Genomic DNA, 53,063 nt, shown 5'->3' on the forward strand with positions numbered 1-53,063 from the left:
TGTGTGAAGTTTGATTAAAAACCAAGAAAGAATGAAGACGCTAGAGTGCTGACAAAGTTTTTCTATTTATAGTAATAGTGACCTTGACCTTGATCCGATGACCTTGAAACTCGAACTTGTCGAAGATATTTTAATTCTTTATGACTGTGTGAAGTTTGATTAAAAACCAAGAAAGAATGAAGACGCTGGAGTGCTGACAAAGTTTTTCTATTTATAGTCATAATGACCTTGACCTTGATCCGATGACCTTGAAACTCAAACTTCTTGAAGATATGTTAATTCTTTACATGTGTGTAAAGTTTCATTAAAATCCATGAAAGAATGAAGGCTCTAGAGTGCTGACAAACCTCTTCGGACAGACGGACAGACGGACGGACATTGAAATTGAAATTATCCGGAAAACTGGAGTCGGGATTATCCAAATTCCACTGTATTAGTTTTACCTTTTGATAGAGTACCATTGTGTGGCAGAGGCCGGGTACTCAACCAGGGCCATGAGGAAGTAGTTGATATAACGGTCACCAGGGAGTGATGTAGATCCCAGGTATAAAGCATAATACACAAGGCTGTTGGTTGTCCTGAAAAAATTGAGGTTCTGAATTGGGTTACACTGCAAACTGAATCACAGATATAGCAATATTCCTGTACAAATCAAGTAGGCTCACTTGCACACTTACTGTAAATGTGAAAATTGTGGCGGGGTGGAAATGTTTGCGTTTTTGGTTTTGAGTACATTTACGCGAACATATGCATGCGCGAATATTTATGTAAAGACATACCAGAACAATTACCGACGCGAACATTTCCACATTGCAATCATTTTAAACAGTCAATACACCTAAGTTACCCTGGTCTCCACTAGCTTAGTGAGATGGATAGCTCTATATCAATATCTACAACTCAACGGTCCCCCTCTATCAATCAATGCACGGTGTAATCCAAATCGTAAGATTTGACCTCAAATATACTTTTGATCAAAGTGCTGCTATCGATTCAATCTTATTCCTTAATTGTCTAATTATAGGTATATTTTGTTCCACCACTGATAAAGTTCTAAATGAACCACACCGCTATTTAATGCAGTAACATGTATTTTGGCTTTCTGCATCTAAAAACTACATTTAAACAGGTGCTCGATCTCCTGGTTTTTGTAGTGATTATCTTACACACTTTTCAAACTACGAACAACTTTTAAATATACTCACCATGTATACCAAATTATGAGGGAATTAAGAAGAATTCGCTTGTGTTTGAATATAGTCAATGCATTGTATTTTTCCGGCTTTCTATCATTATGATTTTTTTTTGTCATCATTGGAATTGTTTTTTTATGTCCATCTCCGCCGTTAGTGAGTTTTCTTCCGGTGGAATGCTGGCAGGTTTTGCCAAAAATGCTTCCATTTCATTGGCTTTTGTAGTGGCAGCTTTGATGACGAAATTAAAGTCCTTCCCATTCATGCGAACCGCCATGCGGATGATTTTTTCTGCTCTTTCCTTCTTGCCGTTTGCAAGAAGCCATTTAAGCGATTCTTCAAGAAACCTGTTTATCAGACATAAATATCTTTTGAAAATGGTATAGATCTGTTTGAAATTGATCATGCTTTTCGATGTTATAAATGTTAGAATCACAAATTACCCATCATGCAAATTAAATTGAACATCAACACACGATTCCTAGAATTAAAGTTACACAACACATTTCTAGATTGATTAAGAATAAAAAAATAGTATTTCGAATATACACTACCAATTTTAAAAATTAACAAGAAATTTTGTAATATCAATCACACTATTTTTTGAATATGAAGTACAATATTTGGAATATCTAACAAGTGTTTAGCAAAGATAACATGCTTTTAAATACAAATCGCTTTATCAATTCCTAAAATAAGAACATGAATAACTCGTTTTAAATTTAAAAGCACAATTTTGAAAAGATGAATCACAAAATCACGAAATATTAAAATATTTCGACGTTTGACACGATTCACCCAAACACTCATGCAATACCAATATTCAAACAGACTGTATGCCGATCCGACAGCAAATACAATCTGCATATAACGCCAGGGTAGGTCTCGGAAGATGTAACTACATGTGCGACAAGTATGCATCCTGTAGTCCAACAAACACTGTCAGCAATTTCCCACAAGTATCTGGTATTCACTGGCAGCGACTCCAGGCAGCAACAGCAACTGTTAAACCAGTTCCCTGGAACGAGAGGAGGTAGAAATGCTGACTTTTGTTTGAACTCAAACAGGACTTAAAGATATATTTTGCGAGCTTTCGAACACGCCCGTTTCCTTTGTCAAGCAAAGAGTTTAAATGAATAATGTCTCTAAACCGCTGAAAACAATTCACTAAGGCACGGGGTGCCGAATCTTTATTACCTCTTTTCAACATTCACTAAGGAACGAACTTTGTCAACATATAACCCGTCCGCTGACTGCCTGCAGTATAGGTGTGCTATTTGGCGAATTGTCTCAATATTTTCTGACAACTGACTGTACTGATTCGGCACACTGTGTCTTAGTAAATACGTTTCCACTTACTGATTGTTGTTCTTAAAATTATGATAAGGAATCCTAGGTATTAATCTCGATGACTGAATCATAAGGTTAAATAGAAAAGAGGACCAACAGGTGTTAATGTGTTAAAACACTAGAATTAAATCCAAAATTTAGGTTGAATCCAACAGATAACAATAACTAAGAAGATACAAAAACAGATCAAACAACATGTCGATACGTGTGGGTCTTTTGGGTTTTATTTGTTAAGGCTTTACATAAATCATGCTAATAACTGAAACATTTCATCTGCTACCACTAGTACTTCCCTTGTGTTCTGAGGGGTTTCTGGATCTTATTGCCATCAAGGGGGCCATGTATGACCTTACCAGTTTCAGAACGTTTGTCTTGAGAACAAGTATTTCTCAGGATGTAACAAAGATAGATTAAAAGGTTAAGATAACTGCATGGATATGATATGAAAGGGAAATATAAGATTTAAAAATACATTTGTATTTTTATATTTTTATCATGATCGCATGTTTGTGGTGTTGAATGAATTAATGTGTGATTTGAAAACACAAGTATGTGTATACATAGTAATGGCATAACGAAGATGTATACATTCGTTAAAAGATCTTTCACATTAAAGATCTCAAAAAAGTTGAAAAATGCACGGCGCAGGTGAAACTCTTATTTCATAGTCCAATGACAAACTTCGTTTCATTAACCAAGACAAAAAATTGCTACAGGAAAAATGTACATAAATACGCACGAAGTTCAAAAGTATAATCATAAAATAATGGTGTTTTTTTCATCTTTATTTCTTTAATAAAATTCCATGCGATATAGGTTTCTGTTCTAAAATTCTATGTTAAAACAAATAAAAAGTTTCCAATTGATGGTTACATGATGGTTTTTGGCAATGGTACTGGAATGCTTAATACTCACATGTTCATGATAGTACATTAAATATATAGAAATAATTATATAGTCTTATGCTTTTTAAGTTGCTGTGTCGTGATTTTTTGGATATAATTGAGATTTATTATGAATAAAAACTAATGTGAGACTCATTTAAGCATAATTCTGATGACATGTGTTGTGTGTGTCAAAGCCAAAATATCATGAAGTGTCAGTCTGATAAAGAAAACTATCTTGTTACTTATCTAGTTAAAACGAACTAGTTATTATCCCCTCGCAAAAAAAGTTCGGTGTTTACGTACATGTGAATAAATCATAGCTACTCTGTATCAAAATCTAATTATAGATAATGAATATTTAAGCATATACTGTTATGGTTCTATAACACACATTTCTATTGGAGACAAACTTACATATAACCTTACCGAGTTTAATTAACTTGTAATCAATAGTAATGTGTGTTAAAGGACCATAGCAAAATTTGCTTAAATATCATCGCAATATCATACATTAGTCAGACACAGTCACTCAAACTACAAACAGTACTATATTATCTTTTTTATGAGATGCAACGTCACGTCAGGTTAAGTCAACATAGCCCGGTGAATACATTATACTACAGATACAGTGTACATTTATTACGCGTAATCTGATGTAAGTTTTAAAATCTTGTATCAACGCATTCAACCTCATACCCTTGAAATCACATGATCATCCAAATTCATATTCGTTTGATCTTGAGGAAAGACTTGCGCTCAATATAGCCATTTAAGAATATAAGCATGGACGGTCCCCTGGATGTCGATGAGATTTGGAAATCCCTCGGAACATGGGGAAGGTACCAGAGAGGCCAAATCTTCCTTTGTCTCGTTGCAGTTATTCCAGTTGCATTCCACCTTCTCTCCATCGTTTTTATAGGCAAGTTATTGATGTCATTGCTAATAGTCTTACATTATGTCGATATTAGGTTGTCACATGCGACGACACAATGATTTTTTAAGCGTTTTCTCAGTAAATGTTATAATTTCTATAATGGGTTTTTTCTTCTATTTTACATCAGTGGTAACGAGTTTGTCTTATTTCGTTATTCCCAAACTGATGAGATTGCAAACACTGCGAAGTAAAATAAACAGTATTTGAATTTACAATAAAGTATACATAAGGTAATAGGATTGTGTCGCCATTTCTCAGTAGAATTTATTCAAATTTTGTAGTTATATTGGTTTGAAGTAAAGAAAATTTTCTGCCACCAAAAAAATATAGGTTGTCAGAATTTTAAGGATTATAAATGGAAATTTATGTAAAAGGAGTGAATTTTGAAAAAATAATTAAAAACACACAATCTTTTGCAAAATACTGTCAATAAAAATGATACTAGCATAGATTAGTATTGCATTAATATGTATATGAATTTCATAAATGCTCAAATTGTGTAAAATAAACTACTCTAAACGATTAAAAAATTACATTTTATAATAAGACCATATACACATACACATTGTAATTGCATGCAAGAGTTATCGTTTTTGAAAAACTTCACAGTAGTGAAATAGGTAGCCGGTTTCCTGAAGTACAGAAAAATGGACACATGTGACTCATCGATTAAAAAACAACTGAATTAATGCCTGGATTGCTATGCAATACTTTAATATTGAAAGAACACACTGTTCTGTCAATAATAAGCATACAATATTCATCAGTTTAATATTAAACATTAGAATATGCGGAAATTGTGATACTGTCTCCCTACATTAGATTTTCAACTAGGGATGTACTTCCTTTTTCCGTTTAGCAATACACTCCTATGACCTTAAACAATTCAGGCAAAAAGCTGCAAATTCGAAATGATTGTGTATTGTTTGTGTTCTCAGTTCTAAGATTTCATTTTTTTGTCAATTATCAATTGGTGATAATGTTACGTTCCGGTCGTTCCTACCATTTCTGAGTTTTTGGTTTCGTCTTTGGTTTTTGGTTACTTGATCAGTTTCTGTTGTTGTTGTTTTTGTTGTGTTGTTGCTTTCGCCGTCGTTGTTGTTGTTTTCGTTGTTTTCGTTGGTTCTACTGCTGTTGTCGTCGTTTTTGTTGCAGTTGTTGCTATCGTCGTCTTTTGGTTCCAACTATGTTCTCGTTTGCTGAAGTATTGGTTTAATCAGCTCACCTTGCCCGAAGGGCCATGTGAGTTTATGCCGTACTGCGGCGTCCGTCGTCTATCGTCCCTCCGTCCGTCCGTCCGTCCATTAACTTTTTCTTTGAGCGAATTCTTCTGAAGAACTTGAGGGCCTAGGGTTATGATATTTAGCTAACAATTTGTTCTGAAGAACCAAAAGGAATGGATTCATAAGATTTGTCTGGTGGCTTTTTGGGATAGAGCTAACAAAGTTTGAAAAGGAAAATGACATTGACCTACTTACAAGGTCACATGGGAAAATATGTCAAGTAACTTATGAAGAAAAACCAAAAAGCATAGAATCTTATAATATTATTTGGCTAGTAGTTTCAACAGATGGAACCGACAAAGTTTGCGAGGGAAATACTGCAATATAATATTTAATGAGACGATTTTGCTATGACTGCTTAAATATTCAGGTGATCGATACAGGCCCTCTGGGCCTCTTGTTTCCATTCAATTTCTACTATTCTACTGTACAGATAAATGCGTGTTCAAAATACTGATTACTGATAAACCGTTTAAAAAAGATAGGATTAAAGATAGATAACTGATATTAATTAATATGATTTAGTTACTGAATAAAATCATCAACAAGATTAAATAAAACAATATTGTATATATATCCCTATATATATTATAAGCTCACCTGCCTGAGCTTATGCCATGGCGCGGGTCCGTCGTCCGTCCGTTCGTCTGTCGTCCGGCGTCTGTCCGGCGTCCGTCAACTTTCCTTCAAACGACTTCTTCTGAAGAACACGAAGGCATAGAGTCATGATATTTAGCTGGTAGCTTCCTTATATGGAGCCCGACAAAGTTTGCGAAAAAAACAGAATTTGACCTACTTCCAAGGTCACAAGGGTCAAATATGTAAAAACCTTCAAACAACTTCTTCTGAAATACCGAAAGGTTTAGAGACATGACAATTGGTAGGTAGCTTCCATGGAATAAGCCGAACAAAGTTTGCGAATAAAAATGGCCTTGACTTACTTTCAAGGTCACAGGGGTCAAATGTGTCAAACACTTCAAACGACTTCTTCTGAAGAACTGAAAGTTATAGAACCTAAATATTTGGCTGGTTACTTCCTGGGAAAGAGCCGAACAAAGTTTTAGAATGTAAATGACATTGACCTACTTTTAAGGTCACATGAGGCAGATATGTCAAACACTTCAAACGACTTCTTCTGAAGAACTGGAAGATATAGAACCTTCATATTTGGCTTGTAGCTTCCTGGGAAAGAGCCCAACAAAGTTTGAGAATGAAAATGACTTTGACCTACTGTCAAGGTCACAGGAGTCAGATATGTCTAACGCTTAGAACAACTTCTTCTGAAGAACTGAAAGGTATAGAACCTAAATATTTGGCTGGTGACTTCCTGGGAAAGAGCCCAACAAAGTTTGAGAATGAAAATGACNACAAAAATCTTTTTCTCAAGTTGCATAGGGCATAGGGTCATAAGATTTTGCCAGTAGGTACCTGGAATGGAGTGCTATGAAGTTTCTGCATTAAAATGACTTTGACCTACTTTCAAGGTCACAAGGGTCAAATGTGTCAAACTTTTCATACGACTTCTTCTGAAGAACTAAAATGTATAGAGTCTTTATATTTGGCTGGTGGCTTCCTGAGATAAAGCCCGACAAAGTTTAGGAATGAAAATAACCTTGACCTACTTTCAATACTTCTAAATAATCGAAAGGCATAACATTATGATATTTGGCTGGTGGCTTCCTGGGATAGAGCTCACCAAAGATTGCAATGAAAATGACCTTAACCTACTTTAAAGGTCACAGACGTCAACAAATTTCAAACAATTTGTTTTGAAGAACCAAAAGGAATGGATTCATAAGATTTGGCTGGTAGCTTTTTGGGATAGAGCTAACAAAGTTTGAGAAGGAAAATGACATTGACCTACTTACAAGGTCACAGGAGAAAATATGTCAAACAGCTTCTGAAGAAAAAACCAAAAGCATAGAATCTTATAATATCATTTGGCTGGTAGTTTCTACAGATGAAGCCGACAAAGTTTGCGAGGGAAATATTTGTAGTGCAAGATAATATTTAATGAGAATATTTTGTTATGACTGCTTAAATATTCAGGTGAGCGATACAGGCCCTCTGGACCTTCTGCTATTCAGTGAATGAATATTGAACAGATAAATACGTGTTCAAAATACTGATTACTGATAAACTGTTTAAATAAATAGGATTAAAGATAGATAACTGAAATTAATTAATATGATTTAGTTACAGAATAAAAAAATAAAAAAATATTGTATATATCCCCTATATATATTATTTTGTTGTGCGAGATAAAGTGAACTTTCGAGGTCAATCAATCAAACATTTCCTCGCACGAAAATTTGTTCTAACTCAGAAATCGCATTCGAAACCATCATAATAATGGCAAGATTATTCCTTCATCAAATCTACAGTATTTATCTATATGTTTTTTATTTGTGTAATGACATTGTGGAATGTATTTGTTTTATTTGAAGCCTATCGTCCCCCATTTGAGTGCAAAGAAACAACACCAAGAGACGTATTTCCCTATCAGGACCACAATGACAGTTCTACCTACACATTTGTCTACCACCAATGTTCTATAGATGTGTTCAACAACGGTTCTAACTCCACCCTTGTTACAAGTACAGACTGTGTATCGGGGTATAAGTATGATGTCCGCCATGATGCCTCCATTGTAACAGAGGTAGGTTATTTCATGCATATTCAAAACATCAATGCTGTAAATTGTTTCCCCCGTGAGGTGCCCGTTTTCACGGAAACGATTTTTCGGTTAAAAAGTTAACACCTCAAGATAAAATATTGAAGTCCAAATTTTTTCCCTTATTTCCTAAGGTGGGGTCAACATTTGGCCCCAATTTAATTTCTTTTTTTCCTTTGCCATAAGTAGATACATACAAATAATCAATAACTCTATAAATGATGATTTATAATTACTACTGATAATCGTAGTGGACCTCCTTGCGTAACACCAAGTTGAGTGACAGGGTATCCTAACAAAATGACATGTAAATGTCACAGGAGAATGCTATTTTGAAAATAAATAATGATTATGTATAGTCTATAAAATTACTGTTATTTTGAATATGTCATATTGGTATACATGACGTAAACCTAGTGATACTTTTAATTAGAAAAACATGCAAAATTTTCACAAAATTTAAAATATAACCAACATTGTCACCTTACCGATATATAGTTAAAATAGTAGTCTATATTTTAAATTTCTTTGAAATATATATATATTCTGTCTATTATTTTTTATGTAATATCGAAACCGGTAAAGTACTTTTTTAGCATGCCAAACATGAACAATGCCCGATTTCACATAATCAGGGAGATTTGATTATCAATGTTTATTTTTGCAAACACCGATACATTTTCTGTTTGTGTATCATACCGAAATACTTTATTATATTACGCATGTTTTAAGTTATGTTCAGCAGTAATAACTCATGAATATGTATTCTGCCAAAGTAATCTTTCCTCTGGAGAACTACTTAAGGTTGAGATTGTGTTATAGACAAAGATATGCAATTATATAGAAACAATAAAATAATATTAATAGTAATACTAGTATACACTTTATTATACCCCGTATACTGGAATCAGTTTGTCTGTTCGTCTGTCTGTCCGTAGAAAAAGTCTGTCCGGAAAAATCCTTCTAAAGTAATAGACCAATTTCAACGAAAGTTTCCCGATATGATAACTGCCACCTGCATTCAGGTATTACATTTTTTCATTCTGACCCTTTTTTACGGAGTAACTTAACGGCTCTTTGTTGAACAATACTTGTCCAGACAACTCTTACAAAACTATGGGGCCAATTTCAACGGAAGTTTACAGATATGGTAACTACCCCCTGACATTGTGCATCCAAGTAGTATTTTTTCATTCAGACCCTTTAAAAAGGAGTCATGGTCCTTTGTTGAAAACAATCTTTGTCTGCCTCATAAACTACTGGGCCGATTTCAATGAAAGTTTACAGATATACTTTTTTGATTTCGACCCTTTTTAAGGAGTTATGGGCCTCTGTTAAAATTCTTTTTCTAGACAACTCTTCCTTGATTACTAGGACGAGTACATCAAACCTTGTTCATCTGGGCTAACGAGATTGGTATGCAAATATCTTTTGGCATGGGGAGGGAGTACAGGAAGTATGTCAGTCACATCTATACTTAAATAATTACTGTTGGGAGACTATGGATTTCTTTTCAGTGTTTTGCCTCAGTTAGCCTTTAGCTTACAATTTTGTTTATATTGGAGTGGGGGTATTAGTTAGCCTTTGACTTTCGGTTCTGATTTATTATTTGTTTTTATATTATAATGCCCATTCATTAAAGGGGCTGGTCGGGGGGAAAATTACGGAAATAAATGGGTCTAAATGCGTTCTCTGGCCTTCCAAAAGTTATACCACGGCAATATGATGGTCGAGATCTGCTTGCAATGTCCAGTTTTGACCACTAAAATCTCAGGGAATCCCCCCGTAAATTTAGCGCAGATCTATTTATATATGTCACGTGGTTGTTTCGAAAGTGAGGCAGTGAAGATAACAACAATAGCACGCCGTCTATCAGCCATGTCGGACTCAACTAGCGGACAAGACAGCAATACTATACGTAAATAATTGTTTTCAAAGGTCATGTATGATGCAAGTGTAGTATTCCTACCTATATGTTGTTGTTATATATAACGGTATTGATACCTCGTGCCTGTCATGACTTTTGCATGCATCTTTTTCTTTCGCCGCGATGTTTACATTTGGCCTTGTTGATGACGCGCGTGCGGTAAAATTACATCACTGATCTGGGTCAATTGAGAGTTTTAGACTGTCAGGTGACGNTCCCCGACCAGCCCCTTCAAACAAAATATAAAAAAATATTACATAATGTTTTTTCGTTAACTCTAAACAAATAAAGCAAGGGAAAACATCCTTGTCTGACTACCTTCCCATACAAAAGAAATATTGGTAAGCACATTTGATTTGTGTGACCTTGAACGAAGCTCAGGGTCATCAACGTTTACAAAAATTAAATCCATTCACATGAACAACCTACGTGAAAAATATCAAGACCCAATGACCTGTGGTCATGAAGAAACACAAGTTGAAGGAAAGGTGAAAGAAAGCTATGTTTTTTTGTGTTTTTTTTCTTAATCAAAAGTGTTATATGACAAATTTACCGTTTGTCAATTTTTTTGAAATTCCTGATGTTGAAAGAAATTATTGGAAGCCAATTTTTAAGCAAGTATAAAAAAAAGACTCGTTTTCGAACTATGTAAACCAACGTGTCAAAAATGGAAATTTTCTCAATAGTAATGAAATTTCACATACTTTTCTCCTTAAATCTTCAATAAAGAGAACAATTCTTTCTTGAAAAAGTGTAATATTCGGTATCAAAATAAAAGTTGAAATATGTTTCACACGATGATGATATAATTTTATAGTAATTGTGTCATTTACGTGCTTTTGGAGGAATTTAACACCCACACAGGTGTAAGTCAATGAGGTCCAATTTATCATAAAATGAATTCTGAAACTAATTGTTCCTCATTTAAGCTTTATATACCCATACCTTTTTGGAATGATCTTGATTTGAAATTCCAAGCGGAGACCGACGCTAATGTTAAATCTCCATAGGCGTTGACCCTATCTTTGCATACGTCTTAAAAGCTTATTATGCCTTCGTTATTGTTTTTGGTCTTTTTGTTGAAAACTGGTAAAATCTGGAAGGCATGAAGAGTGCAAATCTTTGGTAAATTATGCTATTGTCTTGTTACAAGGGAACACGTCCTATTTATAATTATGACAAAATACTATGTAATAATGCAATGTTCAGTTGTATGTAATAGAAATGAATATTTTTTACGTATAAGTAAATGGCTGTTTAAGCACATTAACAGAAAGTGTTGTTCCTTACTTCACTTACAAAAGTAAACTGAATCATAACACCAGTGTCATACACGTAAGCATAAAAAGAGCAATCTAGTTGTTCCATTAGATACACTTGTCTACACACCACGCTAATGTTTATATCCCAAAAGTGTTGACCCAAACCTTGTCAATAATTCGCAGTGAATGATGGTGTTTATGTCTTTGTTTATTTTAAGTGGAACTTGTTTTGTGATGGAGGAGAAGCGTCAGAATTAGCTCAGACCATTGTCATTCTTGGACAAGGAGTAGGATCGGCAATCTTCGCCTCTTTATCTGATGTGTACGGACGAAAACCCGTTCATATATTCTGCCATATCGCGCTGTTTGTTGTGGCACTAGGTACGGCATGGGCTCCTAATCCTGCAGTCTTTATCGGCCTCAGGTTTATAATGGGAGCAACGCAATCAGTAAGTATAACATGAAACAGTATCATTCATGATACAACAAATACCAAGATTCAATGTTAAGCGTATTTACAGGTGTTTGTGTGTTGTTGTTTTTTTTTTATCAAAGATGTATAATTTTAACAATTCAGATTTTTTATAATTTGTTTCCTTATGGAATTTGTCTATTACTGCCTCTCACAAACCCTACCCTCTTTTGCAATCCATTGACAATTTTGTCGCTTTTCTTTAGTTTCATTATTTCTGTCAATTATGGAGTATCAAAACAAAACAAAATCAAGCAATAAAATAGTTACCTGTTAGGGATTCAAAGCGATATGTTTTACGCCATTCCTGACATGAAAAGAATCAACTGCCGGATATGCAAGTATTCTAGCAAACATTGTTTCGCCACACGTATCTACCAATAAATTGTTTAGATAGAATCATTTATCAAGGCATGTGTCAGTATAGGTAATTTCTCCTTAAAACAAAGAACCATTGGGGCAACTTGGTATTCAATTTAGCAATATATGAACAGCAACGAGATTAATACCTAAGATTCCTTATCATAATGTTTAGAAAATAATCAGTCAGTGGAAACGTATTTACTAAGACACAGTGTGCCGAATTAGTGAAGTCAGTTGTGAGAAAATATTGAGACAATTCGTCAAATAGCACACATATACTGCAAGCAGTCAGGGGACGGATTATATGTTGACAAATTCCGTCCCTTAGTGAATGTTGAAATGAGGTAATAAAGATTCGGCACCCAGTGTTTTCAGTGGTTTAGTGTCAATACATCGGACATTTTTTTAAACTCTTTGCTTGACAAAGGAAACGGGCGTGTTCGAAAGCTCGCAAAATATTGTCTTCAAGTCCTCTTTGAGTTCAAACAAAACTCAGCATTTCTACCTCCTCTCGTTCCAGGGAACTGGTTTAACAGTTGCTGTTGCTGCCTTGGAGTCGCTGCCAGTGAATTCCAGATACTTGTGGGAAATTGCTGACATTGTTTGTTGGACTACAGGATGCATACTTGTCGCACCTGTAGCTTACATCTTCCGAGACGTATCATGGCGTTATATGCAGATTGCCTTTGCTGTCGGATCGGCATACAGTCTGTTTGAATATTGGTATTGCATGAGTGTTTGGATTAATCGTGTCAAACGTCAAAATATTTTAATACTTCGTGATAACCATTGTGCTTTTAAATTTAAAACGAGTTATTCATGTTCTTATTTTAGGAATTGATAAAGCGATTTGTATTTCAAAGCATGTTAGCTATGCTAAAATCTTGTTAGATATATATTCGAAATATCGTGCTTCATATTCAAAAAATTGTGTAATTGATATTACAAAATTTCTTATTAATATTCAAAATTCGTAGTGTATTTTCGGAATCCTATTTTTTGTATTCTTAATCAATCTAGAAATGTGTATTGATGTTCGATCTAATTTGCATTATGGGTAATTTGACGTAAATTCCCATTTGTGATTCTAACATTTATAACATCGAAAAGCATGATCAGTTTCAAACAAATCTATACTATTTTCAAAAGATATTCATGTCTTCTGATAAACAGGTTTCTTGAAGAATCGCTTAGATGGCTTCTTGCAAACGGCAAGAAGGAAAGAGCAGAAAAAATAATCCGCATGGCGGCTCGCATGAATGGGAAGGACTTTGATTCCGTCATCAAAGCTGCCTCTACAAAAGCCAATGAAAAGGAAGCATTTTTGGCAAAACCTGCCAGCATTCCACCGGAAGAAGACTCACTAACAGCGGAGATGGAAATAAAAAACAATTTCAATGATGACAAAAAAAATCATAATGATAGAAAGCCGGACCAATACAATGCATTGACTATATTCAAACACAAGCGAATTCTTCTTAATTCCCTCATAATTTGGTATACATGGTGAGTATATTTAAGAGTTGTTTATAGTTTGAAATTAACTCAGTGTGTAAGATAATCACTACAAAAACCAGTAGATCGAACACCTGTTAAAATGTAGTTTTTAGATGCATAAAGCCAAAATACATTTTACTGAATTAAATAGCGGTGTTGTTCAAGTAAAACTTTATCAGTGGTGTATACAGTAAGTGTGCAAGTGAGCCTACATGATTTGTACAGGAATATTGCTATATCTGTGATTCAGTTTGCAGTGTTACCCAATTCAGTACCTCATTTTTTTCAGGACAACCAACAGCCTTGTGTATTATGCATTATACCTGGGATCTACATCACTCATTGGTGACCGTTATATCAACTACTTCCTCATGGCCCTGGTTGAGTACCCGGCCGCCGCCACACAATGGTATTCCATCAAAAGGTAAAACTAATACAGTGGAATTTGGTTAATCCCGACTCCAGTTTTCCGAATAATTTCAATTTCTCTGAAGGTTTATAAGCTGGAACTAAATAACTTTGAATTTACCTTCAAGGTTTACTTATCATAGTGAAATAAAAAAAAATCAGTTCAGCTTACGTGAATTTATTATTTTATAATTATACTTTTGAACTTCGTGCGTATTTATGTAAATTTTCCCTGTAGCAATATTTTGTCTGAGTTAATGAAACGAAGTTTGTCATTGGAACATGAAATAAGAGGTCCACCTGCGCCGTGCATTTTAAGAGTTTTGCTTTATACATTAACATAAAAAATATGTATTCATTAATTAAGTATTAGAGAAAATTTATATTATACATTATATACAAAAAATATTATTTTGAGCATTTTTGGAAAAACTCCTGCCTTAGAGCGTAGGCGAATTGAATATTATTAGGTTCATAGAATTTAGTAAATATCTATCGTCACGGACTATTGTTCTTTTCAGATTTGGGAGGAGGAAAAGCTGTATAATATTCCATACAATAGCCGGTGTCTCTCTAGCAGTATCTACAGTATGTAGAACGTACCAAGGTAGCTACATAGATTCTTATCAAACATTGTATGGGACATGATTATGTACAATGATTTACCCTATACTGCAGAAGTCTTATTTTGCGGTTTTCTATTTTCGTGGATTTCCTAAGTTGCTTTATTTACGATATCAATTGTTCGCGGATTTTATTTCTAGTGGTCATTGCACATAAGAATATGGTAAGGATGGACCTGTAATTTCGCAAAAATATGTAATACCGCTAAAATCGCAAAAATAAATATCCGACGGGGAAAAAACCTTTACAGTATTTGTTAGATCATGGAACGCAGAGAAAGGTATTATAGTATTAATTCGGCTCTGTCTATCGGTTGACCTGTTGCTATTTTCTTCCCTGGTGTAAGTTAAATTTACAATGTATATACTATTTTATAACTCCCTGTTATTTTTTTTTGTTTAAGAAGAGAGACCTGTGTTGAAAACAAGCTTTTATTTTCTGTAATACCGTCAATGTTTGCATATTATATTTTAGATGACGTTACTGCATTAGGAACCGTTTCTCTTGTTTTCAACTTCATTGGGAAGTTTGGGATTACAGCTTCATTTAGTACAATATTTCTCTACACACCTGAATTGTACCCTACTAACCTAAGGTAAGAGACAATCCCAGATTTAATTTTGGATTATATTATTTTCACATGATAACCCAGAAAATAGGCGATGAAGGTAACTTTTCCAGTAAAAGCTTTTTAACAAAAGAACATTTTATATCTGTGACTTGTCTTAAGTTAATGTTTGACATAAACGGTGTGAGGCTTAATAATGATTCTTCCCTAACGAAACAATATTATACCAAGTCAGGTTCTGACCCAACGTATACAGTCTGACTTAATCATGTATATTTACATTTGCTCTGCATTGCCACTCTATAACACTACTAAGGTCAGTTCCGTGATATGAGACCACAACATATGCGTATTGATATCTCCATGGGACCGACTAACAACCGGATAGCTATTCCCCTCCGCACTAGCAAGCGAATAAGCAAAAAGCCTCACTATGATTAAATAATATTCACCAATTTATGTAAGACTATTATAAAATGTGAATTGAATATATTGATTGATTAAATTATGGAAATAGTATCGATATGTTTGTGTTGATTTCCACGAACTTTATTTTTTTCGGGAAAAGTTACGAGACAACATTCCTTGAGCAATTCTATGGGCTGTTCTACCTCTTGCGAAGATCGAGTTTAAAAGGTTAAAAAATGAAAAATGTAAATATAAGCATTAAACGGCATTCTGTTCCGTGTTATGGTCCTATAACACGGAAAATAATGCTGTTTAATGATTATATGACACGTTACCAACGTAGGTCATACAGACATTTCCTTACACTTAGTACGTACGTATAGCAAGATTAATACAGAGTGTCTTAAAAAAGTATGAACATTATATTTGATGAAATGGGGATAGAGTTTTGTTTTTCGTGTGAACTGGCGATTAAAACATGTGTTTGAATGCTATCGGCCTCGAGTATTCAAACCAAAGTTCATGTTGTTCCAACAGTATTTTGGTCTTCAGCATCACTGATGAGACATAGAAGGACAAATCAGCCGTATGGTGGAGTGTAATTACCGTTTGGCATCTGTAACCAAATTTCATACTTACAATCACATGTTTGAGTCTCACGTTCAATATTATAATAATAATAGTAATACTAATAATTCGAGGTTCTTATATACCGCTTTATCACAACCTAGTTCATTCTACAATTCTAGCACTTCCCAACCACGTACTCATTTAAAGCTGAGTAGACTGGAACAAGCAGAGTAAAGTATCTTGCTCAAACATACAGCACAGTGCTGTGCCGTGACGCGAACCCGCAACCCTTCAGTCACGAGCCCGGCGTCATACCAATAGAGTACCGTCCCTCCATGCGATTATAATCGCCATTAGAACCATCCAAACCTATTTCCTAAATTAAATAAAGAATTAAACACGAATTAGAACTTACTTATTTAAGTACATGATATTCATTTTTTTTTTTACATTTGTACCTCAAATCGAAAGAAGTCAAAATATTTTTTGAAGAACAATAAGAAATTAATGTAGAATTAAACGTGTAAATGCTGTAGATATAATTGTGTTGTTTCCATTGACGATTTATAGCATAATGTTAAAACTGTCTTCTTTCTCTTAGCTGTATAAAGGTTCCGTCAATGGTGATGTTTATGCGCTTGGGACCCTGTGCAGAGGCGTGAAAAAGGGGGATTATTTACAGTTATTTTTTTTTGTGCAGGGTATAAGATAAAAAAGTTAAAAGCGTGCGTATGTTCTAGCCTGTAATGAGGGCTTTAATTGCTGCATAGGTTATGTGTGCCTTGAAGTCCTCGAGTGTTGTTGATTATACTGCTGCTATGGGAAGGAGATTCCATTGTGTTATTGTGTGTGGAAAGAATGAATATTTGTAGGTGTCATTTGTAGCAGATATGTGTTTGCATGCGTAAGGGTGTGCATGTCTGGTTCGAAGGTCTACGGGTGTGAGTATGTATATTGGCTTTATTGCTACGAGTTGGTGAACTATTATATCAAAAGGTTATTCTTGAGTGAAGGCGTCGTGTTTGTAATGTTGGCCATTGTAGTTTGTGGATCTTGTCTGTAACTGAGCTGATGTTGTGATATTTGTTATTTACGTAGCGTGCTGCTCTTCGTTGTGTTTTTTTCTATTTGTTGAATTTGGTTTGTGTTGTGTGGGTCCCAAACAAAAGAGCAGTATTCAAGTTTGTATCTGATGATTGCTTTGTATGCATGTTCTTTTATATGTGGTGAGTTTATGTACATGTACATGTTTCTTGTATGATTTTAAGGAGCGTCGGACTAGGACTGGCATCGACATGTTCTAGGATGGGAGGAATGCTGGCCCCGTTTGCCGGGTCTGTGGTAAGGAGAAACAATCCGACAGTGGTGGCGTGCTAATTCGCTGTTTTTGTCAAATATCCGCTCCGGTATAATATTAGAACCTTATTAGTCCGGAATATTGATGTATTTATTTGATTTTCCCCCTCCTATTATCTCCAATTACAGTGATAATATTTTATGAACAAAATTAATTTAAACATACCTTCCTATAATTAAGGCAACACATCTTTTCAATTGTCAAATGTGTTTTTACTTTTCTTAATTTCTTTAACGAAATATAATTCTTTCAGAAAAATATTGCATAGTTAAAATTAAAAAGGTGAAATCCATTAACTTTTACTAACGTGATAAATTACTACCGATTTTGTTACCAATTACATTAGTGGTGACAGTATATATAAATAATTTAATTTTGCTTGTAACAAACATTTGCATTGGCTTAACAATTTATGTTATCAGCCCATAACGTAAATAAATTAAAAGGGTGAAATCCATTAACTTTTACTAACGTGATAAATTACTACCGATTTTTTTTACCAATTACATTAGTGGTGACAGTATATATACTAATAATATAATTTTGCTTGTAACAAACATTTGCATTGGCTTAAAACTGTGTGTTATCAGCCCATAACGTAAATAAATGACGTCGCCGTTTGTAACTTCGCTTTTGATTGGCTGATACAGCGGCGTAATAATTTCTAAGAGAAAAGAGTCCATCATTAAAAGTGGATTTCCACTGGGATTGTGTATAGTAGATTACATTATAAGGATCGACTTATATATATATATTATGTTATGGAGCTATAGCACAAAAAAACGAAGTGTACTCTAAATAAACCGCGAAGCGCCATAGCGTGAAAAGTATATTCAACTTAATCCTTAAATAGACTAACTGATATTATTTCTATTCATCATAGGCTAACATCATCATTTGGCTGCCGGGAGCAGTCTTTTCTGTCATGTGTCTTATAGCGGTCTATTTGACGTCATTGCTACCGGAAGCATCGGGCCACGAACTCCCAACGACGATAGCAGAGCTGAAACTGTGGTACAAAGCTAACACGGGCAACAGGCCAAAAACAAAGAAAGTCACGCCTTCATAAGTTTATACCTTTATCATTACCAATATTAAACCAGATTGGTGTGATGCATATCCTTTGTATTGTTGTTGTTGTTGTTGTTGTTGTTTTACTGAACGAAGCACATAGTTCTTGTCCTATAAAACAATCTGGCTTCAGTTGTTATCAGAAATAATTCAAAATACATTAAAGATATTTAAGCCTTTTAAAAGATGTTATGGTCATTTTTAATTGTATTACTTGAATGCTTTTATTATTCAAATGTATTTATTAAGACACACAAACACCCGTATGTGTCGTACGTTCATCCTTCGTCATACAAGGTGGTAGACTCTATCTTCTGGTGACGGTTTGCCGTAAACTTGATGGCTACCACAATCTCTTTTTAGTATTGGCATGGTCCATGTTATACCCACTTTACTCGTTATTTAAAGTTATATGCCAGTACTCCTATAATTTTTGAAAAAACATTTTAGATAGTTGACTATAAAGCACACCTGACGACTCTCGCTCGCATACCTAGTGATATGTAAGGGAAGTCATTGTCCATACAACAAGTCCGTCAACAAACATTACATTGAACATGTTTTTGTTTTTTTGTATCGCGTTTAATGTCCTCGCAACAGCTAATGTCATACGAGGTCAAATGAGGTCATAAGAGGTCAAATGAAGACGGGTGTTCACAGAAACACTGCCAAAGAGAATATAGAAAAATCAGAAAAGGAAACATTGAACACGAGAACGATGTTTAAGATGTTTATTTCTCGTATGATTGTTAACAAACAAGCTTTTCCTGAAATTTAACTGACCGAAGCATAATCGCCAAAGTTTTATATAACAGTATATTCGACATAGACTGACCACTTTGACCATGTGTACATGTAGTCATGACGATAGCAGTCGAGCAATGACCTCTACAGCCATCATAGGCACAATTTACATGGGACTATTATAGCTACTTTGCTGACCGACACAACAAGACTAAACAAAATATGCATGTTCTGCAAGAAGTTATAATATATATTCTACATGTGACCACTATCGGTCAAGAATCGACAGAGTAAGAACTAATGATAAAGCAAACAAGCGGTCAAGACTTGACAGTGTAAGAACTGACCGATAAAGCAGGCATAGACACCCTCTATATGTGACCACTAGCGATCAAGACGCGACAGAGTAAGAAATGACCGATAAAGCAAGCACAGACACTCTCTATATGTAACCGACTAGCGATCAGGATCCGACAGACTAACAGTAGAATTGACCGATAAAGCAAGCATAGACACTCTTTACATATGACCAATAGCGATCAAGACATGACAGAGTAAGAACTGACCGATAAAGCCAGATTAGACAATCTCTACATGTGACCACTAGCGATCAAGAGCCGACGGAGAAAGAACTGAACGAAAAAGTAAGATGATATACTCTTTGTATGTGACCACTAGCGGTCAAGACTCGGCAGAGTAAGACTGGAAAGATAAAGCAAGCATAGACACTCTCTATATGTGACCACTAGCGATCAAGATGCGACAGCGTAAAAACGGACAGATAAAGCAAGCATAGACACTCTCTATATGTGACCACTAGCGATCAAGATGCGATAGCGTAAAAACGGACAGATAAAGCAAGCATAGACCCTCTCTATATGTGACCACTAGCGATCAAGATGCGACAGCGTAAAAACGGACAGATAAAGCAAGAATAGACCCCTTCTATATGTGACCACTAGCGACCAGGACGCGACAGAGTAAGTACGGATAGATAAAGCAAGAATATACACCTTCTATATGTGACCACTAGCGATCAAGATGCGATAGCGTAAAAACGGACAGATAAAGCAAGCATAGACACTCTTTACATATGACCAATAGCGGTCAAGACATGACAGAGTAAGAACTGACCGATAAAACCAGATTAGACCATCTCTACCTGTGACCACTAGCGATCAAGACCCGACAGATAAAGAACTGAACGAAAAAGTAAGATGATATACTCTTTGTATGTGACCACTAGCGGTCAAGACGCGACAGAGTAAGATCGGACCGATAAAGCAGGCATAGACACCCTCTATATGTGACCACTAGCGATCAAGACGCGACAGAGTAAGAAATGACCGATAAAGCAAGCACAGACACTCTCTATATGTAACCGACTAGCGATCAGGATCCGACAGACTTACAGTAGAATTGACCGATAAAGCAAGCATAGACACTCTTTACACATGACCAATAGCGGTCAAGACATGACAGAGTAAGAACTGACCGATAAAGCCAGATTAGACCATCTCTACATGTGACCACTAGCGATCAAGATGCGATAGCGTAAAAACGGACAGATAAAGCAAGCATAGACATTCTCTATAAGTGACCACTAGCGATCAAGACGCGACAGAGTAAGAAATGACCGATAAAGCAAGCACAGACACTCTCTATATGTAACCGACTAGCGATCAGGACTCGACAGAGTAAGTACGGACAGATAAAGCAAGCATAGACACCTTCTATATGTGACCAATAGTGGTCAAGACAGGACAGAGTAAGAACTGACCGATAAAGCCAGATTAGACCATCTCTACCTGTGACCACTAGCGATCAAGACCCGACAGAGAAAGAACTGAACGAAAAAGTAAGATGATATACTCTTTGTATGTGACCACTAGCGGTCAAGACTCGGCAGAGTAAGACTGGACAGATAAAGCAAGCATAGACACTTTCTATATGTGACCACTAGCGATCAAGACGCGACAGAGTAAGTACGGACAGATAAAGCAAGCATAGACCCCTTCTTTATGTGACCACTAGCGATCAAGACGCGACAGAGTAAGTACGGACAGATAAAGCAAGCATAGACACCTTTTATATGTGACCACTAGCGATCAAGACGCGACAGAGTAAGAACGGACAGATAAAGCAAGCATAGATACCTTCTATATGTGACTACTAGCGATCAAGACCCGACAGAGTAACAGTAGAATTGACCGATTCACCAAGCATAGACACAATTAACATGTGAACACTAGAGGTCAAGATCAACAATGTTCCAAAAGGCCATTAATAGAGGTCAAGGTTTGCAATGTTATATCTGAACTGTACTTATTCAACAATCGTCGGTCATCTTTTTAAACGAGACTCCTAGTGATCAAGATCAACTTTCTTCAAACTGACCAATACAATAATGAACCTTCCAGCATTATTTATGCAAAGCACATTTTCTACGTTGAGTGACCACTGGTCAACACCAGCAAAATTATCTATGTATGACAAATTCAACAATCAACGGACATAATTCCTCGTGAGACCATTAGCGGTCAAGGTTCAATAACTATGACCAGCCAAAAGCAAAGGTCCAGATAGGTAGAATAGTTCCTATTGGAACTAACCACAGCAAAAACCATCAATAAAACATATATGAACACTAAATGGAGGACTAGTTCGATATGCTATTATCACACATATCAGTCGATGACGTCATCGGAAAACTTCCATTCCATGTTTGACTGTCATCGGCCGTCTTCTCCTTGATCAGTGCAATGAATCTGCAATAAAAGATAAAATAATAATATTTTATTTTTTTTGTAGGTTAATCCTTCTGTTGTCTAACCAGTCTATATCATATATTTATAAATAATGAATAGAACACAATGACGATAGTTATGACGATCAGACTTCCGCGCCATTATTGTCGTATGCTTCAGTCACTCAGAACTCAGGTACATTTTGGCATCATTACTAGAGAGGCTTCGAATAAGTAAAACATTGCCGTGGAAACTCGAGCGCTTGAAATAAACCCGATGTTTTATTTTCCTGTCGTGTGATAACTATGAATCAATCAGACAGGTTGGTATAACAATTGGCGTACAAATTATGATAGCATGTGATTTAGCACATTGCATGTTGGCCACTGAAAGGAAAGTGATTTGTACATTATAGATATGACCTAGTGAGGAACAGTGTTCATGTACGTACCTAGCGAAGGAGTGGGTACCAGTAGTTGATATGGCGCTGGATGCATAGTGGGAACAGCGCCATGTGCTCCTCCTCAAATCGCTGACAGAACTTCCTCTCCCAGTACAGGTAATCCTGGGGCAGCTCCTTGGTCAGCACCACGGACAACTCTAGTCCATAGTTAAACATCATCATGGCCGTTGACCGTGCTGCGAAATTGGCTTTGTCCCTATTGCGAGGTCCGGAGGGCTTCGATAAGGATTTCCTTTTCACCGGACATGGAGCAGTTACGCAGTGACGACAGCGGGAAGGACCTGTACAAGTGTATATATATTTTACAATGGAGGAAATGGCTTGTAAAGATAGATGAGAAAACCTGATGTGTAATGCTGCAATTACCATATATCTGTAATACAATGACACCAATATGCAGATATTGCGGTTGCGCACCTACATCATGGCTGCCACTGAAAATTTTGCTGGCGGAGAAATCCATATCGAATCGACACACATCGAAGGATATGACGTTTTATTCGGAACAACTCTCAATCATCGGGGGGGGGGNGGGGGGGGGGTTGCCATATATTACAAAACAGACCTAATTGTTAAACATAAAACATTACAGCAATGACGACAACAATGCAGCAGTTATATCTTTACTAAATGAAATAAACAACAACAATTGTACGCACAAACTTATAGTTGGGGACTTCAACTTTAAAGAAATTGATTGGAACAATACCACTTCAACAGCAAGTCATAACCACCCAGCAACTAGATTCTTGGATAAAACTCCAGATAATGTTTGGTATCAACATGTTAAGAAACCAACTAGATTTCGGCAAGACCAAACTCCATCAGTCCGTGATCTTATATTTACTAACGAAGAACGCATGATAAATAATTTGGAATATAACGAGAGCCTCGAAATAAGTGATCACATATCTCTGAACTTTGACTTCCTTTGTTACGTAGATATGCAAACTGATACAACGAAGCAACAGCGCAAAAACTTCTACAGGGGTGACTAAAAGTCCATCCGTGAAGAACTCATCAAGATAGACTTGGAGGAAATTGTAAATAAACGTGATGTAAAACCAGGCGTGGACAAGTCTTACAGATTCCCTTTTTACGATGAATGACAAGTACATACCTGTATATAAGACCAATCTGACCAACGCCAAGAACAAATCAAGTTTAAACCAGACCGCACGTCTATCCATTAAAAGTAAATCACAAGGATGGAAAAAATACCCTCACTGAAGACCACCTGACAACTGGAATTCATATAAAGAGGTAAGAAATTTAGTTACTAAAAACATCAGACGCTCTGAAGACAATTTCGAAAAAGATCTGTCTGAGAAAATTACAACTGACCCAAAACTCTTCTGGAAACATGTGAGATCAAAAACAAAAACAAATCCGAAATGAAGGTGGAAACCTAACAACAAATGACAAAGACTCTGCAAATGTCATGAATACATTTTTCTCACGTGTATTCGTAGACGATCCCAACACTATACCACCAGGTGTCAATGCTGGAATATTTCCGGAAAGATTGGAATCTGTTGTTATTTCGAATGTAACTTTGGAAAGGGCTATCAAAAATACAAAACCAAACAAAGCTGCAGGACCGGATAACATGCACCCTAAAATTCATCGTCGAAACCATTCAAGAGCTCAAAAAACCTCTTTCTATATTTTACAATATGTCATTAGAAATAGAAAACTACCAGAAGAATGGAGGCACGCACATGTAACACCAATTTTCAAAAAAGGATCAAGGAATGACCCCAGCAACTATCGACCGTTCAGTTTGACCTCGGTGCCATGTAAAATACTACAAAGAATTATAAGGGATGACATATGTAATCACATAGAAACCAATAGTTCATTCAATAAAGAACCACATGGCTTCACACCTAAGAAATCTTGTACAACCCAACTACTGGAAACAATGGATGAATGGGCTAAACTACTCGTCGATGGCACCAATCTTGACACGTCATATACATGGACTTTAGTTAAGCCTTTTCCAAAGTATGCCACCGTTTACTGTTATTTAAACTTGAATCGTATGGAGTCACAGGGAGGGTACTTTGCTGGATTAAGGAATACTTAACAGGATTGTCACAACAAGTAGCCATTAATGGCTCAATATCGTAAAGCTTCCCAGTCCTAAGCGGAGTTACGCAAGGGAGTGTACTTGGACCCCTACTTTTCTTGATATACATTAATGATCTACCAGAAATATTAAATTGTACAACAAAATTATTCGCTGACGATGCCAAACTTTCGACCACAAATTCTACACAGGAAGATAGGGAAAATCTACAAAACAGTATCAACAACATGTGTCAATGGGCAGATAGGTGGTTAATGAAGCTAAATATCGAAAAGTGTAACCACATCGAAATAGGATTCAAGGAAAAACTGTCAGAATACACTCTACAACAGGATTACATAACGTATCATATCAGCAAAGTCAATAGCGAAAAAGACCCAGGTGTTCACATTGATGATCATTTGAACTTCTCAGTTCATTTTCAGAAAACAGCAAACAAGGCCAATCAAATAGTCGGAATAATCTTTAGAAGCTTCATATATATGAGTAACGACATCTTTACCAGACAATTCAAATCTATTGTAAGGCCACATTTGTAGTACGCCTCAGTAATCTGGTCACCAATGTACATCAAGGACCAAAGGGCTATAGAAAAAATGTCAATGTCGAGCTACTAAACGTGTACCATCACTTAAGGACAGATCATATCCGGATAAGCTTCGTACTCTTGGATAACAAACACTAGAATACAGAAGAGAAAGGGCAGATATGATCAAGGTTTTTAAAATCTTGAACGACATAGACAGCCTTGATAAGGACAAGCTGTTCAAAATGTGCGACTACAGAGAACAAGGGGACATTCCAAAAAGCTGTTCAAAAAACGCTGTAGAAAGCATCAAACTGCCATTTATTTCAGTAACAGAGTTATTCAACCATGCAATTCGCTACCCAAACATATGACCTCGGCTCCAAGTGTTAACTGTTTTAAAGATAGGTTTAACAAGCACTGGAAAGATCATCCACGGAAATTCGAGCCCTCCTTTTTATAAATATCAGTTCGCGGGCAGTCAATGGCATTAATAGTTTTCGACTCGCTTCTGATGTGTGTTTTCTTTTAAATGACACAGAAAATATGACTCTAACCTAATCGTTACACAAAGAAACTGTATATAAATGTACATATATATTGTTAATAGTTAATTACAATTATTGAAAATCAACCTGCTTGCGCAACCGGAAGGAAGTCGTGTCCAGCAGAAGTTTACCGACAAGGATCATACATCATACAGAAGCCATTGGCTTAACTCGATGTCATCGAGTGATTCAGTGATTCAATGACCTCCATGTTCCCCTACTCAAAAAAATTACTGTGAATAAGCATTGGCCGTTAATGAAACATTTTCATATCTTTTTATTCTTCAAATTTCACACAACGACGAAAAGTTTTTAAATAACCGTATTTAAAATTTCAATACAACAGGCAATGAATTCAGTTAAAAAAAGAAAGACATGGAAGTAGGTCGTTCACGATAACTTTTGATTTCAAATTGATGTATGCATGTACACCCAAACTTATCTTTCTTATTCTTCAAATTTCACACAACAACGAAAAGTTTTTAAATAACCGTTTTATGCGACCCCCTATATAAATAGACCGTCTGTGTAAAAATATATACATGAACCATTCTAATGTTTCCGTTGTAGTAATTTCCTTGGGAACTGAACTTGTATTGAGAAGGCACCTTATAATGAGACCACTTATTGGACTTTCAACACATTGTACAAGCTTGACTGTATCATTGTAATTGCGTATATGTTTTGCTGCAACATGATAGCAGTCTATCAAGAAGTACATGTATTTGACTGTAAATGGTTGTATCGGCGATCGAAAATGAAACAACAAAATAATACTAAACCAGATTATTTTGAAACACAAACATATGAATATAAATACTACTGTACTTACAATTTCGCCATTCGTGTACCGTTGTAACTAAGGACAACCATTTTTCTTTTGCGCTTTTCGCAATCGACGTTGCATGCTTAAACAGCAGTCTTAGAAGCAAACAAAGGAGGGTGCAGAAAACCTCATTTCCAATTGACTAGAATAAAAATTACTTCCTGTTCATTCACATAGGGATTGGATTGATTTTTTTGTTCATGTACATTGCGGCAATGAATAATAGTAGCTGATCTACATATTCTCAGAAGATATGTAGATCAGCTACTGCTATTCATTGCTGTAATGTACATGAAAACAAATCCAATCAATTCATATATTTACGTTACGATGAACTACAACAACAAAAAAGTTACAACATTTTTATAGATTTAATATTTTTCATATTAGTATCGGTCAGATAACCATCAAAAAGGAACAGCCAAAACTCCAGCCTACACACAAACTTCAAATGTTCGACCTCCGCAGGTCAGCTAATTTTGTTGAAACGAAAATATATCTAGAATCTGATAATAACCGACACTTGATATTCCTTTTATTTTTGAAAGATGATCTTATTTGATGTTTTTTTCGCGTTAAACACCGCATATTATTTATTGAAAAAAGCTTGTGTTCGCACTATTTCAAAAAATCGGTCCCCATAGTAACCATCCAGGGCACTTGTCGGCCGAGCACCCGTCGGCAGTAGGCATAGCGCTCATTTAAAGATGAATATACTGTTTACCAAAAAACCTGCAAATGTAAATGATGATAAGTTGGTGGATGAAATGCCCTGTATGTGCTAGTTGACGTTACGGGCAGGATGCGTGGATTACCAGACCGAACGTTTGGGTGTTAGCCTAGATAGGCATAGTTCGTGACCACGAGGAACCGATTGCGATTCGAAAGTAAGTATTTAATGACAATGTTATGAGTAATTTATTAAGTTTTAAATTAGAAAGAATAATGATAATAGTACAATGTTGCACAATTCATGATTTTTGTAATGATTATTATTATTTCTCGCAACTACTTTATCTTGGAGAAAGGGAGATATCTATTCTCAGCAACGGTGCTATGCGTAGTAATATGAAGTGGTCATACTTTGTGGGAAATCAGCTGACTGGTTGAACGAGAATCGTTGTATTTATAGTCAAATCGCAGTTGTTTTCAGTTAATAGATTCATGTACAGAACAAACATCAAGAATGTAAATATACTTAACTAAAACAGCTGATGATCTAGTCTCAAGACTTTATTCGAGTTACGGGTATTACAATATAGTTGGGCGAAAAAGTCGGAAGTGGAAAATATGCTTTACTTACCCATGCCAGATTGTCAGGCGTTGGACATACGTTCTCAATAGCTGTTGCAGTGAAATAATGGTACACAGTCTATGGACATTTCCTGGCTCGGATTCCACGCTACAAAAATTAAACTGAAAATTAAGCATCAAAATAAATTCTATACTTTAGATGGCATCATTTTATGTGAACTTGAAATTGACTAAGGAACACAAGATTAAGCTAACAGATCTACCACGTAAAGTCCAAACTTACCACATGAGGTCCCGATATGCAGCAGGCACTTGCTGCACTGTGCTCAGCAAAACCACGTATATCATTGTGGTAATCGACGACTTATGAAAATATAAATTCTAAATATCAGGGGAGAGACTGATCATCTCCGCCTTTGTCGATTGCTAAGCAACTTAGAAACAAAGTGAGCTTCATTATTTTACTTATTAGGAGGTCATGCAATTGTCTTTCCTACGTGAAAACGGTTATACACTTCTGTTACAGTGTACGAGTCGAACACGGAAATTATTAACATACTATTCTTCCATTAGGAGACAAACTGTTTGTTACAAATAAATGCGAAGCAGTACATGTGCATGTCGCAGGCCTGTCCGTTTTGCTACCAACGAGTATCACGACAGCTTAATCATTGCGTTGGTGATGTTTGAACATCTCATATGACAGAGCCATGCGCATATCGCTGAAAGGATGCGAGGCTTAGCATGCTCTATAAAACAATTTATTGAAAAGTTGTCAATAATTCCAAACATCTGATCCCCAATATTAAACAACTCGAGGTACCCATTTCAATTGTTTTCCTAACTATCTCTTGTAGTTCGTCCGTGAGTAAGGAAATGCTTTTTCCCGAATGATTGGGATAATTATAGCTTAAATTCAAACAGCTTGGAGGGATAAACTATTTCGCAGTTTTTGTGCAGTTTTTGTAGATCCACTCGGATTCCCTCAGTGTCGGACCTTAACACCACCGATGAGTCAAAAAACAGCTGCGTTATGCACTGTTATTCATTTTGGCATTTTGTTTCTATTTCATCTACCATAATCTACAGATGAATTAACGTGTGTGTCTAATGTTTATTCAAATCTTGATCAGTCCGGTGTTTCCTTCCTTCTTCCCTAAAAGTGTATTTAATAACATAACGGAGCACGTTATTATAACGGTCATGCAACCCCGCAGTGTTGATGTTCTAGAAACCTCAATTAAAATGCGTACTTCCTTAACAGTTTATCTGACAAAAGTTGTATGTCACAAATTATATATTTGGAATATTTTGTTTTTAAATGTTTCATGCAGTTAGATCGTATGCAAAGTCACGGACCTGGCACACATATATGGCATTAATACATGTGTAATGATTGGCCGCTGTATCACACCGCATACTAATATGAGGCTACCGACGAGGGTCTCTACCACAGAATCGGAGGTTTCGCCTGTGTCGTCTGCGTTTAAAATTGTCTCAACACAGATCTGGAGCTCCCATCATACTTCCTGAGAAATATATGCTTTCGTTTTTCTCCAATCTTGTCTTTTTGTTCCGTGATGTCTCTCTATGCTCCTCCAGGTAGACTTAATGTGTCTGTATTCTAATTGTATTGTAAGTAGGTACATGTACGATAAGAAATTAGGTTAACGAGACTAAGCACAACAGTGTATGCTACCTAATACAGAGCGAGATGATGCATGTAGTTAGTGTCATTATGATAGTAACCTTATTCATAAACATATGTACTTATACAAATAGTCCATGTTACGACCTACATAGTATCATACGCCTAACAGTGGCTGAGGCTGTTTCACAACATTAAACAAGATGGACGGGCCACTGGACGTTGACAAAATATGGATATCTTTGGGAACCTTTGGAAAATACCAGCGAATTCAGCTGACAGTCATCCTAATTGGCATTATACCTTTAGCATTCCATTTACTTTCGACGGTTTTTATTGGTATGCATTTTCTTACATATTTTAATACCTGTTGTTAACAGTTCTTTTCATTTCATTTCTTCTGAGGGTGATATAACACAAATACTCAACTTCCTGTTATATTGATATTGGCATCATCATTCTACATACAAGTAGTATATTTTGATAGCTAAATGATACACCTTCAAATTGTTAAGTATATATATGTCTTACGTTGTTTAAGGTCTTTATAGAAGATCCATAACCTACATCAGAAAAAATGTGTATAAAATCTCGATATAATGAACTCATTTCTTTTGCATTCTTGCTATCGCGAACACATTTCAAAGTTCCCTTACGTATTTTCTCTCTTGACAAAAGAGTCGCCCCCTTCGATATATTACCAAACAATTTGTAATGACAGAATTTCGGAAGACAAATTATGGCAATTTCTCGGGTTTTAAGCTTACATTTTCATCAAAGTGTTAAGTCCTTAGAATAAGAATTGATGATAACGTCAAAGTAATTTATAACTGTATGCTTACCAGCAGACGAATAATAGCAAACGAGCTAGCAATTTTAGACACTTACTTAACAAGATAAGAAAAGTAAAAACATATCAAGAGGAGAGAGAGTCAGTCAAATGGATATACACACAGCTATTTAGAGGCGGATAATAATAAAACCAGGTGTTTCGGAAGGTAAGTGTTTTTGCTTCAACGACGACACCACCTTTGTTAATCCAGGTAATATTAAGTCCTTAAAGAAACGGGCTAGTGATAAAACAACAAACAAAGCGCTTTTAAGAGTTAAATAAAAAACGTCGACCCTCATATCATGCAACAAAATCATAAATTTTCCGGTGAGAGTTTTAATGACACTACTTAAACATGCTCATAGTAATCATCTACAAGTGTACCTGTCTGTCCCGTATATCTATATGTTGTAAGTTTGTCCCTCAACGAACGACTTTAATCACAGATTTCATCAAATTCGAAGCAAACATTTGAATACAGAACCAAACACGACATGATAACTCGCAGGTTTGGGAAGAACTGTTATATTTTAAAATATGAATTTAACATACTAATTATTTTACTTTTGTACTTAATTTATTGATAATTAAGGATGTACACCTCTGAGAAGTCAAAAAATTCCTGTATTAAACTTTTTTCCTTATATTGATTTTTGGAAAAAGGAGATAATGGCATAGTAGAAACTGCAAAAACATATATATGTCCGTGTGTTCGTTTTTGTGCTATGATCAGTCAAAGATACCAATTTAACACAATAGGTGATTTTAGGTGAATTTTTGGGTTTTGTCCATTTGCAGAACAAATTCATACAATTTCTTCCAAGTGTGTTATCAGATATGTATGAATGTTTGTAGATTTGATAAAAATATTATTTTCTTTTTAATTATAGAAGTAAAATTTCTTAATCTTATTCATTTTACTCAGAAATGCGATTTTAGTTACCCCTACCCCTTATTTTTAAATGAGAAATGCAAATTTTTTCACCATTTTTTGCAGATTAAACGCTTGATATAACAAATTCCTGTATCAAACTTTTTTTGGTATTCAATGAATCAAAAGAAAATGTGTTTCTCTTTCTAAAACAGCCACAAAAATGGGGGGTCGGTGTGCTTCATTTTTTGTCCCATTATTATTTGTGTTATTTTTCACCTTTTCGTGGTCAAAAATCAAAAGTGCTTCAGTTACCCTAATATGTAAAAAAGAAATACCAATAATATATAACTTTCCACTTTTTTTGCATATTATTTTAATCATATTGAACATTATAAAGTTGTACAGCAAAATTGAACCTGCTACATTTAAAAATGGTGACAAAATGACAATTTAAGTGATTAATCTAGTTTCAAAAAAGGTGAAATTTTGCCCTTTGTGAAGCGCAAGAAATTCACATAAATACACTTTTTCAAAATGGCCGCCAAATTGGTCATTTTTTCCAAATTATTGTAAAAAAACCCACAACAGACATCTAGTTTTTTATTTGTTTTTCAGATCTGTGTTTGCTATTAAACATATCATAATTTGTTAAATATTACAAAAACCCGTTACACCAGATCAAAACGAGACTTGAACGTGACTGAAACCTCAGAAGAGTACATCCTTAAGTAATTATCAAGCTAAAAGATAACCAAGTTGGGCACACTTTATTTTAAAGGATTTAGCAGGAAACATCAGTACGACTATCTTACGTGGTATATGAACTGCTTACTCCTATACCGTACATGACTTTGCCTTTCGGTTATTAATATTAGTTGTGGGAAGGAGTAGGTGGGTATAGAAGTCACAATTCCATTCCTTTCCTGTGTTCCTTGTGTTCTACACAAACAGACCCTGTCACCGGCACATATACACACATGCATGCACACATAACACACATGCATGCACACACAACACACATGCATGCACATACAACACACATGCATGCACACACAACACACATGCATGCACACACAACATACATGCATGCACACATAACACACATGCATCCACACACAACACACATGCATGCACATACAACACACATGCATGCTCACACAACACACATGCATGCACACACAACATACATGCATGCACACACAACACACATGCATGTACACACAACACACATGCATGCACATACAACACACATGCATGCACACATAACACACATGCATGCACACATAACATACACGCATGCACACAAAACACACATGCATGCACACACAACACACATGATTGCACACACAACACACATGCATGCACACATAATACACATGCATCCACACACAACACACATGCATGCACACACAACACACATGCATGCACACACAACACATATGCATCTACACACAACACACATGCATGCACACACTACACACATAGAGGCACGTCCTTAAACGACCATATATGTTGATTTGACGTTAATCCCTAAAAAAACCAACCAAACCAGTCTTTTTATTTCATTTTCGATTATATCGACCTTTCTATTTTACTTTGCAGCCTACCGGCCACCTTTCTACTGCAACGATACCACTGTTGATATGATATTTGGAGATGACACCCACATGCATGACAACGCTTCTTACACGTTTGTCTACAACAAATGTTCCATTGATGTATATACTGATTCAGCAAATTCAACGCTTATAAAGTCTACTGGATGTGTTTCTGGATACTCGTATCCGGTGCCAAAAGACAGGACTCTTGTCACAGAGGTCAGTTTCATTTAACACTGAACTATTTCATCAAAAAACTAGTTACACTTTTTCGTAAAAATACATGTATTTTGAATATTTTTTTGTTCATGCAGACATTCTGTAGCAATGATATTTTAATCAGTTTTATGAAATTAAAACTAATTTAGTTCACATGTTTTTCCGTACTTTACTAAAACATGTTATATAAATCCTTTATACATATTTTTTAACTTTCAGTGGGACCTTGTCTGTGACAGAGCAGAACTGTCCGAGTTCTCCCAAACCCTGGTCATCCTTGGTCAAGCTTTCGGTGCAGCCATATTCACATCTCTTGCTGACCGATTCGGGCGCAGAAAAGTCCATATATTTGGCCATATATCTTTATTTTCTGTTTCCTTCGCGATCGCTTGGGCGCCTAACTATACAGTCTTTGCTGTGTTGAGATTCTTCTTGGGTGCTGTACAGCAGGTAAAATGATGTCATAATCTACCACGTTGGCGATGTACGGACGTTTCCCACTAAAAATCATACCACACTCATGCCCCAGTGATACATGCACGCAAAACGATGATCCAAAATAGAATCACCGCTTTCAGTCTACATCTAGGTTACTGTCTTCTCTGGTCAGACAAAATACGTTCCGTTACATTTGATGTGATCAAAATTAAAAAACAGTATAAAGAAGATGTATTTGTACATAATATTGAAATACATATTTTAAAACGTTAGAAAAATCATACTGATTCAGGTCGTCATTTTATCACCTTCGTTGAACATTCCACTGAATGCATGTAAGTCATATCTTAGTAACCTCTGCATGAGTGGCTGAAAACTTGACAGAACCTCTTCTGACGGGTGACGGATGTGGTGCAGGATATCGTACAATTCTGATCATATGGTTGCCGTTAAATATTATGTATACGGTATTTGGTTTTACTGAAGGACCAACGAAAAGCGTAAGGTCTTTGATGATGCAATTTGATCAATACTTATGTAAACACAAGTTTTTGGTAGCCACCCTGATCTGAATGGGAACTATTCTTTTTCCTCCTGTGCTATGATTATCGACTTTCCTTTGCTCGTTAGCATGTGTTTCCTTTTCTTGTCATTTGCCTGTATCTTACTTTAAGAAGAGGACACTACATTGCTCTGCCATATATTTGCATGGCAATTGAAGTCGATGAACTAGAAGACATTGATATTATTCTTCTCTTATTCTAAAATGTTTAGGGTATCCTTATAAATATTTCGTTTGTTAAAAATATTACTTTTTTGTCTTTGCCTCCAACATTTATTACATTGAAAAAATATAAGCAATGAGAAGAGTGAATTTCAAATATACAATAATATCAAAGCTGCTGACGTCAACAGTGATGATAAAAACACATATCGTGTATGTAATGTAAATTTTATCACATGACCTTCTGTATCCCACTGCATGTTTGAAAGAGGCGATTTCTAAAGAGCCACCTTGCAGAATTGGTAGTTTCTTTCTCTGCTCACTTTATGGGGATTCAGACTCGATTCAGACGTGACCAAAATTGATCTACTGTCACTTTGTAATACCTTTAACCAGATGATTATCGTTTCTTTTTAATTTGACCTACCCCTTTCTACAAAGCTTTCTTATGCAATCTTTGTAAGCCTATGTCAGGATAATGTGACCGGAAGGGATGTCATACTAGCGCAACAAGTTTATGACATTTCAGTGAAATTGCTTTTAAATGAGTCTTTTTTTATTAATCTCTTTGTCGTAAGATATAACCAGTTTCTTGATTGGAAACATCTACACATACAGTTGAAACGTTCGGACGCTTTTTGTTTTGTTTGTATTTAAAAAAAAAAAAAACTTTTGGAGGTGGTTTTATGAACCTTTATAATCGTCATTACTTTGTATGTTGGGTTTAAATAAACCTTATCTGTTTTCATGGACCTATGAATCTGTGATTTAGTTTCGGCGTCACACATACATATTCATTACACGATTTTGGGATTGTTTACATACTGTTAATCAAACATGTATTAGAGAATGACAGTCCTATATTTTTAATTTTAAGCATATTTTGTGCGTGTTAGTTCAATTTATTTCGAATCTATCAGTAACATTTCATCATAATGTACACATTTTCGACACATGGGTGATTAGACACCACAATTTGCAATTTATTTCACAAAATATCTCTTGTAATTTACCAAAAAATTGGCATTATTCTTTATACGTTTCGTCAAACGAATTAATCCACAATTCGAAATTAGTGGAATTTGTAAAAAATATCCCAAAACGTTTATATTTACAGGGCTCTGGACTTACAATGGCAATTCTTTCCTTAGAGATTTTACCCCTGAAGGCACGATACATAGGCGAGTGTCTCGGATTAGTTTTCTGGACAACTGGTGTCAACCTATTATCTCCCTTAGGATACCTCTTCAAGAATTTGTCATGGCGATATCTCCAAATGACCCTCGCTTTATTCTCATGTTATAGCCTTGTGGAATATTGGTACGTTGACCTACTGTTTATTGTATGTGTTAAGATTAGACATATCTACCCGCAGTATTCATGTCATATTTTCTTGTTAGCAGCGATTCAACAATATTTGATCCATGGACTTCATATTTTTTTATGAACGCTTGCACACATTCGGTTTCAATAGTGTCATAAAATATATTTGGAAATGTGATCGACTGCTTTAAAAGGGGGAGACCTGGGCTTCAATTAACTTGGGCGAAATATCAAATGTTTGCAAATTGCATACAGCGTTTCAATACACATACAATATAGAGACTTTAATTTTCGAGTATATTTTTGTTCTTTTGTTAAATGTTTTTGATTAAAAAAACGTCCACGAGGGAAAACTTGTAAGAACATATAATTAATTTAGGAATTATGCATGTAAGGATATATGTAATTGATCCACTTTATTTAATTTCTCGATATAAAACAATTTTCAACACCAGACATAAAATATATATTCGGAAAAATTAGATTTTTAATAGTAGTTCTTTAAACGTCATATTGAACAACGGAACGTGGAATTTGGCGTCAATGTTGATTGTATCCATTCTATTACAGGATAATGGACGAATCTGTCAGATGGCTGTTAGCAAACGGAAAAATAAAACAGGCAGAACGAAATATTCGAAAGGCAGCAAAAATGAACGGAAAAGATTTCGACGAAGTCATCAAAGCAGCCACAATTAGAGACTCGAAGGAAATGGAAGTTTTAGTTCCAGTAAATAATACTCTACCTTCAAAGAAGGAAGATGACATTTACACCAATCAGAATGGTGCTGAACATATTGGAACCAATGATTCTTCAAAGGAAGATGACATTACGGATGACGTAGAATTGAACCACAGAGAAAAACCAACGGGCGTAACTGCAACTGTAAAGCGTTATAATATTACCACGATATTTCGTCATAAAATTATCTTGTTTAATTCCTTGATTTTATGGTACATGTGGTAAGTACTAACTGGCACATCACTGTAGTCACACGATATACTAATGTTTACAACACTGGACCACTTTACGGCATTATTTGCCGTAAAGTGTCATCCGGGTCTTTGCAAATAGTGAAAATAAGGTTGCTGTTTAAGTATATTGTCATTATTGTGAACTATTGTATGATTGGCCTATTGGTGAGGATAAGGCCTCTTACTGTTATTGGGAATGGTTTTTATATTATATTTTGCTTTATTCATTCATTTTTTACTTTGATAATAAGGAAAGAACTATTAATGATTTATTCCGGTCTACAGTATATCAAATCATAAAATCCGGATTTCGGTATTCCGTAATTTAACAACTTTTGTTTAGATAATTTGTTAACAGAACAACAAAGGATTATAAATTTCTATTGTACTAACTGAAACTATCTTAGGTATAAACAATTGTGCAAAACAATATATTTAGTAAGATGATGGAATCGGATACAACAAAATGTGATATATAACGATATCAAAAACTGTTGGATTGTAAAGGTACGTAGTGATATCAATACTCGTTTATACAGTATATAATGAAATACATTTGTTGTTCTATATACAGTATATGTATGCATCCCTACTCGTTGTTTTGTTTATAGTATATACTAAAATATGTTCGTTGTTTGATATATAGTATATATATAGATATCAATACTCGTTGTTTTTATACAGTATGTAATGAAATGTTGTTTTATGTACAGAATTTGTAAACATCAATACTCGCAGTTTTGTTGACACTACATTATGAAATATATATCCGTTGTTTATATACAGTATGTAAATATACCAATATTCTTTGCTTTGTATATAGTATATGTAGAATGTAGATAAAGTTACTCGTTGATACAGGCTGGTCAACAGTTTGGTATACTACGCCCTATCTTTGACGTCGTCAGCATTGTCAGGTGACCGTTTCGTTAACTACTTCCTGATAGCCATAGTAGAATACCCAGCTGCCTTGATGGAATTTCTCCTCATTAATAGGTATGTTTTTTAATATTTATAACCTTCCATGAATTGAATTAAACTCTAGTAATTTATTACGTCACTTCAGAACCATATGTCAATCGGAAACCGTCGGCACTTTCCGTAAACAAGAAACGGAAAGTGCCGACGTTTCCCGATTGAATCATATGTTTGAAAATGTCAATTTTGTTTATCTCGACAACATAACATATGGAAGCCTTTCTAAGAAGTTGTTGACAAGGTTTTGTGACGGCGTCAATGTTTAATTCTGCATATGTATGTAAACAAGATCATCTTTATTTCAAATATGAATACACAGATTGTAAGAAATCTGTTCCTGTTCCTTTTTACGTCAATATGTGACTGTAAATATAATGTTTAACTTGTGTTTTGTTTAGGATTAGCAGTGTAGACTTTTTTCTGTGCTATGGTTATCATCTCATCACAATGAAAACTGTTGTGTTGAATACATACATGTATATTGGTTTTTTAACGGAAGAGCAATTGGGTCAATTATATAATATTTATTAAATCGAATTGTCGCCTTTATAACTCGAAATATTAACGAGAATTTCGAAATACTTATTGGAAATTTTGACTTCCTTACTCGAAATGTCAAACTTAAAACTCGAAATTTTGACTTTCGAATTAATTTGTCGGAAGTTTGCGTTTTAAAGACGAAACTTCCAGTAAGTAAGTCGAAATTTCTAAGTATTATCTCAGAATTTCATGTAAGTACATGTAACATAGAAAAACGAAATTTATCTTTTTGTTCTAAGTTGCCCTAATAATCTTTCATATACTTTGAATTTGATCACATCTGTATTGTGTTTACTATTTTTGCTGATGTTTAGAATTGGCAGACGTAAAACGTGTATACTGTTTCACGTAATAGCCGGGATAGCCCTAGCAGTTTCAACAGTGTGCAAGTCACTGTCAGGTAAACATTGTATAACCTTTGACATAATGACCTATTGATTATGTGGCTACTTATTTCTATATACGTGCTTGAAAATTCCGGTCAATTGGGTCAGAAAATTAACATACTTAAACCCTTCAGTATCACTTAGGTTCCCGACCCTTTTTATGGGAGTTCAAGATGTCCTTAATTTTGTTTGAATATCTTTAGGTAATCTGTCCTCTGTGTTTGCTTTTTATATCGACTTAGATTTCTGACTTTGTTTGTGGGTTAACGTTTTGTTGATTTATTTTATAAGTAACTTATTGAAATATGATGTACCTACAAGCACAAATAATTGGTAGCTGACGACGTTGGATTGTTATAAACGGTTCGAAGGTTCTGGGTTCGAATCTTTGCTCGTTGTTTTGCTTTCAGTAAGTTAAAATAGGTAACGTAACTAACCATTTTAAAATACTTGTGTGAACTTAGTTGTTGAATGTTGAATTTTTGAGAAAAAATATATTTATTTCACGTGTACATCCTTCAAAATAAGCAACAGTTTTATAATAAGCAATGCGGAAACCTCCATAATTATTTTCTTCTATCATTGTTCATGTGGCTTGTGAAATTGTAAGAAAAGAATATCCCAGCACATTGTTTCTGTTAGTTTAGAACTTAAAATCGGATTTGTCCTCATGTAGAAGTGCTGCGATATTTTTTTTTTAATTTATGGAGTCCTTAGACAATTGTTATGTTTCAAATTCAGATGGAGCTGGTACTCTAGGGGCAGTGTCGTTGGTATTCAACCTCGTCGGCAAGTTTGGAATTACAGGATCGTTTAGTACTATATTTCTGTATACACCAGAACTGTACCCAACGAACCTCAGGTAAGTCTACATCATATTGTGAAAACGTTAACGTACATATCTCAGCAGTAATAATAATCATAATGTTTCTCACACTTATTAATGTCACTGTATTACTTCATGATGTTGATCGCTGAAGCATGCCACTTGAAGATTTGCACTGATGAGTAAATATATGATTGAGCTGATATAAATACATTCAATAACAGTCATCAATTTGGAAATATGTGAGATCACAGTTTTACTTCCCACACAATTAATGTACGTATTAAACGTGTCGCAACGTTTCAAGACCAACTGGTCCCTTTGTCAAGCTATGTCTGAGCCTGGACACGTTGCGACATATAATATAAATGCACTTTATTTCCTTTTAAAGAATGGGGCCTCTTGAAAAACTAAAACCATGATATTCAAAAGCATTACTCAAAATATATTAATATGACTATATTTGTTATAAGTAGACACCAAAAAAAGACATTGCATAGCCTGTTTTTTCAGGAGGCTTAACGTTTAGGCTACCAGTACTTGAGGTTAATGTTGTACCGTTTTCTGAAGTACTAGTTTTAAAATGAAATATCTATTGTAGTTAACAGTTACAAAGTAACGTTTTGAGGAGTAAATTAGGCACTTTTACCTGTTTGTGGTATTTCGACATCTGCTTCGGAACAATCAAGAATTGATTTTCATTTTTTAACCTCTAATATCACTGATGAGTCCCGAATGGACGAAATGTCAATATGGTTCAGTTAATGTCAACTAGTTTCCCTTCCTGCTTTGACTAACACAATGTTTATATTTCGGTTTCCTTACTTTCTTGATTATTTTAAGTCAAGTCATTGTCTTATTATATTATATTATATAATTGCAACTATTACCGTGTAATGCAGCAAAGTGAAATAGCCAACTTTAAAAAAATGATTTTATGCTGTATAGTTGCATATCCTGAAAGCTCTATACGAACTGTATTTTTCTTTACTTTTAAAGAAATGCTGGAATTGGATTTTCCTCGTGCGTAGCAAGAGCGGGGGGAATGTTGGCACCCTTTGCTGGTCCCTTGGTAAGAATATTTTTTTTATTATACTACCTCATCTTAAAACTTATTTCCACGACTCTGGACGTGTTTTCATACTAAAACGTCTGTTAGTTAACACCTCAATATATATTGCTTCAGATATTTTATCCAATTCCTACGAACAATTATGTAAACAAGATTAACCACGATTATAATGTAACTACACACTTGTTGTGTATGTGTACCCTAGCGGACGCGTGAAAAAAACCAAGTTATATCAAACATATTATACAAATACCAGCTAATCAACATATCTAATCGGGGTAGCACATTGGTAAAATGTCTATTACAAACTTCCTACAGTGAACATAATGAAATGAATAGCAGCAGTCACTCTACGTCCAATCTGTCGGGCTTAGACTTTCATCAGGGATTGAATTCTCAAGCTAAGCCCCCCATCAGGGATTGAATTCTCAAGCTAAGTCCTCCATCAGGGATTGAATTGTAAAACTAAGCCCTCAATCAGGGATTGAATTTTCAAGCTAAGCCCCCCATCAGGGATTGCATTCTCAAGCTAAGCCCTCCATCAGGGATTGAATTATCAAGCTAAACCCTCCATCAGGGATTGAATTGTTAAATTAAGCCCTCCATCAGGAATTGAATTGTCAAACTTAGCCCTCCATAAGGAGTTGAATGGTCGGGATCAGCCCTTCATTAAGGATTGAATGGTAGGACTTAACCCCTCATCAAGGATTAAATGGCCGGGCTTAACATTCATTAGGGATGAAATGGCATGGCTTAACATTCATTAGGGATGAAATGGCATGGCTTAACATTCATTAGGGATGGATTGGCCAGGCTTAGCATACATTAGGGATTTAATGACATGGCTTAGTATTCATGAGGGATTTAATCAACATTGGAGTGACTGTTGCTATTTGCATGGAAGAAAACAATTGCTTTCGTTCCGTAAGAGTTATGTCTCTTTAATCGTTTAGTTCAAATTGGAAACCAAATATACTTTTTGGTAGCATGAGTGAAGAAAGTTTGCTAGGTCACAAACTGTGGCCGTGAGTAGTGTATCCAATAGCATGTCATTAATGCTACGGCATTGTGTCCATAGCGTATGCATAATAATCCTCTGATACATTTACTGGTTGGCATGTAAATGATATCATATATCTGCAGATGTAGTTTCAAATGCGATTTCCATATCCCTTCATGAATTATCCATTTCCAGATGAATGTTGTAAGTTAGGGTTGCGGTGTAAAACAAATTATAATATTTTCAGATGGAAAATAAAAGCTTGAATTGCCATGCTATATCACCTCCACTTTCAAATCGTGAAGATAGCGACTAAATATCTTGTACTGTGGTTTTGATATAAAACAGCAACGTTCCCTTCATTTATGTTTTGATATAATTGTAGCACAGTTGGGCATGGGGACTTCCGTTGACAGGTACAATGTAGCTCTATTGGTACATTATGTAAGAGAGACATCATAGCAATTTGAAATCCAGACTTAGTATTCAGGTTAGCTTTATTTTTTTCGCTCGTGACAAAATAAAAAAAACACCCAATTTTTAGCAGTAGTACGGGGTACTGTGATGAACAGTGTCCACTATTTATGAAGTACCAGTATATATTTGTTTATATAACCTCATCCTCGACACTCAAGGAGTTACGCTCACTTACGCTCTATGCACCCCTGGAATATGTCATAGCCAATCTGAAGACACAAAGATAGCAATTTGATTAGTCTCATGTAAAACAAACCTGACCAATCACTAGGCTGATATGTGTCCTTTGAGTATTACAAAGGAACAACACTCGATTTCAAAGCCTGTCAATTTTTACCGTTACGTAACCGCGATATTCTTTTGATGTCCATCGAAGGATCAAACCAGTCTTCTTGTCTCATCAACAAGGTGGTGCACAATGAGCCTTCGATTTTGATATGACATATTCCAGGGGTGCAGAGAGCGTAAGTGAGCATAATCCTTGAAGTGTGGAATGATATTACCGATTCACAACATTTTATAACCGATTATTCAATTATCCAATTTTAGATGGATTACATTACGTGGGGTCCCGGCGCTATATCTGCTGCCATGTGTTTGCTTGCTGTCTATCTACTTACCTTTCTCCCCGAAACCGCAGGATACGAACTTCCCACGACAATAGAGGAACTAAAGACTTGGTACAAGGAACATGCCGGGGACAAAAAGCCAAACCCGTAGATGAGGAAAATACCTATTTGTAAATCTGCCAGTTGACCCTTAGTGTAATCAATTGATTTATGAACATTCGTTTGATTGTTATTTTTAAAATAGAATGATTCAATTTTATAGAAAAAAAGGTTCATTGAAAAATATTACCCAGAATTTGTAATTATTTGTAATTTTTCCAGGAAATAATTTTCTATTCGTAAATCTTAGATTTCATAAGCTTTGCGAATATAAATAAAATATGAAAACATGTTTTAATAACACATTGTTTTGATATTCTGCATATAAACACACAAAACACAAAGGTAAGGAGACACACTCAATATCTGGAAAACTGTCAATTTTATTGTCAAATGTATAACCAAATTTATTTTCATGAAATTTGTGTAAATCATATAACCAAAATTCAGTCAAATTAAGTTAAGGAATGACCAAGATTTTGTTTTGGTATATACGGTATATACCAAAAAAAATAAACCGCTTCGCAGATTTATGCAAAGTGCACAACTTTTTTTCGGTATATACCGTATATACCAAAACAAAATATTGGGCATTCTTTATAATTTGATTTTTAAAAAGTAGACAAACACGTTGTAAATGCACAGTTAAAGATTTATTTAATTTTTACGTAAACTCAACAATTGCGCTAAAAAAAGCTGCGTTGTAATTTTGCATTCTGAAGTGTAAAAAGTAGTTCCGTCATCAGTTGTTTTTCTTTTTAGGTATATACGATATATACCAAAAAAAATATTAAGGGGGAGGTAGGCAAAATTAAATTATTGTGAAAAATGTTGTCAAATAAAATGCTTGGAGAATTTACCGCTACTAAAATCATACCTACATAATGTAATGCAAACGTCAAATATAGTACATTTTTTCTGTTAAATACTGTGTGCAATGATATGTCAAAGTGAAATAAAAAAAAAAAAAAAAAAAAAAAAAATGAAAATGTGTATGAGTGTTATTGTTGTTGTCTTGAAGGAATAGCATCGGTTATTTTACTTATTTTCAAACATACGTACGCGGTTGAAATTTTCATTACTAGCATTTGAACTACAATGCCGTGTCTTTCATGTTACGCCTTCTTTTCCATTGGATTCCATGTTAATTTCCTTTTTTCTCTCAAAACAATTTCGTGACTTCGTTTGACCTCTTATTACAATAAAATTTGACATCATGATAGAAACTTGTCCAGTGTTGCCTCTGGAAATCTCATCCCAGCACAATAGTAATGATTTAACGTCATTCTCATAGATACAATGTTAAATTTGCCTTATAATGTTTTTGCAAAGTAACCCATCAAAGTTCGATTTTTATGAAACGGATAATTATATCATGACATTGTATCACCAAAGAAAGCAGACTAAGTATATCATTTGTTTTCTTCTATATTAGCATAGTGTATCCATAATTTGATATCTGTTCATTGGTAAAAACGAGTTTTCTTTTCTAAGTTACACAACTCTATTGCTTCTTTGAACGAAATTAGTTTTCGTCTCACATTAATTTAAATCAAGATCAGAACAAAACAGTATGAGAGACGATTACAAGTTCGTTATGAAGAATTGATCAAGGAGTTCAAGCCTGTATGTTTGTTTTGACTTCAGATGACCTTATAGAATTATGGAATACATTTTAAAAGTAAAATCGTAAACAACCAATAATATTCTTTCTACTAGGTCTACTCTCTCTAGCTATACTACCGACAGCTGACATTCCTATGGTTACTTTAAAGTCTGATTATAACTAAAAGAGCAAAATCACCAATAACCCGTTGGTATCAAAAAGGCAAGGTGAAACCTTAAAAGCATTATGGTATACTTTCCTATTAGCTTTTTGTCATCGGGATATCAACGTCAAATTTCTGATGATTAACTTAAGGTATATAATCATATTCACCGTCCTTGTTTCTAACTTTAAATAACATGTGTGTTACGTTCATCTTTCAGGAAACAAGGCGGTAGACTCTACTGGTGGGTGTTTTAGTCCCCGAGGTTTACTGTAACCTTGATGACCAATATGATCTCTTTTGAGTAGAGGAATGGTTCATGATATACACAATTTACAGATTATTTGATATGAAATTAACCAGCACTCCTCTAAAATCATGATCAAGGGATTTGATGCAACTGCCCTTCTGCTTCAATATTAATTTAGACAATTTTGATTTCCAACTTTGTTGCCCCTAGCACCAGTGATGAGTCCTACATGTAGACGGACGAAACAGCTGTATGGTGCAGTGTTATTTATTTTCCCATAATGTATATTTTACCAATTTCTAATTGGCCAATCACCTGTGTGTGTATATTACGTTCATCTTAGTCTTGATCCATTTTTCTTCAACCTCGACTTATTCTTTATAAATCTTAGAAAATAATCGATGATATTTTTGCCTTAAAACAAAACACAAAATAATAAGGCTTTATTTAGCAATAACTAGAAACTGAAATTAACATTTATTTCAAATTTCACGACTTGCTTAAAAAGTGACAAATCTGTTCAAGCTACGATTTTGAAATTATTTAGGACTCAGTTGAATGCAACAAAGTAGCAAACATTACGTGTCAATCACAACTATTGATTTGTGATATAAACACAGTCACAGGTGAAAAGAATCAGGTTGTGTTTCCGAGAGTCATCGATAACAAGGTTTTGATAATTAACCCTACTACCTTAAGTAATATCTGTTAAAGGCTATTCACAGAATATAATCACCTTTTGGCCTTTTTGGTTTTTCACTTGAATATTGTTTTAACCCTGTCACATTGAAAACGAATCAAAGCTGTTCTTTTGAACAAATTAGATATTCCTTCATCTCCTTACGCTACTTGCCAAAGTTCATCGCCCTAGGCCCCTTAGTTACGGACAGGAAGTCGTTTATATGTTTTACAAGGTTGAACTCTTTTATATTGAAAGTGGTTATCATGGTCATTCATTGACCAAAGCATACTGGCCAGATGTCAAGCATTTTGGTCAATCAAAACTTATTTACGGGTTTAAGAAATTTAATCACAGTGACCTTGAAAGTCTGTCAATGTCATTCAAATAAATTAACGCGATAGCCATTTATGTCAGCATGCTTCTTCCAGAACTTCCAAACCCTAGGCGTCTTTGTTATTCAGGATGAATCATTAAAAGGACTTTACAGAATGACCCCAGTTACCTTGAACGTGGGTCAAGGTCGTTACTTTGAAAGAACTTGATATCACTTTATCTAAGCATTGCACCGGCCAAATTTCATCACCGATAACCTCCCAGTTATTTAGGAGAAGTTAATAAATTTTACCTGTATGGCCCTGAAATGGGGTTCATGTCATCCATATACACTTTGAAAGTACTTTTTCATGAAACATGTGTTATTCAATGCAAACAGATTAAAACATGTTTCCAGCACACACGTATGTATGTACACACTTCGAGATGATTAGCCAGATGGCATAAGTCCAGTAGTAAGCGCCTGATAAGGCGGCTACTGAAAATTCTGCAAAACTATCTATGTTGAAATATTGTGTTGATTGAGTGAATTATATGCCTATATATTGTAAAACACTCCTGGTTGATTAATTTTTGTACATGTAGTAAGGGTGCAATATCAAATGTTGTATAGATATATATATGTATATATTAGGGTACTGGATAGGGCAAGTCTGCTTGTATACAAAGTCAGACCCCAAACACAAAGGGTACATTGTGTAGTCATGTTCCACCCAGACATGCCGCCTCTTCCATCTAACTTGAAAAAGCACTGGCGCATCATCGATCTTCAGCGAAACTTCGGCAGATATTTCCAGAGTCTCCTATACTGGCATATCGTAGACCTAAACCCATTAGAGATCTTGTGGTAAGCAGCAAGCTACCTACACCTAACCCTGCTGCGGCGAAAGGCTCTTTCAATACCTGTAACAAGAAGGTGTGCAAACTGTGTCAATACTCGCGCTCCACAGATACATTATAATGTACAATCAACGGCAAAGTGTATCACATACTACAAACATGCACATCAGTCAATGTGGTGTACATTATTACCTGCAAAAAATGCAATTTACAGTATGTGGTCGAGACCTGCACCAAGCTCAATATCAGAATCAACAACCACCGCTGCTCCATCAAGCAGAACAAACCAGACTTCCCTGAGGCAAGGCATTTTAATATGCCTAGCCACAGTTGGAAAGCCATGCAGGTTGTTGCCATAGATCATTGCCCTACATGGGATGAAACGAGACGACGTACGAGAGAACGGTTTTGGATCACCAATCTACAAACCCGCTACCTTCGAGGTATGAACGAACGATAGGCGGTTGCCATCTTCTCGTTTTCCTTTCAGGGGGCATTTGACCTAATGGTGCATTACTGCACAGTTGGTCTGCTATCTCGCCTGCCTGTTGCTGCATGTCAGTGTGTGTGACACAACAGCCGTTGTCAGATTAATTTTTGCAGATTTATACAGTATCTTAGCAATTTCATCTACTTATTTCTCCTGCACTCACTTATTTGATAATTACATGCGTTATTCCTCAAAACCGAAAGAGGCGACTAAGTGTGGACCCCCCTGCTGTGACTGTTAAATCCAATGCAGAATTGAGAGGCGACTAATGAGGGCATTCCGTAGAAATTGAGATTTACTGGGCCAGATTCCCACATGCACATGTTCCACGTTTTTGATATCTCGTCCCTTCTTTCTGGTGCTTATCTCTCCTCGTTGACTCACTTTATGCGCAAGAGTAGGTCCTCTACATCAGCGTTCCTTGTCCGCGATGCTCTCAGCTTTATTGCTGCCTACGGCTGTCTATAGCCGAGGGGACTATTGGTTTTATATAATAGCTATATTTTCAATTATAGTATATCAATTCTATCTTCTTGTAATATGATGTATATGTAAATGTAACTGTTCTGTTTCACTGTGTCTTGATAAAGGAGCGGATCGCTCCGAAAATTTGACAAACTAAACTTGTCCACACCGTTGGAATTATTTCTTTGCTCCATATATATATATTAGTATATAGTAGATAATAAATAAACAAGACCTTGCGAAGGAAAATATAGAATAAAAACATAAATCTGTCAGATCTTCCGCTGTGCCTTTCTGCCTTCTAGGGCTTCTTCAGGCGGATTGATGTTTATTTATCATCGTTGGTTACAGAACGTATTTAATATTTTGCATAGTCAACAATTTTAGAGACGTCATCAATAAACAAGTATAGTGACGTCACAATCATTACCAGGATAAAGAACTCATCTACGTGCAATACATTGTAAAAATCATTGTGCATTCAAGCTAGTATATACATATATACAAACAAAAAAATAGAACAAAAGACAGAGATAGCGTCTCTAGGCCTTTCTCGGCTTGTTCCCCGTTCACCAGGAGACTGTTTATTTTGAAAACAGATATTGTGAGGTCATAGTTGTTTACACAAGAAAGTATGACGTCATCAATAATGCAAAGTCATTATGACGTCACAGAAGGCATACACATAAATCCTTGACGTCAATAACAATACAAGCTAAATTGTGACGTTACATTACTTAGACAAATGCATAACTTTATGATCTTACCAACAAAAAAAAAATACAGGAGATACAAATTGTTTCATTTACGGCAACAATAAAATATGAACAATAATATTTAAAGCACAGCAATTGCTTAAAGCATGACACGTTGAATTTAGTGTGAACTATTCAGACTGGGTTTCAACAGTTTCATTAACTCCGACTCCTTAACTTCCCTCTTTATCACATAAGATGAATGCATTTGGTAAATAGGGAACACTTTGAAGTTATTGTTAGCACAGTTATGAATATGTTTGTTCACTTGTAAAAATCGAAGGTCATCATGGATTGTTTGTTGCTTGTGAAGAGTCATTCTTTGACGTAGTTCACGTCCAGTTTGGCCAATATAAAATTCCAAACATGTAACACAAACTATAGCATATATAACATTCTTCGACTTACAATTCATACTAGAACGTACAGTGAATTTAAATCCATTTTTGAAAACAAAAGTAGAACCTTCAATAATTATTTTACATGTTCCACATCTGGACGAATTACATTTAGACACAATAAGTTCAGCTTGATTAGTTTCAAACTTGGAAAAACTCAATAGCCTTTTGAGATTTTTGGGTTGTCTTTTACTATTGATAATTCTATGTTTAGCTAAAACATTTTTCATACGCACGCTTGTTCTCTGCAAGTCATGTGGAACATGTAAAACAATTATTGAAGGTTCTACTTTTGTTTTCAAAACGGATTTATAACTGTGCTAACAATAACTTCAAAGTGTTCCCTATTTACCAAATGCATTCATCTGATGTGATAAAGAGGGAAGTTAAGGAGTCGGAGTTAATGAAACTGTTGAAACCCAGTCTGAATAGTTCACATTAAATTCAACGTGTCATGCTTTAAGCAATTGCTGTGCTTTAAATATTATTGTTCATATTATATTGTTGCGGTAAATGAAACAATTTGTATCTCCTGTATTTTTTATTGTTGGTAAGATCATAAAGTTATGCATTTGTCTAAGTAATGTAACGTCACAATTTAGCTTGTATTGTTGTTGACGTCATGGATTTATGTGTATGCCTTCTGTGACGTCATAATGACTTTGCATTATTGATGACGTCATACTTTCTTGTGTAAACAACTATGACCTCACAATACCTGTTTTCAAAATAAACAGTCTCCTGATGAACGGGGAATCAACCCGAGAAAGGCCTAGAGACGCTATCTCTGTCTTTTGTTCTATTTTTTATATTTAATTCCAACACAAGGACTTCTCAATGTTTTCTTTATATATACATATATATAATGCATGTCAATAAAAGATCAATTAAAGTTTTAAAAGTGAGCAAAAAGCATACGTAACCAAGGTAACAATGTCTCCTTGAACATTTTATAAAAATCCTTTTTCAAATAATTACATTGTACATAAAAATAAATGATTAAAATATTCAAGAACTGTTGTCGTTTGGTCTGTGTCAAATTGAGTTCTAGTCTTTGATTTATTGACGGATACAAAATTCCGAAATCACGTACGAATTAAACGAAAATTTACAATTAGTGGTATTTCCTGGAGTTATAAAATATATATAACTGGCAGCTGTTAAAACGGTATCATTACTTTCATTAAAAAACTTCACGTTCTAAACAACAATTCTGTCGCCGCCAAATATCAAGTGTATCATGACGTTGGGAGAGCGATATAAAAAAGTGAGTATTGTCTTTATTACTATGAAGTTTTCGACAAATCATAATTATTGTCAGTTTATTACAATCGATATTTCACATCGTGTTGGATGTTTCTTGATATAAGACCTGAAAACAACATGTTGTCCGCTATTTAAATTTATTTTCTGTCAGATGTGATTTTCATCTCCTTTAATATTTTATACAGCTTGCAGAAATAATGACAACCAGCAATCTTTCTTTTAAGGAACTATAATACAAATGTAAATTTGACAAGAGCTAAATTGATTTTAAAACTAGAAGATCAATACAAATGTATATATTTATTCAAAAAATGTTTTTCGTTGAAGACAATTACCAAACACGTAACCAGGTAAATGGCATGCCAAAATAATACGAAATTGCTCTATCGTCAGCGATCTGCATTTTATCCGGTTATTTAAAAGAAAGTTCAGCCTCTGTTATTACAGAAGTATAATTATTTTTCTTCTGTTTCGGCGGAGGAAAATATTTGCATGAGCAATAAATATAAAATATTTATTAAATTGTCAAAATTATATACATGTATTAACATCATGTACGCAATGAAGAGGAGAAATTCTTTAACCGAAAAATTAAATATGAAATATTTTTGTCGAAAGTCTCCCAAAACAGAAAAAAGGAAATAATAGACCCGTCGTTCTGTGAAAACAAGCGTCTTTTGCGTCATCGACAACATCCACCATATAAATCCATGTCAAATAAATGAAGCGTCTCGTCCTAAAAGGGATAACCGGAGTAGTATTAACTGAATCACCAAGCACGGTTATGAGCATCATAATACCATCAACCTTCATATCGCACAAGGAAATAGATTAGTTCCTAATGAGATGGCGACTCTATTCATCATCAATTTGCATATTTTAAAAACCATGTATTGTAAAATTGTCCTTCAGCAGTTGATATATACAAGGAGAGTATGCAATGAGATTTTATTGATTTCCCAGTCGAATAAGTTTGTTATTCTAAATTATAATCGAAGAGCTTTATCGATTTTTTTTTTAAATTTTTAGTCACGACCATGAATTTTAATCATGAATGATCAGCACAAGTTTGATATTTGTTACTTCTGTAGCACGAAACATAACTAAAGACTGTGTAAAACCAAGGCACGTGCTGTTATTTCACACTAGTGAATTCCAAGATATACAAACCATGTGCAGGGACCGATGAAATCCACGACGGTTCTGTGACTATATATATCTTTTTGTTCTTTTTGCAATTCCTTTTCCTCGCGTAATCATTGTACCTTGCAGTGAAAATGAGTCACTGCGCGAAATTGGAGTGCTTTACAGTATCTAAATCTTTACCACTACAGAGATAAGAATAAGCCAATTCGTGTGAACATTAGTTTTGTCATTTGACATAACAATTGTTCATTACATTTCACAGAACTGATGATAATATTCGATAATTTTGTTTGACAGTACTGCATATTTTATATTTCATCTGGCGTCACCTTGGTAATATAATTTACAAATATTTGACCAGATAGTTTACAATACATTGAACTATAATATATTTGACATAACCATTGGCAATTCTTTAGATATTGGTCTTATCTTCTTTTTAGTATACTAACTATTTTTGTTTCAGAATAAATAACATATTAAAACACAATGTCTAACTATCCAAAACCTAGTATCACCTAACAATATAATGTGGCAACTATACAAGTATGGAAAGACGTAGCGCTTCATACTTCTCGTTAGTTTTGCAACATTCGATTTTAGCAGTTACAATGAAAGTACAAAATATTTCTTCGGATGTGAATAAATGGAATGACAAGGTCTGCATTATTATATTTCATTTGATATATTTCGTATTCTGTAATATTGGAACAGTTTTAAATATAATAATATCCAACAATTTGTTTCTCTATTAATTGGTTGACTGAGAAGCTATTTGCTCTTTTTACATACATGTATCAGTATTTGCTTTATTTACTAGTTTGGTCTGTTTGTCCCCAGCATGAACTTTGTACCAAGTCTTTAGATCCTCTATTGTTGTAGGAAGTTCGTATCCCTTTGTCTCCGATAAATGGGACAGTAGATAGATAGCAATCAAAAACATTGCAGCAGCTATAGCATGTAATATATTCTATCTGAAATTTTATAATTAATTCATAATCAGGACTCTACCTCACAGGATGCATTTGATATCGGTAACTGAATAGGCGAAGGGACGGTAGCAGATTCATTTCATTATTATGAAAGTGGATTAATCATTAAGCATCAGGACTTCACCAAATCGACCCAGTCTAAATGGGATTATATTGAATGGTAGTATTAATAATAATACAATAAGAAACACAATATATAGATGCAAAATTCGTTCGACCAGTCAAAACAGGCGCTTATTGCTGGTACTATGCCACTTGCCAAATACCTCCAGATGTGTACATTCTGGGGCTGCCTTTACAATGACATCTTTTCCTAGGAACTTTTTCTTTGTTACCGGACAGACACAGTATCGCTCTTCCCAGAAATATATGCTTCAATTACGTTATTAGAGTAGTATCGGAAGGAGTAAACTGTTTATCTGAAAAATTCATGATTAAGGGAAATGAACCTAACATTTTACATGGAAGGCCAGAGTGATGACCAGCTGCGGCCCAAGCTGATGAACGCTATCCGAAACCGATATCAGTTATACATGTATATACATGCTTGTAACTGTGATCTTTGCCTACATCCTCGATCTGAAAGTGGAATATCGAAGAAGCACAAGATCCACAGCTTATATACTGTTTCAAAGTATATAGATTATATACTGATACCAGGCTATATACCAAATGTGAATAAGAATCAGTGATATAGCGCTTAATCCCAAGCAAATATGCTCTACATGTAAGTATTATACAATATATAGAACCGACCGTAGGTAATCCGTCAACTGCATGCTAATAGAAATGAGACACTTCTGGTGTGTTCATGATAATCAGGTGAGTACAGTGTATAAATGGCATGTATGCATGATCCATGTGACCACGGCTAATCTGTATGAAATACATTACCAACAACCGCAGGTTTTGACCTACATGTCTAGAACGTGTTGTTTTTCAAATGATTGTGTGTGTAAAAAACGCAGCATTATATACTTAAGTTTTAGTTGCGCGTGTACCTGAATACATTTGATAGAAAAAACGTATGAAAACAATTAAGATCTTACAA

The 53,063-nt window shown here is 35.1% G+C and overlaps 2 protein-coding genes across 2 annotated transcripts; both read left to right on the plus strand.

The window, feature by feature from the left end:
- The first annotated feature begins 4,078 nt into the window (after positions 1-4,078).
- Positions 4,079-18,899, plus strand: LOC110460208 (organic cation transporter protein-like). The gene is made up of 10 exons (XM_021513003.1): positions 4,079-4,349; positions 8,095-8,306; positions 11,729-11,959; positions 12,866-13,068; positions 13,519-13,851; positions 14,132-14,266; positions 14,772-14,857; positions 15,349-15,469; positions 17,689-17,761; positions 18,661-18,899. The coding sequence occupies exons 1-10, from the start codon at positions 4,214-4,216 to the stop codon at positions 18,844-18,846; spliced, it is 1,716 nt and encodes a 571-aa protein (XP_021368678.1). The 5' UTR covers positions 4,079-4,213; the 3' UTR covers positions 18,847-18,899.
- Positions 18,900-29,873: 10,974 nt separating this feature from the next.
- On the plus strand, positions 29,874-43,129 carry LOC110460150 (solute carrier family 22 member 8-like). The gene is made up of 10 exons (XM_021512887.1): positions 29,874-30,035; positions 33,005-33,219; positions 33,439-33,669; positions 35,499-35,701; positions 36,275-36,667; positions 37,541-37,675; positions 38,512-38,597; positions 39,325-39,445; positions 40,409-40,481; positions 42,508-43,129. Exons 1-10 carry the CDS (start codon positions 29,900-29,902, stop codon positions 42,676-42,678), a joined length of 1,764 nt encoding a protein of 587 aa, XP_021368562.1. The 5' UTR covers positions 29,874-29,899; the 3' UTR covers positions 42,679-43,129.
- Positions 43,130-53,063: the final 9,934 nt, after the last annotated feature.

This window comes from Mizuhopecten yessoensis, unplaced genomic scaffold (assembly GCF_002113885.1).
Source record: "Mizuhopecten yessoensis strain PY_sf001 unplaced genomic scaffold, ASM211388v2 scaffold10331, whole genome shotgun sequence".
Taxonomy (NCBI): Eukaryota; Metazoa; Mollusca; class Bivalvia; order Pectinida; family Pectinidae; genus Mizuhopecten; species Mizuhopecten yessoensis.

Coding starts and splice junctions, on each gene's coding strand:
- LOC110460150 (XM_021512887.1), top strand. CDS start 29,900: ATGGACGGGCCACTGGACGTTGACAAAATATGGATATCTTTGGGAACC. Junction 33,670..35,498: donor TCTTGGGTGCTGTACAGCAG/GTAAAATGATGT, acceptor TTATATTTACAG/GGCTCTGGACTTACAATGGC. Junction 38,598..39,324: donor AGTGTGCAAGTCACTGTCAG/GTAAACATTGTA, acceptor TTTCAAATTCAG/ATGGAGCTGGTACTCTAGGG.
- LOC110460208 (XM_021513003.1), top strand. CDS start 4,214: ATGGACGGTCCCCTGGATGTCGATGAGATTTGGAAATCCCTCGGAACA. Junction 13,069..13,518: donor TACAGTCTGTTTGAATATTG/GTATTGCATGAG, acceptor TCTGATAAACAG/GTTTCTTGAAGAATCGCTTA. Junction 14,858..15,348: donor AGTATGTAGAACGTACCAAG/GTAGCTACATAG, acceptor ATTATATTTTAG/ATGACGTTACTGCATTAGGA.